Source organism: Spea bombifrons, chromosome 4, assembly GCF_027358695.1.
Source record: "Spea bombifrons isolate aSpeBom1 chromosome 4, aSpeBom1.2.pri, whole genome shotgun sequence".
Lineage (NCBI taxonomy): Eukaryota > Metazoa > Chordata > Amphibia > Anura > Pelobatidae > Spea > Spea bombifrons.
Window position 1 is genome coordinate 44,608,971 of NC_071090.1, and position 59,391 is coordinate 44,668,361.

The 59,391-nt window shown below is 38.5% G+C and overlaps 1 protein-coding gene across 1 annotated transcript; it reads left to right on the forward strand.

The window, feature by feature from the left end:
- The first annotated feature begins 17,028 nt into the window (after nucleotides 1-17,028).
- Nucleotides 17,029-58,594, forward strand: PLXNC1 (plexin C1). Its single transcript, XM_053462676.1, has 31 exons — nucleotides 17,029-18,000; nucleotides 18,962-19,093; nucleotides 21,454-21,588; nucleotides 22,715-22,815; nucleotides 23,785-23,896; nucleotides 24,730-24,889; nucleotides 25,293-25,377; nucleotides 26,606-26,699; nucleotides 26,791-26,832; nucleotides 28,506-28,636; nucleotides 29,853-30,029; nucleotides 31,350-31,437; nucleotides 31,906-32,106; nucleotides 32,569-32,736; nucleotides 33,673-33,772; nucleotides 41,942-42,043; nucleotides 43,547-43,653; nucleotides 48,032-48,073; nucleotides 48,815-48,948; nucleotides 49,751-49,949; nucleotides 50,194-50,340; nucleotides 50,900-51,080; nucleotides 51,982-52,085; nucleotides 53,162-53,216; nucleotides 53,577-53,608; nucleotides 54,410-54,517; nucleotides 55,140-55,303; nucleotides 57,338-57,485; nucleotides 57,583-57,723; nucleotides 57,803-57,877; nucleotides 58,296-58,594. The coding sequence occupies exons 1-31, from the start codon at nucleotides 17,053-17,055 to the stop codon at nucleotides 58,410-58,412; spliced, it is 4,530 nt and encodes a 1,509-aa protein (XP_053318651.1). The 5' UTR covers nucleotides 17,029-17,052; the 3' UTR covers nucleotides 58,413-58,594.
- Nucleotides 58,595-59,391: the final 797 nt, after the last annotated feature.

The following is a 59,391-nucleotide window of genomic DNA, read 5'->3' on the forward strand; positions in this document are numbered from 1 at the left end:
AGTTGTATGCTGTGAAGAGATTTAAATAATAAGGAAAGCTGAAGGGAAGTGCTCATCCATTGATGTTGGAACTGTCCCCTTCAAACATTGATGGAATAAACAGTTTGTGGGTGGTATGTGCTCCCTTGCATTCATATGTTTCCTGCAGTTTCCTTAAGTCCATTTCTGCTCAAAGAATGAGAAGTAAATGGCCATCAGAAATGATTTTTATGTACGTTTCCTGGAAAGAGAGTTACCTACGGTGAATTTTATTGCAAGATCACACATGCTTTGGATTACAGTAACATCTACTTGACATGAGCTGTGATGAAAATAGAATCAATTCTCAGAAAAACCAACAGGAAATGAAAAGCTACAGTTGTTGAAAAAATACAGAGAAATAAGAAAGTTAATCAATGTGAGCTTCAATCATCTTTGTACTGTGAAATGCATTCTCTCGAAGTTATTTAAGATTTTATAAACGTCACCATGGCATCTATTGAGTTGAGTAATATTCTGCCATGAACTGTAATAAATGTGGTGGTATTAATACAAGAACAGGAGGAAAACTTCTTAAGATTGGGGGAGGGGGAGCACCTTAACATTCCTTTGATATGGTTTTACTATGAAATAGTATCACACACGCCTGTACACTTATGGGTATTATGAGTCATGAGGTGCATTTAGGTGTAAGCCCTTCCAAACTTGTAGAACCGTTGCAGAGGCTAATCAAAGGGACAGATCGAAATTCTCACCATTAAGCAACGACTGAGGAAATAGACAGATGGTTGATTAGTATCTTGCATGAACCGAGGCTTACCTTTCCCATGTAAGAACATGACACATAAAACAACAATAGGAATTTAAATTTATTATTAAAGTAAATGTAAGTGGTGTAAAACAGAATGTTATACATTTCACATGACAGTCCCGATTTTCGGACACTGTTCCTCTGAGCTGCCCAACTGCCTCATTTGTAAAGGCAGTAGGGTATTTGCCCTGGTCAACCCACCCAAGGGAATAAATGATTGCTAGGTTAGTAGACCTAATGACAAGCAAATGTAGGCTATCTTAAGAAATAGGATGGTTGATTAAAGTAGATTAACGTTTGTACTGTCATTCTTGCTACTAGTACATTCCAGTACCAGTACATTCATTTAAATGTATGCACTCATCTCATTGAAACAACAGAGCCTAGTAATACCGTATGTGCTCGATTATAAGACGACCCCCAAAAATCAAAATATTTAGGAAAAAAACAAAAAGCCTGAATAAAAGACTACCCTATAGGAAAAAAGTTTTACTAGTAAATATTAATTCATGTAAACTAATTTTCATATTTAATAAAAGCTATGATTGAGAAAAATATATTTTTTATTTCCTTTTATTTGCCAACCTGCCCCCCCAGTTATGCACATCTGCCCCCAGGCTTGCCACTCTGCCCTCAGAAATGCCTTATACCCCCCTATTTGCCACTCTGCCCCATGATGTGCCTTTTAACCCTCTTAATGCCACTCTGCCTCCAGAAATGTCTTATACCCTCCTATATGCCACTGTGCCCCATGATATGCCTTTTAACCCCCTATATGCCCCTCTGCCCCATGATATGCCTTATACCCCTATATGCCACTCTGGCATATAGGGGGTTAAAAGGCATGTCATGGGGCTGAGTGGCATATAGGGGGTTAAAATGCATTTCTGGAGATATATATATATATATATATATATATATATATATATATATACTGCTAACAGCAATCACACTCCTATCAAGCCAAGATAGCCAGTACATGCTGGAACCTGGGGATGTTAGAAGTGTGATTACAGCCTCCCTATGCCATGCTACCACCCCCACCCCCCTTACACATCCATGCTATCACACACACTCATTCACAAACATTTAAATACTCATTCATTCCATTAATCACACCCTCCCCCACCCCCTTACCTGAACTGCAGATCTCCCACTCGCAGACTTCTGCAGGGGCCTGGCTGTGCGAGCAACTTCTCTGGCCCCGCCCCCAGAGGAAGGAGGGGGGAGGTAGATTATGTGAGGAGTTATGTGCTACCTTCCTGTTCTCCTGCCGCTAATAGCAGAGACGCTGCTCGCGATCAAAGCCCGGTAAGCAGCACGGCCCCAGCAGAATGAGGTCTGATTAGAAGACGACCTCGATTATAAGACGAGGGGTATTTTTCAGAGCATTTGCTCTGGAAAAAACCTTTCTTATAATCGAGCAAATACGGTACTTTAAAAGTGAGCTGATCTATACATATACAGTATAGGTTACATTTTTTGGCAGTGTAATTGCACGCCACTTTTAAAAAAATTCTGATTCTTCTGCACTTTTTTTATACCTCAAGGCTTTAGGACGTCTATGATTAAGTCTTGTTATAATGTTAATTATAAGTATGTTAAACCAAATGAACAAAAGTGCAGCACTCTAAGGCAGGATTTGTACTATGCTGAAGAGCTGTCAGATACAGTACATTTGAATGCTTTGTTCCAAAGGTTAATCTTTAGCAGTAGTTACCAAATTATTTATACAAAAACAGCCCCCTTATAATATATAATTATACATTTTACGTTTAACTGAACAATACTGTAATTATTTTATATTGCAATTGTAAAGATTTTAAAAAATATTTATTTTGACAAATGTGTCAAATTATATTCGTATATACACTATATGGTCACTTTGCAATTGAGTATATGTTTAGATTATATGTAACGGGCTATTTTGCCTAATAGTATTTGAGATCTGTGACAGAACCTAAATCATATTTAATTACGGTACTCCCTTGCAGATCTTTTCTCTTCCTCCCTCATCCATACAAAAGCCTGGACTAACCAGCTTCCACCAAAGAGGGATGATAAAAGGGAGAAACAACTTAAAGGGTTGACTTTCTAAGCACATGCTTAGTATGCTTAGTACAAAGTCTGGTGTTGAATGTCAACACATGGTTAAAAAGATAAAATGGTAGTTGAAAGCGATCTGAATATGTATAGCTCAGAGGAGCAAATGGAAGAGGGTTGTGATGGAAAAATAAGAGAAATGTTAGAACAAGGGGTCATAGACTAAAACTAAAGGGTCCGATGTAAATATGTTTTTTTTTACTGAGTGTGTTGGATAAGTGGAATAGCCTCCAGAAGAAGTGGTAGATGCTAATACAGCAGGGAATTTAAACATGCATGCGATGGGTATATGTGTAGTCTGAATCTAAGAGAGAACCAAGAATAATTAAGGTCTGAGTCCTTCCAGCAGGTAAAATAGGCAGCCAAGGTAAGCTGAATGGTTCTAATGTACTGTCATATTCTGTGTTTCTAAATAGTTTCAACCAAATGGCCAGTGGCTATTAACCTCCATATTCCAGTTAGTACAATTGTTTGGCTTAAATTTAGAGAATTGGATTGTGTTAAATATGGTAAAGTTTCTAGTATTATTCTAAGCTTTATGTTAGTAAGATAATGTTATTGTCTTGTGTTGTAATGTAGCACCCTCTTTTGGTAATTGAGTCAATTGTCTTTGAACCTTCATTCCTTGTCTCAAAGATTGGGTAAAAGCTCATCTCTGCCGTAATTTGTATAGCATGCACCACCTGCATAGAAACACTAAAGTGCCCAGGAAGATGTTTACATGAAGTCAATAAAATACCTTATAAGCACCGTAAGTAACTTGTAGGTAATTACATTTCCTGCTAATGTCCACAGAATTTGTAGCATTACTGAAATCATGGATCAATGTGCAGAAAAAAGTGCTTACTTCGTACTTGCTATAACCATTACTGACTCATATCTAAATCTATACACTTATATCTTAACTTAAATATTCTATGAAAACAAATTAAGAAGATAACACTGTAAATATATACATAATATACATCAAAGGCTTATTTTAAGAGCCAGCGACAGCGGCAGGTCATGACAAAAGTACATGTATGTGTTGGGCTATTTGTGTTACTGATTTCCCCATGTCAATTATATTAACACCAATATAGCAGTGACATGTGGAAATAGTTTTATGGAAAAGAGTGTAAAATGGAAATATGGCTGATTCTTAAAACAAACAAAAACCCAGGCACACTCATTCATTTGTCAAGCATGTGAAATGATGCCCATGAGGTCAGCATAGACCGAAGGGGGGCCTGACAGGGTTGCAGGGCAGGGCTAGGCCAGGGGGTCAGCTAATGTTTTTGTCCCACCCTCCTTTCTTTATTATTATGTTTCTTTGCTGCTATATTTATTGTATGTGATGTATATTTGGATTTACTTTTACTTTCAGTGTTTCTGTTCTTGGCACAGTTGGAGGGTGGTAGCTTGCCAAGCAGCCAAGAATGCTATCTGGTGGTAAAGTGTTGGTGGAAAGTTCCTGGCTGGGCCTGGTTGCTGGAACCTCGGGTGTGGGTGGGGCATCATAGTATGGCCTTCTATAAGTGGGGTTTATGGTTTGGCCCCTGTAGTGACAAGTGGCAAGCGTTGGGGTGTTACAGTTTATGGGGGGTTTAGGTATGTAAATGTTTAGTCATTGTTGTTTTAATGCACTTTTATGTTTACAGGTTGCGTGGCAATGGCTGGTAAATAACTAGCTGTGGCCTTTTCAACCCATATGGTGTTCTGTGTGTTCATTTGGGGAGTCGTTTGGTATGGCATCGCCCAGAAGTCAAAGCTACACCTGTCATGGCTTTAGCTTTGGTTTTTGCACATTTATCCCATGGAGAGCAATTGCAATCTCAGTATTTAGACAGTTAATGTAGACTAATGTATACCCATTCAGTAGCAGATTGAAGAGTGGTTAAGGTCAAGCTGGAACTGAGATCATGGCTTGAGGCGCAAGGAAACGTTGGGCTTCTCAAAATGGCAGGGAATGGAGCTTAAGCCTGTACCATCTTGCTCATGTAATGGACTTTTAGTGACTCGAGTGCTGTTCAAGGTCAGTATTTATGAATCTAAAGGTTACTGTAATGCACACTTTCAATCTCGAATTTAATTTCAATATGCTCAGTCTAACAGCAGCTACCCCAATTCAATCCCCAGCTATAAGTGTTGAGGCATTCCTGGAATTAGCACCAATCTCTTTGAGAATGCACATTAAGTAGGGTGACAGCTGCTGGAATTCTCTATACTAACAGCCATAGCTAGAGATCAATTGTTGGCATGAGAAGCCAGTTCACGTCGATAGGGCAAATAAGGACAAGGTATAATCACAAGGCAGAAGAAAATAGTGTACTTAAGGAAACAATACTGCTGTGTGTTTGCGCTGGCCAATGTATTTTATGTATTCAATGTTTTTTTGCGGGTGTTTTCACATTACTTGGGTTTCTTCTTTTTCTGCACATAATCATTGTTATGTACAACTGCAGGTGGATGACAAAGAAACTATATACAATATATATTAATACATCTAAAGTCATCTCTGAAATATCTATTTACTTTTCACAAGGAACCCTGATATAGCCCGCTAACTAATCCCCAAATAGCAGCCGTGACTACCACCACTAAAAAAATGCATTGAAGTCAATAGAAAATAACTACTCTTATGCCATTTGCATAGAGTATTAGCTCATTTTAAATGGATACATCTTCCATATACATTCCATACCATCAGAACCATTTGTGTAGACACATCTATAGAAATTCAATGTACCTGAGAAAGCGGAAATAAGCACCATGGACACAGAGCAAAAAAACACAGTATAACAGTGACGATGTAACTTGTATCTATCTCAAAACATATACTATACCATAAATAAGAAGCGACTGCTATACCTGCACTTCCTAAACCAATCATTATCCAACCTGATTTATACGCATACCTGAGAGCTCTCCGGGCTTTGTCCAGAGGCTCTGGGTGAAGTACTACCTTTCCAGTTCCTTGGGCCATGATGCTAAATCTTTGGGTCCCAGGAGCCGCGTTTAGGCACGCCCTCTCCCAACCTAACCTCTCCCACCACCAAACAAATTTAAGGTGTTTTGGGCTGGCTTTGCCCACATAACCTGGCTAACCTCGCCCACATACATCAATAGTCCCATTCTTGTAGCCACTCCCCTGAAAAGGAAGGAGTCTGGGTAGCCGGATCCTGAAAGTTCCCAGGAATGCTTATACGTCCCATGTCAGTGATTTGCACTATAGCCATCTAGTGCATCTGTGTCTTTTTGTATGCATATTTCCCCGCACATAACAATATGTTATTTTCTACGTCCAACAACATCATATTCATGCATGACTAATCCACTAATTTCCAGCAAAGCCCACTCACCATTTTAAGACATATGCTTAAGTTAGAAAGCATAATCAACATGTTTTCCCTGGAGCAGCACAATGGGCTTGTGGATCTCAACACTGCAGTTATGCTACACCACAAAATATTTTAACCCCTTTATGGATGAAAGCTTTTTTACATGAATAGAAAAGAATGTTTTCAGCCTTTTTCCCCAGAGGTATCCATGGGGCTCATTCCCCGAGTACCCACCTACCCAGTCTGCAGCTGGCACCTCCGTGGTTCCCTGGAACATTAGGCCCGAAAACAAACAGATTGGGATCATCACCCTTTTATAGGGTTTGCAGCAGAGTCATGTTAAGGCAAAGATGACATCACACAAGGGGGCAAATTAATAATCAAACACTGTATAAAAGGGACAAACAGGACTTTACTCAGTATGCCGTTATTTTGTGGAAATTGCAGCAGTCAGATGTTTTCCCGATAACGATCCCTACCCCATGCCCCCCAACTGTGCCGATTTAGGCGGGACAGTCCCGATTTTGGGTCTCTGTTCCACTGTCCCGCCTATCCCTTCCTCTGCCCCGCTTTGCAGGGGCAGAGGAAGGATGAGGCCAGGGCTGGACTGGCCCACCGGGATTGAAAACCGCCTCTTCCGGCTGCCGGCGCCCAATGAAATTAAAGGGGCTGGCGTGCACGCACTGTGCCGCGAAATGGCCGTGCCTCAGCTCTTCGTCCCACCCCTTTTAAGACGTGGGACGAAGAGCTGAGGCACGGCCATTGGTGCTGAGCATCATAGGAATTTTAATTCACAGCTAGCATCAGCAGCTTTACTGTTGCTGCACTTTCCATGATGCTCAGCCAGCATGATGGAAGTAGTATGTCTGGCTGAGCCTTATGGGAATTCAATTCAATGTGTTGCTTATTTTTAATATGCATGACTGTGCTGACAAAAACGAAGAATGTTTTAAGTGGCAATGCACGCGCAACATTTTAAAGTGCAATTGCTTGTATTGGTTCCGCAAGATTTATTTTTTAAAAAGTGTCCCTCTTTCACATTTTGAAATGTTGGGAGGTATGCTACCCTCCTTATCAAGACTATTTCAGTGGTGAGTAATAGTGGTCTTTAGACTTGCTCTTTAACCTCATCATTGCTGAAAGTATTTTTGATCTTTGCTTCTCCTCCTTATCCCCTGCATTACTGTCTACTTTCCTGAACTTTCAAAATCTCACTCATGTGAAAAAGCAATTACCCCCTAAACTTCATTAATTTTAAGCATAAACAGCCTTTTTAAGGTTGTGCTACAACATCTCAATCAGATATATGTCAGGACTTTGATAAGGCCACCTTCATTTTGGTTTTTTTGAGCCATTCAGAGAAGGATTTGCTTGTGTGCTTTGGATCATTGTCCTGCTGCATCCAAGTGTGCTTGAGCTTTAGGTCATAAACTGATGGCTGGAGATTCTCCTTCAGGATTTTCTGGAGGAGAGCAGAATTCATGGTTCCATCAATTATGGCAATTCACCCACATATACCACAGGCTGTAATTGCATACCTGAATTACAATATGTGTAAAAAAAACACACAAAAAACATTACCACAAACTTTGACAATGGTAAAAATCACTGCATGAAAAGAGTTAAAATACCAGCATCTGAAACTGGCCAAAATCCGTCCCACAGATGGCTTGGTCAGGGTAAATGTCTGTAGTGGTAGACCGGGAGGGGGGGGATATGACTTATACAACATATAGTACACCATAGGGGGACTGACTTATTCAACATAGTAGTGCACCATGGGGTGGGGGATCTGACATTAAACTAAAACAATGGCGGTCTGTCCTTAAGGGGTTAAACATAATTCAGAACATTGTAGCATATGAAAATATGCTACATATTTAAAATATGGGCTTGGTAATTATGTGTTTCTCTCATGCATGAGATTTTTGCCACAATCCTCTCCTTAATGCATTTTGTTTATTTGCTGTGGATCTGTGGAGAATGGATAAGTTTGGAAGTCATTTTATTGTTTAGCAAAATTAGCAAAATTCTTTTCACAATAAACTAATCAGAAAATATTGCTGTGATTAAACCCAAATTGTTCTTACAAAGTTCTTTTCATGAATTCTAAGAGAGGGGCTTTGAGGTCTGCATTAGTAAATAGTATCTTGGCATGAGCCAATGTAGCCTGCAGGCAGATTCCCATCAGTTAAGAAGCTTTGTCCTCACTTCACCTACCATGTGAGAAATTTAAATGAATCTGTGAAATGCTTAGGCTTGGCAATGTTTTCCATGATTTAGAAGCATCTCATTATAGATTTAACCCCATCAAGGTAACGTCACATCACATGTATACTTCACTGATGGATTTTCTTACCAAAAAGCTGGCAATACGACACTTTATTGTGTGGTTTTTTTTAAATGCTTCCAAATATGACAAGTAATTTCTTAAAGCTTGCTTTAGTTTTGTGTTTTCTAATAATTATTGCTTGTGAATGTTGGAAGTGATGAGATGTAGAAAAAAATATGCTGCCTGTTGTCTCATACGATGGACAATTACAAAGGAAACTCTTGTAGAGAGGAAATGTCATGAAACCGTCACACAGAGACAAGGTCATCTTTAAACCTAAAGAGGTGTAAGCTCCCCTCTATGCTTCTTCAGCCCAGCTTTGACTGGCACAGACTTCTCCACTAATGCTTTCTGTATGGCGTTACATGCTGCTGGGTGTGGGGTACAACACCATATCCTGATGCTTTCCAACAGGAGGGAGCACACAGGACAAGAGGGAGAATGTATAAGGAAAGATGCGTGTTTACTGGTGCACATATCTCCACTGGCATGAGCAGGCTGGCTGGAGAGGGGAGGAGGGGAGATGGAGTGAAGTAAGGCATGGAAAAGAGAGTAAGGCAGTGAGGGAGGGAGAGGGAGGGTAAGGGAGTGGGTATGTTTGTATGTTAGAGCGAGTGTGTATGTATGATTGTATGTTAGAGCATTATGTGTTAGTATGAGTGTGTATGTATGTGTGTGTGTGTTAGAGGGAGAATGTAGTAGCATGTGTATGTATAAATGCATGTGTAGATGTGTACGTAGTGTATGTGTTAGCATGAGTGTGTAAGTGTGTATGTTAGCATGAGTGTGTTAGTGTGTGTTAGTATAAGTATGTGTGTGCGCAGCAGATATGAAGGTTTGTGTTAGTGTGAGAGAGTGTGTGTAAATATGTCTCCCAGTGCAAATGTTAATTAGCCTGTGGCAGCCTACTAGGGTTGCTAGGGACGAATTTTAGGCCTGATTGGCCTAGGCCAAATTATGTCACTGTGTTATTCAGTTGATCAAAGGGGCGGGATGCAAGGGGTGGAGCAAAGGGCACGGCAAAATGAGGTTTTGCCTAAGGTGGCAAAAATCCTAGCATCAGCCCAGAAAGCGTCCTGCTGCCCCAAAGGAACGACCTGTGTTAGTGTGCCGGATGGCTGGTTTTTATGTATATACTGTAAGTCCTACAGGCTCCAGTTGCTCCTTTTTTTAATGGAGGAGAACTGGAGACTTAGGCACCGTCAATGCAGGGGGGCGGATCATGAGTATGATGGGCACCAGCCCTGGTACAGGTTTCCAACTCCACCCCCAGACTTCAAGAACAGGAGTAACATCAGAATCAGGTCTATGCATTATAGTATTTCTAGGATTACTAGAATTCTAGTGTTATTTGTGTAATTCAGTAGATTTCTAAGATTATTTCTAGGTTACATCTGTAGCACACATAAACATGTTTAATATTTCCACAATGGATATGCGTAATTAATTATCTAATTAAACATCTTATGATTCATTACAGTACTTTTCTCTTATTTATTTGTTAAACATTTAATATTATTACGGTATTTTCTACCTAGACTTATCATTCACAATAACAGCTTGGATATTTGGCTCACTCTGTGTGGTGTGCTTATGTGGTAGGTACAGCTCCACTACAACAGAAATTACCTATCCCTACTACAATCTAACAATAACTGCAACAGTTATCAAACAAGTTTATATTGTGTGTTTTGGATTGTGCAATATTTCTTTGTAATTGACAAATGCTCCTCCGTATGCGTAAAAAGACAATTGTGAGGTTTGCATGGATTGTTAGCATAAAGTGAAACAACTAAATGCATATGTGTTGTGTATCTTCGCCTAAGGACAAATTCTTTTTTAAAGAAGGTACTACATGTTTCTTGACAATGATGATATGTTCAGTAGAAATGTTATCCCTACTTAGTGACTTATGTAGTTAAGTTTGATTTTATACATGAATTTAAGCGGGAACATGGGTGTGAAAGGGTTAATGAGAAAAAAAAAACAGCCCACATGCTCACTCAACCCCAAAACTTTATTCACTGCCATCACCATATTAAATAGAAGGTTTTAGAAATACCTGAGGAGGGTTCTGTAACCAAATGAACCCAATTTGGTTAAAAAAAATCGCAGATTAGAAAAACAGTAACGTTATAACTCTGGCTATCCCCAAAAGTTATGAGTTCAACGTTAGAGCACAAAGACAGAACTGATTAATTTATATTTAATCTGATAACTCTGAACATTTAAATTGCCGAGTCCCCTGTGTGACCCCAGTGCTTGCTCCCCTGTAAGATTTTATGGCAACCAGGACAGGAGATCTGGCATCCTTTGAAGATGCCCTGCTTGGATGCTCTTAATGCTCCACTAACTTTATGGCAGGGCCTGGCCAGATTTCCATGGAGCATTTATGGCAGCATGTGGCCTAAGAAAAAATAATATTTTTCTTCTTCATGCAAGATGCCTTGTGAACCCTTAAACACTTTTTGCATGACAATATGTACATAGATTTTTGTATTGAGGGGACTTTCGCACATTAATGCAAATGTTATGTTTTTTTTTCCATTATGCTGAATACCTAGACATTTAAGGAATTCCCAGACACACAGACTAGATAAAGTATGAAATGTTTTCTACATTCTGGCATGTAAGATAATAGTAAGTAAAAGATCTGTGTCCCCCTCATAGCATGAAACAAAAAATCCTAAAAGTAATATAAAAACTAAATAAAGACGTTAAGAGTCCAACTATAAATGAGACTCTAATGAAGGTAAACAACATGCTATGAGAAGCTTACAAAAATACTATATCTATCACCAGCATTGGTTTCCTATTAAAATATTGTGAAGTTTGTAAAGATTTGGTAGTTTGTATTTTATAATTCTGGACCATTTGTCTTTATGTGTAATCACGTCTGTAGCTGAAAGCCAAAAGAGAAACGGTACTATTGCGAGAGAGGAAATGAGAGTCAAAGTATGTGAGACTAGGCCTCCAGCCAATCTATTAGAGATAACATTTCTTTTTTTAGTATAATGTTACAAATTTTCAGTGCTACACCTGAGGGTCTGGAATGCTGATAAAGCCAGTGAGTGGTATGCTGTTGGGAAGAACTAGATCTGTTCAGTTCCATCAGTCAATGCACTTTTCCAGAAGGTGACCTATTGAACATTTCCAGGAATATTCTTGCCAAGTCCTTCAAATGCTTTCTTGGAAATAGTCTCAGGACAATGGCTGTATTCCAGCAGGGATATGCTGAAAGCCTGGTCTGGATTGGAAGCTATATTTAGAAATTAAAAATATTCTTCTGTGTTTAGCTTTGAATACACAGCACAGGAATGTGTTGGAAGGAATCAACACACATATTTGTAAGACTGTAAAAGAACAGAGTACAGTAAAAAAAAAAATAGTACAGGTTAAAATTTGCCCTTGACCAAATATTTTGATATTATAAATGTCGTCTCGTAGCAGGCATAGTTCGTACGCGCACAAAACAGTCACTGCTTGACAGGTATTTAAATCTTACTAGCCTGCTTATTGTGTTTACATTGCTTCTGCAAATTAAAAATGGCCTAATACTTAGTGGCTTGTACAATTTTGCTCTGTGTAGTCTACGGTGACATAAAAACCATTTGCTATTTTCATGGTTACAAGGCTCACAAGGAAGGCAACATAAACCACCAACTATGAGTACAACTGCTCTACAGCAGTGCCCAAGAAATTACCGTATTTGCTTGATTATAGGCCTCACCCTTAAAGTTTGGTGCTATTTTAAAGAAAATGATTTTTCATGAAAAAATACACATTAGTGGAATGGTAAAACAGTATTTTACCTAATAAACAGGAATACATGTATTTTAACATTTTTGGTATCTATTATGCAGTTAGTCAGAATATGTTACATACAAACAGAAATTTGGAAAACCAATAGCTAGTTTAAGGTCCCCCTTAATTCATAATGCACCTTATAGATATTCCCCTCTGCCCCCCAGATATTCTTTATGCCCCCTAGAAATGCCACTCTGCCCCCCTGATATGCCACTCTGCCCCCTAATATGCCACTCTGACCCCTAGAAATGCTACTTTGCCCCCCAGATATGCTTTATGCCCCTTGAAATGCTTTATGCCCCCCTAGAAATGCTACTCTGTCCCCTAGAAATGTCACTCTGCCCCCCAGATATGCTTTATTCCCCCTAGAAAAGCTTTATGCCCCTAGATATGCCACTCCCCCCCCCAATGCACCCCAGACTCCCTGGTGTCTAGCGTGGCCAGCCAGTGAATGTCTGCACGATGAGCATAGCCAACCTCCGCTGCCAGTGGGCAACTGCGCATCCCTGCGCTAAACCCCGATTATAGGCCACACAGTCTTTAAAGAGGGGGGGTGCTGCCTATATTCGGGAAAATACGGTATTTATGTACAGGCACAGGCTTTATGCATGTGGCTGCACCTGCCCTTGGGCATTTGTCGTTTTTGCCAGTCGTGGCCTGCTTATCATTTACCACTGTGTGTTCTTTCTGTTTAAAGTAATTATTTTGGTGTCTCATGTATAATACATTTTTCACAATATTTACACATTTACAATAATGTTTGGCTTTAAAGGGCAACAACAATAATGCCACATGTATTAAATAAATGAAATCCCTTTGAATGTACATTAGCATCAAAAATATCTAATTTTATCTACTACTCTCCCACATCAGTGAATGGGCTGGCCCTGTTTGTAGAATTTGGATTGCACTCGGGTCATTCCCACTAATGAGGAGTACAGAGGAGAGTCTGTGCTTAAAGTCAACCTAGGGAGCGGGAGGTCTGTTAATGCAGACCTCCGATCCTGCTTCTTTGCAATGAATGTTTGTGAATGAGTGTGTGATAGCATGGATGTGGAAGTGTGTGGGGGTGTAGCATGGCATACGGATGCTGTAATCTCACTCCTATCATGCCCAGGTTCTAGCATGTATTGGTTGCCTGGGCATGATAGGAGTGTGATTGTTGTTAGCAATTTTATATATATATATAACATATTGTTGTTGATTTTTTTTGTCTCATTTTGGTGTGTTAACCACACTTTTATTAAAAGTAACACACCAAAATTTCATAGAAAAATTAAATAACAATATTAATGTATATATATGATTGCTAACAGCAATCACACTCCTATCATGTGCAGGCAACCAGTACATGCTAGAACATTGGCATGATAAATCACACTCCTATCATGCTAAGTCAGCCAGTACATGCTGGAATCTGGATATGCCTGGGCATAATAGGATTGTGATTGGTGTTAACAATCATTTATGTATATTAATATTGTTATTGAATATTTTTTGTCCAATTTTGGTGTGTTACTTACTTTCAATAAAAAGTGTGTGGGGGGATTGTTTTGTTTTTTTGGAGGTTGGGGGTAATTTTCCGTTTCGGCCAAGTGAATGCTGAATTTTCCGTTTCGGTCCAGAATTTTCATTTCGGTGCATCCCTACTATATACTAAGCCAGACACTGAAGTGGTAGGCCTACATCAATGTTTGGCTTAGTATATAGAGATAGGGGTTATGCTGCATTATTGTCAATGTCTGGCTCTATGTATAGTGATAGGAATTTCGCTGCACCACTGGCAATGTCTGCCTCAGTATATAATGATAACAGTTATGCTGTACCACCGTCAATGTCTGCTTCAGTATATGGTGATAGGTGGTTTGCTGTTCCACCGTCAGTGCGTGCCTCAATATATAATGATAGCAGTTATCCTGTACCACCGACAATGTCTGTCTCAGTATATAATGATAACAGTTATGCAGTACCACCGTCAATGTATGCCTCAGTATATAATGATAACAGTTATGCTGTACCCTGTCAATGTTTGCCTAACAATAGAAGCTATGCAGTTTTAAAGTGTAGGGGGGAAGGTTCCACATACAGGATCCACCCCAGGTGCCAAATACTCTAGGTAAGCCTCTGCTCACTTGTCTAGAATCAATGACAGTACAAATCCTTTAAGCAGTCTAAATGATAGAACTATGATAAATTCAGTCATTGAAACATCATCAAGGATCTGAGTACTAGTAGGCATCATCATTTTTATTTACTAACCTTTCTCTTTTCCTTCTCGATCTCTTTCCTTAACTGAAATGTTATTGTCAATTACTTTATCTGCACCAGATAACACATATAACAAAACACAGAAAATTAAAACTTTGTGAGGCTCTAAAACATTCTTTTGTCCTGGGTCTGTTTATAACTGCACAGTTACACTAAGGGAGAAGACTTTCCACATTATCCAGTTTGCAAATTAATTATGTTGACTTATGTATGTTTATTGCACCGTGCAGTAATAGGACATAAAAAATTAAAACAAAACCCTTGTTCTGTGCGTATAAACCAAGCACACTGCTGTCTGCAACGTTTACTCAAGCAGCAAAGACCTTGTAGTGCTGTAACAAGGGATTTAGTATCTGTAAAGTAATAGAGATTTGCATAGCAGACATATATGAAAGTTAGTTGTAGATAAATAGCTAATATCGGCAGGAATTTGAACTAAAAATGCATATTGTGTGTCTTTCCACTAGGTGGCGACGTTACCATATCTTATGGTAGACTGGATGGGCCTACTGGTTCTTATCTGCCGTCACTTTCTATGTTTCTATGTTTCTATGTTTAATACTCAAAACAACTTTCGTTCAAGTCTTAAAACCCTTTTGTGGGTAGCCTTGGTAAATCATCTCCACCCCTTGCTCAACGGAGTGAGGAGTGTTAAAAAGTAATAAAAGCCTTTTTGAGTGGCATGGACTTATACTTCTCTCATGCCTCTATCCCTCCACTTTTAAACTAAAGCTCTACCTACCCCAGGTAGAGTGGATGAAGTCCATTCAAGTAGATAATGATTTAGCTACCCACCATCCATTTTCACTATGGAGGCAGGTAGGGATTTTTTTTTTCTAAATTGTCCACTGGCCATGGATGGTGGAAGAGGGAGAGGTACTGGATTGGGTCAATTTAGTGTTGTTTTTATTACTTTTTAACAGCACTAACTTCAGTGGGCAAGGGCCGAGGGGGGAATGGCTTAGAGCAGGGGTGTCCAACATGCGTGAGATCTGCAGCCAGGGCAACCGGGATTCTGCTTAAGTGTGGGTTGCTCACACACACTGTGTGATCAGTGTCTTTTGTACCGCACAGGAGAAGCGATACACAGCAGAGTCACGTGAATTTACATCACATCACATGACTGTGCTCCATTCTTGCTTCCCCTGTGCGGTGCAAGAATGCAAACACTGCAGAGGGAAGCAGTGGCCCCTTTGGAAGTCTGCGAGCGGCACCGAGAGAGCTGCACTGCAGGTAAGGGGGTGGGTGTATGGATGGGGGAGTATATGAATGTGTGTGTGATAGCATAGATGTGTAAGCGGGGGGAGGCTGTAAGGGATGTGCAGACCCCATACTTCTGGCAGCATCAATAAACTAGCCAGTTTTCAGCATGTACTGGCTGACTTGGCATGAAAGGAGTGTGATTGCTGTTAGCTATCATACACAAGTAGCCGATGCATGCACATAACCTACAGCTTGTGCATGATAGGAGTATTATTGCTATATTAAATATATATGATTACTAACAGCAATAACACTCCTATCATGCCCAGGCATACCCAAATTCAAGCATGTACTGGCTGACTTGGCATGATAGGAGTGTGATTGCTAACAGCAATCACACTTCTATGATGCCCAGGATCCAGCCTGTACTGGCTGCCTGGGCTTGATAGGAGTGTGATTGCTGTTAGTAATCATATGTATTTAATATAGCAATGACACTCCTATCATGCACAAGCAGCCTTTCTCTATCCTCCTCATTACCTTTTCCCTATATTTTCTTTATATTTCTATTTTCCTACTGTTTGTCCTATACTATCTGATCTTTTGATCTCCCTGTCCAGGGCCTCTGGGAGAGCCACAAAGAAGACACCAGGTGAATTTTGGCAACTTCTGGCCCAACATATACACTGGCACACTCACACAGTTACACACTCATGCTAACACACACTCCCTCTCACATCAATTACACATACACATTCATGCTCACACATTTAGACATTTAAACATGGTAACACACAAATGCTTAGACATACAAATCCATGCTAACACACAAGCATCTTCACATACACATATATGATAATACAAACATGTTTATACATAGACATCAATACCAGAGCATAAACACTTACATCCATTATAACACACCCTTACCCTCTCATTCACTCACCCCCCCAGGCCAGGCCACCCCAACTATTTTAGCTTATTTTTCACTGTATTTTCCTATTGTACTGTTGTGTGCTTGTGGTTTTATCATGACTGCATTAGTGTACGATAGAGAAAAAATGGTGTCATTAAAAATACTAACCACTAAGGAAATGCCAGCATCTTGGTTGTAAAAAGGGAACTCCAGATGCTGTAGAAAGAGAAGTATTTTAGTTTCCTGTTTCATGCGATAACTGAACCCTACACTAGAAGAAATCGACCATTTCACTTGGAGAAATTATTGATACATGATGTCTCGTACCCTCACCGTAATTTCTCTCATAACCGTCTGGCATTTGTCCACAGACCCTGCTTGTAGCGAACAATCCTACACATTCAGGAACATTCTTAACAATATTGCTGTTGCAGAACAATATGTTTTGGTTGCCACCGAGAACTGCTTGTACAAGTTTGACCACATGTTGCATCTGCTGTCAGAAACAAGCGCAGTGAATGCTACTGAATGCAGAAAAAGCACTAAAGGGACATCTATGAATACGACTTCTGTCTACTATAACATTCTTTTGCTCATCTATAATGGAACTGTACTGAGTTGTTGGAATCAAGACGGGATTTGTATTGAAAGAGAACTTAATAACTTAAAAAACATAACTACATCTACAGCCAAGGTTGTGCACTGCGACCCCAAACACCCAGGGGTTGGATTTCTATTGGCTACAAAGAAGTTCTACCTAGCTGTTGCTTTATATACAGGCCAGGCAGAGAATTGTTGGCCATCAGCAAAAAATGATATTCGTCCAATATCGCTGAAGTCAAAGTCACAAAATGGAAATCTTATAACAGACAAACCTGGTGCTTCAGTATTGTTAAAAGAAAATGCAAAGGATCTTAATTTTGTAGATGGATTTTTATTACAAGATTATTTGGTTTTCATATATTATCCCTCTCATCCGGTGGATGCAAGAATGGTAATTATTCCTGAAGACGAAGAGTTGAGTTTCCACAGTAAATACAGTCTTATGTGTGGAAGCAAATCCCAAAACAGGGCAGTGATTTTGTCTGCAATCAAGTTTTCTGCTTTAGGGAATGATTTTTGGGCTGGAATATTCACATCTCCCTCCATATCATTAACCACGGAAAAAACTGCACTTTGTATCTACAGTTTAAATAATATTACACAATTCTCCAACAAGTGTTTCCTTGAAGACTTTAATCACGGTGACCCTGAATCATGTGTGAGTACAATACTTGTAATACATCACTCTCATCATGAAATGGATATATGATCTGCTTTTTTGAATTGATTTAAGGAAAATGTATAATTAGTCAGAACTGTGCAATAGAATTAAGTACAATAGCATGCTTTCTGGTGCCCAGAGTATTATTATTGCAAAGTTGGAAGAAGAAAAAAAGTTGACAAAGGTAACACATTTCACAGAAAGCATCTGTCCAAAAATAAAGGATGAATGTATGTTAGTTGGGCTGCATCTGTGTTTTAACATCCTATCAAAGACATTTATCTTCTAAGTTGCTCTAAGCATGTCCCAGGGCTGTACCTCCAGCTGTCCCATCCATTTCCACCTTCCATACCACCAACCTCTGGGACATAAAGGACAGGCTGCACTTGGGTACAGAATGAGAATTATGAGAATGATCTTGATGGGGTACTCATTGTCCCCCTGCAGCTGATCATACTATGTATGATCAGGAAAGGAGGGCTATATGATCAGGAAGCTGGAAGATCAGGCTGAGGAGGAGATAATAATAATAAACATTAAAAATAAATTAAATAAATAAATATTAAAGGGAGCCGCCATGTCACCATGACATCACCTGGGGTGTCCTCTAACTACGCAAAAAGTTCTCTGTGCTGTACAAAAATGCAGTTTTAGATTTTGCCTAAATCAATATAGGCAGAATTAACCTTGTGAAATGTCCTAGGTGTGTGTCTTTCAGAAGCATGTACACACAGGGAATTTCTCTAGTTTTAAAGGGTCCCCAAAAGGTCCAACACAGGCTTATGGTAATTAATAAATATGCAAACTAAGACACACAATGTATTTGTAGTGTTCTTTGCTTAAGGTAATTGTAATGTGAACTGATTAATTTAATATGTTTATTAAATAATATTTGGCAATGAGGCACTTGCTGGCTCTGAGAATACCAAGGTACCTAATGTTGTGTTTTTTTACCCAGGATACAAATATACTTCTCCCGATCAACCAGACAGCCACACTTAGTCATGGAAACTTATCTGCTGTATATGCAGTGGAAGTAAACAAAAGAATGGTTTTCTTTCTCGGAACTGAAAGTGGGCAGCTGCTTAAGGTACTATAATACAGAGTGCTTCATTTCTTTTTATACTCTGTAGTTACTATTGTACAAAACTAACTTAAGAATGATGCATTACACATAAATGCATTTAAATACACAAATTAAACAGTATAGAAGGGAAGTTAATTTAAAATGAGGGGAAAAAAATGTCAAACTAGAGGGTCAGAGGCTTAATTGTTATGTAAGGAGGTTTTACTTTACTGAATGGGTGGAAGATAAGTGTCAGCAGAAGTGGTAGAGGCTAGTAGAGCGAGTGAATTTATACATGCATGGGCAAGGCATATAGCTAAATCCAAGACAAGATCAGACAGATCAAGGTTTCAGTCTTTACGTTTCTAAAAACAGGCAGTCTCGATGGGCCAAATGGTTCTTATCTCTCTGTCCCTGGGTTTGCATGTATCTGTATTGCAGGACCATGGATTTGCAGTGGATGTCTGGCACCCTCACAGAGCCAACATAAGTGGTTGACAAACAGTGGCCCCTGGCTACCAATGGAAACATTGTAACCAGATGGTCGTGTTTCTAACAAAATATAACTTTTCACAAGACAGAAAAAGGCAGCACAGGAAACCAGCTTATTAATTGTTTATGTAGGTAGTGCAACACCTGTCTAGACTAGTCGGACAGAAGGATAATAGTTGCAATCACTGATGCTATTTTTCTATATACAATATACAAGCCTGTACAAGGCCACCAAATCAGGAATAAATATTGTAGAATGACTAAATAACTGATATTATACATCATTTATTCCTTCAAAATGGTCTTTGGTCTTTATTGGGGCAATGCTAAAAACAGATATCCAAAATAAAAATAGTTAGGTTACTGCAGAGGCGGGCTGGGCCGGGGGGCAGGGGGGCAATTGCCCCCCAGGCCACCCTGAATCCGGGCCGGCAGGCTGGCCGGGCGGCCGGCAGACGACCATTCATGGCAGCCGCAAAGTTAAAAACTAAGCGGCTGCCACCGGGACTGGCCGCCGTGCCGATAGCGTACCTGGCGGGGGCGTTCCGCCTGGACTGCCGCTCACTGAGGGGTGTCGGCACGCCTCCGAAAACGATGCGCGCGGCAACTGTGGCTGTACGTCGGGACTTGATGTCAAATCCCGGCGCACAACACTGAAGCCACGCCCACCGTCTTCCGCACACCGGAAAGACAGGACACAGAAGAGGAAGAATGAAGAGGAGGAGGAAAAGTGACAGTGCCAGAGGAAAGGTAGGAACATATTAGTAAGTGTGTGAGAGTGATGGGTGTTATGCTGTAGTTTATGATGAATGTTTGTGAATGAGGGTTTCAGATTGCATGGAAGTGTGGGGGGATAGCATGGCATAGGGAGGCTGTCTAGGCATGAAAGGAGTGTGATTGCTGTTATCAATTTTTTATTTTTTTCCGTCCAATAATTCAATAACAGTATTAATAGATATATATGGTTGCAAACAGCAATCACACGCCTATCATGCTAAGTCAGCCAGTACATGCTAGAACCTGGGCATGATAAGATTGTGATTGCTGTTAATTATATGTATGTATATATATATATATATATACATATATTAATATTGTTATTGATTTTTTTTGTCTAATTTTGGTGTGTTACTTTTAATAAAGTATTTTAAATGTTTTTTTTTCGGTTTTGGCCAAATGAATGCTGAATTTTCAGTTTATGTCCAGAATTTTAATTTCGGTGCATCCCTACTATATCCTAAGCCAGTCACTGAAGTGGTAGGCCTACACCACATCAATGTTTGGCTTAGTATATAGTGATAGGGGTTGTACTGCAGTATTGTCAGTGTCTGGCCCAATGTATAGGCACACATTAACAGTGGTACAGCGTAATCCCTAAGTATACAATGATAACAGTTATGCTGTACCACCGTCAATGTGTGCCTCAGTATATAATGATAACAATTTTACTGTACCCCTGTCAATGTTTGCCTAACCATAGAAACTATGCAGTTTTAAAGTGTGTGTGTGGGGGATGCCACATACAGGATCTGCCACAGGTGCCAAATACTCTAGGTACACCCTTGCATCATGCAGCAGTCAGACCCAATGGCCATTCCTCAGCTCTTCGTCCCACGTCTGAGGCACGGCTATTGGGCGGCGCGGTGCGTGCACACCGGCCGCTTTAATTTCAACAGGCGCTGGTGGAGTGATTGCTATCAATCGCAGCCGCTTTGGTGGCGCAATGGGCCACTTGACTAGACTTGCCCCCCAGGCCTTAGGCTGCCAGCCCTCCCCTGGGTTACTGAAAACTAGCACATGAAATGTCACATCTCAAGGACCAAGGTTGCACAGTTACATTATGATTTTCTAGTTGTTGGACCACAACCTCATTTTAATTTATGTATCTTCAGGTTACCTTGGATTCAAATTGGAAGGCGAGCTGCCCAGAAGTCATATATGAATTCAGTAACGAAAACCCAGTGTTTCGTACAATTAGAGAAGATCCTGTAAATAATTCCTATGTATATGTTGCCACCGTAAATGAGGTTAGTGATTTGCACGTGCAATGACTGTTTCAAATAACCACCATATCCTCAGTAGCAGTGTCACACCTGTATATACAAAATATCATAGTTCCACTTCTACTTACTGTTATGTTACAAGCTTGTGACCCCTCTGCTCATAACCTTAACCATAACAAAAGCAAATGGTCTGAAATGCAAACCCATGCAGATTACTTGGGTAAAGTATTAGTTTCTACTGGAGACTGTCCTGTAATCGAAGTCTCTGATATTGTGTATATAGAATAGACTGCAAGCTCATCAAGGCCAAAATCTACGCTTTGTTTTTCTTGTCTAGCATTACTATGCCCCTACATACAGCACACTGCTTTACACCAATGCTTGGCATTGTACATAGTGATCTATAGTGATCAAGTTGTGTGAAAATGCTTGTCCATGGAAACCCATTTCATGAAGCTCCTGGCGTAGAGTGCTTGTGTTCTTCTTACGCTCTATGCTCTTTAACACTTAAGAGCACTGCTTTGTGAGTGTATGTGGTTTATCACTTTATGGCTGAGCAGTTGTGACTCCTAGATGCTTCCACTTCACAATAATAGCAATTACAGTAGGCCGAGGATATCTAGCAGGGCAGACATTTCACAAACTGACGTGTGACAAAGGTGGAATCCTATGATGTTTAAATTCACGGAGCACTTACCTATGACTTATTCTACTGCCAATGATTGACTGTGGAGAAGGCATGAAACAACTAAACAATATAGTGGTCATATAGTGTATTAGAATAAAAAAGCAACTTTCTATATGCCAATGAGAACAGCCATCTTAACACTCTTTGTCATAAGCTGAACAGAGAGGCAAAATGGCTCTGATCTTATCTTCTGTACCTGTCTAATTTCTAATTTTTTAATACTATATGTCTATGATTATTGTATATTTTTATTATTTAAAGTGTTTGTACTTCACATCTAGGATGTTCCTTAAATTTCTTCTTCAACATCTCATTAAACGTTAATACATTAATACAGTTTTTGGATACAGTAAGGTACATCCTGAATACTGAAGAGATCAATATTGAAATTAAATAAATGTTATGGCTAAAAGTGTATGGACAATTTATAAATATGACATTTCATCAAGATTTCTTGTCTAGATTAAACGCGTAAAGGTTGCAAATTGTGAGAGGTTTGAATCCTGCAAAGAGTGTTTGTCAGCTCTGGATCCGTACTGTGGGTGGTGCCATTCACAAAAAAGGTTGGTTATGTTTTTGTTCATTCCACTCTTTTCTGTGCAGGGATGAATACAAAGTCAAAAATAATCACTGATCACCTAAGATAACCAAAAAAAGGATTGCTGACAATACAAGAGAAATTAAAAAAATACAGCACCTTAGTCAAATACCACATATTTTCCAGTCAAGACATATAAGCACCTCTGCCCTCGAAATTTGGCCTACAGCACCAATGACTCTATATGATTATTTGAAGGGGTTAACAGTGGAATTTTAAACTGTGGAAAAAGTATAGGTCATGCCCCCAAATGCACACTCTGTGCCCGCTGCCATCATATCTCGGCACACTGTCCTTTAAAGGCATGCAGGCCCTTTTACTGCATGCGCTGGAGGCTCTGTTCTTCATAGCACACCCCTCCATTGTGTAAACAGGCCGGTTGCGCAGATCAGAGATCTCCCTTGTAACTAGCCCATTGAGCAGAGGCACAACATGTGGGGAGTGGATTGTCCAATGGGATGATCTGCCCCCCCGATTATACAGCAGAGGGCTCTCCCCCCCCTGGAACTGCCAAGGCAGCCTGGTCACCAATCATAAACACATACAAGCAGCCACACAAAAACATTACGCTTATTCAATTGAATTATTCATGACAATGAACTGAGAAATATATATTGAGGCTAGCTACCAAGTGTTCCAACTACTACTTTGGGGGAAAAAAATATGATACTGGTTTGTAGACCAGTGTGCGTTATGTCTGACCCCAGGTTCAGCCTAGGTAGCCAAACACAGCCTGAGCCTGACTTGCCCTCAATAGACGGTAATAATACTGATGAGAAGCAGAGTCTGAGCTGGGTCATACCCTAACTCCCTTTGTGTACAAATGACATAGGGTGCCATGTCTGCACTATATCCTCAAATGTGAAAGATACCTTTGTAAACCAATAAAATAATGTAAGTAAATTAACTGCATGTCGTTTCATACATTTATCAGGTGCACATTAAATACAGAATGTGATTCATCAGTGGCACAAGATAATTGGGCTGGCATTGCAGAAGACGGAAATTGTATGGAGGTTAATGCTGTTCCTATTAGTAATACACAGGTATACAATTTGAATGTATTAGAATTCCAATAATTTATGTACTGTTGTCAGGAATATTACACGTCGTAATGTTACATACTGAGAGGAGCGACCTCATCATATTTTTCCACTCCCAAATTGCTTGCACGTCCTGTATTGGAGAGACATTGAACTGCATTGTTTTCCTTGGCGTCTTGTATAGGAATGAGTAGATGTATGGTGTGTGTTACAGAGAAGGAAACACAGGAGGAACTGATCCCTCTGCTAGAAAGGTGTTGACCTGGGTTAAAAGTGGTTGTGACCCTATGGTGTGCGATCATAATGTTACCAGATGTATTTCATGGCACAAGGGCTTAATCTGTGTTATGGAACAGCAAAGTTTGCTTTTATAAAATAATACTCACAGCCTGTATTGGTGCATTTTTGTGTCTTGTTTATTTTGGTATATATATATATATATATATATATATATATATACCGTATATATAGATATATATATATATATAAACATTTTTAATTTCTTGTTATACACAGTAAATATTATTCACACACTTTTTTCTTTAATGTGCATGTTTATAATTTATATACTTTTGGCATTGTTTAGTGATTGGAAGGCACTTTATTTAGCATAGCACCTTTTCTGCTTGTTTTTTTCATTTTGTGTGCAGTTCAAATTTTTACATTTCTATACATTTAAATATGAAATCTGGTGGCCACTTATATTTAAACACCACGTTGTGTGCAATGTTTTACTTACACAATCCTCACAGTCTGACCACATCTCTGTGCACATTTCTTTTAGCGTAACGAAACCTCAATGCAGACCATCCTTCCTGCTTATCTTCCTTTTGCAGGTCAAAATAACAGCCACAGGAAGCACGGGATTAAACCAAGTCAACTGGCGATGTGTTTTTCAAAATATGAACACAGGAGCCGTGCTTTGTAACAAAACATTGAGAGAAAACCCCATTAATTGCTCCTGTGTGATTTCTACAAACATGTTATTTGACAAAGGTAAGGCTGCTGTTAGACCTGTAAATTACATAAAATACTTTTGAACACATTTGGACCTCATAGGCAGGGGTGAGCCTAGGGTAAGCCGCATTTGGGTGCTGTCCTTTGCCGAAGGTGCTTCAGTTACCTGCGCCTGCCTTAGTGTGCTCTTCTTCCAATAAAACCCAAATGTGGAAATATTACCTATATGTATATATTTGGCAACTGCCCAGAACTTTTTACGTGTTGTATAAATAAATATGTTTCCCTAATTTAAAAATAATGCTAATTGGGTGTATCAATGATGTGTAAGTGAACTCTAATGCAGCGGTCACCAAAAATGAAAGTTTCCACTAAAGTTTAGTGTATAGGGGTTGCACTCTGTTGATCCTATTCCAAGATGTCTACTATGTATATCTTTCAGACCATTTCTCTGTTATTCTGGAAGGCAACAACAAATCTCTTTCCGAGAATTTCCAGTTTGAAAAATGCTCCACTTTACAAAATGGGTAAATATATATTTTATTAAAGGTTACATTAGCTGTCATACTTTTCTTTACAGCAACTTGAATCATGCACAAGCCTTAATATCTGTCCTTTTCCATATGCTACAATTACATTGACGTTACCTATAACTTCTTTCACATCTTTAATTTTCTGTATTTTAAGGATGATTAAGCGGAATTGAGAGAATAAAACATGCAGAAATCAACTGTATCAATAAATTGTTAATTGTAACTGTAATTGTAACTTGGTAATTGAAAATTGTATATGTTAGGAGCATGGTATGGCTTATAAAAAAATAAAAATAAAGTGTAGGTAAAGTCTGAGCGGGTACTGACAGCTTGGTAAGAGGAAACCACTCGGCGCCTCTTTCTCTCTCTTTCGCTTTAAAAAAAAAAAAGGGCTTGGGGCGGCCGCCCCTTCAAAAGTGCCGCCTGGAGCGGTTGCCCCACTCTGCTCCATTGTCCTGTATATAACTAATCAGCATATTTCAGGAAGCTGGAGGGGGAAGTCTGAATAAGAAAGTAATGCACAGAGCTGCATATTTCTGTACAAATGTTGTAATAGATGTCTTCTAGCATACTTATTGTCCTCTTGATGGTGAGATGACCTGGTTGAAAGAAGGGTGTAAGGGCAGCCTAGAAATCTTCAACCTGGGGCAGCTCCTCTAAATGGTCCAGTAATATAGAGGTATAGCCAGTCTTGTACAAACAATTAGTACTCAATAAACAGGATTTTAAGCTAGTAGAGTGAGAAAGCAAAGGAGCTGATGAAGATGGAATTGCTATCTAGAAAATTATCCCTATTATTCCATTGGTGTGAAATTGCTTGTTCAAGGGGGAAACCTTCTGACCCCATATTCTCCCTTGCCAGCCCATCCCTAGAGGCTTCATAGCTGCATTAAGCATCTACTATCTCTGTGTTTATGTGCTGCATACATGGTTAAAAGGAACACTCCAGCCATCAAGTACACTTTAATGCGTATGATAGCTGCAAGATACCTTTAAATTTATATGATCTCCCTTTTGCAAATGCATTCTTTAGAATCCCCCATATACCTTTGTCAGTCATTGTCAAGGATAGTCAAATCACTTGAAAGGAGGACCGCTGCAGCTTCTATATAAGACTTTTTCATTTTTAAAATACTTTAAAAATTCTTTCTTAGTGGGACTGTTACAGACATTAACCTTTCCCTTTAATGTACAGTAATCTACACAACTTCATTCCTCCTAGATGCTTGGAATGTGTAAAAAGCGGATGTCTGTGGTGCACCAAAGATTCTGAATGTAGGTCTCCATTGAATCCATGCAAAGATTATGACAGCACGGTAAGATTTCTAAAAGCATTGTTTTTCAATTAGATTGTTCACGTATTTTAAGTAAGCGTAAGTTAAAGTGCTTCTTTTTTTCTCTTCCTAGACCACTTGCAAGAAACTAGGTGAAAAAATACCAGCGTATAAGGTCAGTTAATGCAAAGGTTTATGTAGTACTGTAGTTAATCTAAAAAATATCTAAATGTTTGTTATATTAACAAACTTACTACTGCAAGTCTACGGTCAGCTGTATGTTAACAGTTGTTTTTAAATTAACAATGTTGCTCAGAGATAGCATTCATCTCTGTTTTCGCATTAAATGCATATCGAAGTACATTGTGTATGGCGTACAATGCGTTTTACTGTATATATATTGTTGCAGGCAATTTTTTTGACTCATATACAGGCTGTTGGAGAAATTGCTAGTACACTTTTTGCACATGCTCAGTAGCACTCCCATTCTAGTTAAATGTGGCTGATATTCCATTGCACTCAATGGGAGTAGCAGTAGCCAATCTCATGTACACCTTCCAAAGGTCATGTTTTTTTTGTGGGACAGTCATGATTTTCAGGCACTGTCCATGTGCCTCATCTAGCTGTCACACTGTCCTGAGTTTGTGGGTAGCGGAGATCATGGGCCAGTTTTGAAGATCCTCTGATACCTCCTGACCAGGGAGATGTCAGCCTGGGGCAAATCTCCTAAAGGTCAAGACAGGACACAGATAATCCGATAATTTACAAGCATAGAAACACAAAATGTTATGGCAAATAAGAATTAGTTGGCCCATCTCGTCTGCACATATTATTTGTAGAGGCAACCACACTGTATGCCTTTATAATAACAGCTTTTCTACCTGTTAGTTAGTGAAGTTAGTTTTCTACCTTGCTAGTGAAGATGCCGGAGACATACCAAAGAGATTTGTTTTTAAATGTGGGAATTACAAAATAAAATAACCTTAAAAAAATATGAATAGTTAGTATTTTTAAATGCCATGCAAAAAAGCACATTTTGTGAAGTAATAACAGGAAGTGGGTAAATGCATATCTCACATCCCTAGGTCAAACACCGGTCAAACACCGTGAAAGGAAGCTCAGACCATGTATGCAACACATTTCTTTATCTTCCCCTGCTTCCTGTGATTAATTGTCATTAGCAGAAATACAATGTGTGACATGTAACATTTGTTTAAACAAAATTTAGATCTTTTTGGAATTTAGCAATCCTGGTTTATGGTACATAAACCCCAAAGCTGTCCATAAATAACATATATTATAAAGAAGAATGGTGAAGCCTGCCAAGTATTGTTTTAATTATTATTAGGGATTATTAGTAACAAATTGTTGGATTTAGTTATAATATATTTTGAACCTCTTATGTTTTTTGAAGAAACAAGGGAGGAGGACCCTGGATGCCTTTCTGTTTCTTTCTGTCTCTCTCTCTCTCTCCCCATGCCCATTACCCACGTTACTCAGCCCCCAAATTCACATGCTCCTGGAAACAGGGTGAAATGAGCCTGTTGCCTGTGACCACTTATCTTGAGTCTGCCTTGCTGCATCCTTTATGCACAGGCATCTTTATACCACCAAGCTTTCCAATTAACCCTTTCATTCCGCTTCTGAAAGAACATTGTGCTTGCTGTGTGGAGCTGTCCATTACTCAGGGGTCTACCGAGGCCACTGTTTTATATGTGTCAAAGCACTGTGTGTTAAGAATATTAGTGTAAAGCCTTTGATATTATATTTACTGTAATGCAGTGCTTAAGTAAGATAGAAACCAATCTGAGCAGCATAATTCTGAAATAATTATTATTTTGTCCACAGATTGATGTAAATTTGGTACAACCTGAACGGATCTCATATTTAGGAAAAGAAAGAGTAACTATTATGGGTCAAAATTTTAAGAATATTTCCAGTCTGGTATTAATTGGTACCAGCAGCTGCAAGACAGAAAAGTAAGCAAGCTTGTTGACATGAGATGTACTAATCCTTATTAGCCACACACTGTCAGTTTTTTAACAATGAAACAATGTACACAGGGGTATCAATAATCCACTATACCAAAACAATTTTATTTAGAATATTTATCTAGCTTACTACAAATATTTCTTGGAAAAACCCTGGTTGCTTTCATAATGATTCACATGTTTTGCCTAAAAATAGCCTTTAAGTATATCAATCACGCATGTATGTATATTTCTAAGTGCTAATAGGTGTACTTATACGTCTACAGTAGAATTAGTTTATTTAGATTTTATTTATTGAAGCTTAACTTTGCAGGAGAGTTGAATGTTTCAACTTTCTGCTTTGAGTATGTTCTGTGGAGGCCAACCCCAATGGGTTTCTTCTGAAAGTAGTGCTAATCTGGTTGATAAAAACAAACCAGGAATAATGGGGCGCATACACATAAGGGAAGAAAACAAAAACAAATACAATAGTGTAATATTGTCAAAAAAGTGTGTATTATTGGATATGTAAGTTCCACTCACAAAAGGACTGGACTAAGCAGGCTCATCAAATATCAGGCTTCTAAAACTGTATGTAGTCTTAATTGAGATGTAGCACAACTCAATGAGTATTGTGCAAAAGCAAGTAGAAAATCAAGCATCCGGTGTATGGTAAAATCTTTCCAATTTATTCTCTCAACGCGTTTCGCCGATGGGTCATCGGCTTCATCAGGAGAAAAATAAATAGAACTGCAGTGTAAATCTAACAGCAGCATAAAACATGTAATTTATTCTAATCTGGTTGATGCCAGAGGAGGCCCCTGTAGGCGACCCATAGAGTCGCTTGCAAGGCCTTTTAACTCTTGACATTGAACCTACTGGTTTCCGCTCCCGTAAAACCCTGCGTTGCTGCGTAGATAAGGTAGGCTAGATGGGAGAGGGACCAGGGAGATTAGTAAACGAAGACGGACCCGAAGATTCTTTGAGTTGTGTGTCTTCATCTTCGTACACGTTTTGCCTCCGCTATGTTCGTTATTCAGGCACCCTTTGTGTTAGTTTTCATGTTCCCCCAAATACAAATGCACAAGTCTAGTTATTAACACAAACACAATGTTAACAGAGTGTATCTATGTTATAGCACTGAGTTAATTATTTTCATATAGTGTGCTTGTCTATATACAAATGCTGTTGACATGATAAAATGATGCTAACCATTTTCCTACAGGGTCAAGGTTTTATCCAACAGTAACACACAGGCCATCATCTCACTGCCAAAAAGTCACAAGGAAACCAAAGGGTTGTGTCTAGACTTCGATGGAACTAATTGCCACCAGGCAAAGAATATTTATTATTTATCTCTGCCATCATGCGCTCAGATATCTCCAAACATATCTTGGTCTAGGTAAAACCATTTTATACACATTTTATTCAGTGTCCTTACTATATTTTCATATTACTATTCATATGTTAAGTTGGTAGCTGAGAAATTAGAGCTAGAACTGCATTATCAATGTTTCATAATATATACTACATTCCACTGGAAAACATAGGCTGTACAGAACAATGAACAGTGAATTACTGACAATTTATTATATGGCTAAGGATAATACAAAAACAGTGGAAGGTAGCATCTTGCGTACAGGCCATCAGTCCAATAACAGAGCCTTAGAACAAAGAAGTTTTATGCTCTCTATGAGTAAGGTGGGAGAGTTGCAGTTATTTTTTTTTACAGAAAAACAAATACAGTGACTGCAGTATGCAGTGTGGTGATATAATATCATAAAATGATTAAATATTGTTCGGGATAAGCATTCTGACATCTCAAGCATGAATTTGGTGATATTGGTGAAGTAGTTTCGGCAGTTGCTGATCATGTGACATTAAATCGGGGTTTACTGTTTCTCAGTGTCTTTACGTTATGTGACATAATTTTATATTTTTCTATAAAATATATACTCCTGACAATGAACATAACAAGTCGCAAGGCAGCCATGTGACCCAAGTATTTTGGGGTCATTAACACTTCAAAGGGATACATCCCTTTTCTCTTGATCCCTATTAGAAGAGCAACGTTGTAGTGATCATAACACAGTAGGCAGAAGATCAAAAAGCTGCACAAAAAATACATACCAAGTTACTGATCTATCGGCTCTCTTGCTAAACCACCAGGTTAAGTGAGTACAGAGCAACAGAGCTAATGTGGGCTCAATGCTTGGTTTGATCCATCTAATTAAGAGGAGGTATATGAGCTGCGCACTTCTCCACTTATATCATTGGGTATTTGCCGACACGAACTTACTTGAGAACCTTTGTGTGTTCAGAGGATGTGTTCAGTTTGTTCCACCACTCTGTCCACTACTGCTATGGTCAACTTGGATATATGACCTGGTATCAGATGCCACCTACAGCATTTCTGTAGCTCATTGTCACTCATTGTCCAATACTTTTTGCGCCTTCTTCAAGTTATGGAGGGAAGAACTAAGATAAGAGTTTGGGGTATTTTAAGGTTAACACATACTGTATTATGAACTGCCTATCTTAAACATTAACAGATGTAAATAGTAAAGTTAGAAGCCTTGATGATTACTTTTAAGAGATTAGCCCTTTGCTAGATATGACAGTTTATTTTGTACTTTGTTGTTCATCTAATAACTCATAATGATATTATTTTGTTCTGTTTAATAACATTTTAATAATAATAATATTTGTTATCAACATTTAGGGGTGGTCGTAATATATCCATATATGGTAATAACATTGATCTTTTGGACAAACTGATGCTCTTGCACAAAAATATTCAACAAAATTATGTAAGTATTTCCATCATGAACAAATAACATTTTGGGAGAGAAAGAAATTATGTGCTGGATTTAATGAGCCCACTAAAATCTATACCTTTAAAAAGACAAAGGTTGCATGCTACATTATTTTTATTTAGTAAGCAATTTAATCCCCAGGGCACATAGTTAAGTAACTAGGGCTAACTGCTCAACCACATGTACATGTTTAGCACATGTAACTCAATTTAAGAACACTGTCTAAGCAGATTAAAGCAAATCTCCAGATAACTAACTGAGATCCAAGTATCTAAACAGTTGGCTTAAAAAAAACTAGCCATAAAAATGTGTCCAGGTCCTCCTTATACAGGGCATTCACTATTACTGCATCTGGTTAATGGGGTCACATGGTAACTTTAACACTGGACTGACTTTAGGGAACAAACAATCTAGGGTGCAGGAAAGTAATGTATATGTGGCATTTCTTTTTTTCCGTTTCAGACTTTTGAATGCTCTGAAAGCTTGTCACGATGTTCATTTCCAGCACCAACGCTCATGAAAATAAACCAGACCATTGATATGTACATGGAAGTACAAAAACAACTTATATGGTGTGGGAGACTACAGTATGATAATGACCCCACATTCCTACATTTCTCTGTCCTGAGTGACATGGATGAAGAATTAGACTTAAGAATAAGGGTAACATTTCCATATTTCATAAGTAATGCATGATTGCAGCCTCTAGAGCTAAAATGAAGTTGTAGTCTTTTTTTTTCCTCTCTATTCTCTTTCTTTACTATTCCCTTCTCTCTTTCTTTGTCCATTTTTTTCTGTTTCCTTCTCTTTCTTCTCTACACTTTCTTTTCACTTAGGTTCTTCCTTTCTTCTACCTTTTTCTTTGTTCTCTCTCTGCCTTTGCTTGCTTTCTTTCTTTCTTTCTCTATGTTTTGCAGGAAGGAATGCTCTGGTTGTGTCAATGCAATGGATCTATGATAGTGTAAATATATATACTGTATATTTGCTGTAAAGAGAGGCTATATTGTACTGTATATTAACATTTGTTATTCACTGTAAAGAGAGGCTATATTGTACTGTATATTAACATTTGTTATTCACTGTAAAGAGAGGCTATCTTTTAAGTTAACATTTCTCTGTTTACAGAAAACTCGAGATTCACTAAATATTCAGGAAAATGAACTCCAAGTTATAGTACATTATAAGAACAATACTGATCAATGCAAAGTGCAAAATATTACACACACCACTGTGTTTTGCAAAGTGAGAAAAACATCCAAAGAGAAAATTAACGAAGCAAAAATGAAAGTAACGGTGAGTTTTGATTTAGGACCAGGACAACTAGGATTGAATATTTTTTTTTTAAATAAAGTTATTTTTTTTTACTTCCCTCCCGTCCTGTAAGAGAAAAGCAGAAAAAAAAAACGTTAGTCATTTAAAAAATAATATTAAAAAAATCATTAAAATATTAATATAAATAATACAAAAAAAATTATAATGTGGGCTGTGATGTCATTGTGACATCACTGGCATGTTCAGGAGGTCCCTAGGAGGACCTCTAACCATTACTGTGTAAAAATAATATATAAAAAATAAAAAAAATGTATAAAAATTAAAATAAAAAAAAAAATTAAAAAAAAATATATAAAAAAAGATAATAAAAAAAATTATTAAAAAACCTTACTTCCCATTGCCCTAGCATAACATCTAGCCAGTATAACCCTCCTGCCCCCGTTCACAACCCCCAAACCCGTTAAGCCATAGGCATAAAAATTATACAAAATTGTACACCTAATAGAACGCTCCCTGGTGCTGGGAAAGTCTGGAAAATCTATATAAATTAGGTATTTCTGAAATCAGGACACCTGAATTAATAAACTTGGAGGGGATTTTCCATCACTTTACCTAATTTTGTGAGGATTCAGAGGGAAAATGTAAAAAAAAATTAGTTTAATTTTCTAATCTTCGCTAGTTTTTACTAAATTTCTCATTCTAAATTTCCAGCTAATCATCCAACTATGGTATCAAAAGAAAGCTCTATCTCTCCTTGAAAAAACGATATATAGTTTATATGGGTACACTATTCACAGGAAAAGAGAATCATCGCTAAACCGACATACCCCAAAAATGGCAAAATTGCTCTGGGCTTTGAGGTACCAAAAACCCCTGGGATTGAAGGGGTTAACATTTTTTTTCAGTTGCTAGTTAAATGATGTTGTGGATAATGTGGTTTCTTGTTTGTTGTTTAAGGTGATTTTGGGAAACTTTACACAGGAACTGGAGATAACAAAAGAATGGACACAATTTTTATACATTCTGGTTGTTCCTCTTCTGATTATTGTTATTATTGGTGAGTGGAAATTCAAAATCATCATATATAAGGTGGCTAACCTTACATGTTTTCTTTTTTAATCATGGATGTCCATGTGTCACAATTATACATGATTCCAATTATTGCCTCTCTGATGAACTGAAGAAGTATGTTTAGATAGACAACACAGGGCCAGTGAACCTTTTTCTATAAAATACAATTTCTGTATGTAGGTACAGATTGTGGGTTGTATATAATGAGCAGTTTGGTGTCAGACATAAAGAGGAAAATTCTGTTGGTTGCTGTTACACTGGACCCCGGTTGCTCCTTGGACATAAACTCTTTGTTGCCATATTTCTGCTAGATATTCTTAACTTAGTAAATTCCATTTGGTCAACATATATATATTTCCAACTGCAGGTGTGAATACAGCTGATCTTCAGCTAGGCTTACTACCAAAAATAGAAACATAGTATTTAACCCCTTAAGGACAATAGGGGTTATTACTCGTAGTATATTGTGGGACAATGGCTATTTTAACATTTTTCGGTGTTCCTGTTTAGCTGTGATTTTCTTCTTTCTCATTTCGTGCTCCCACACATATTATATATTGTTTTTTTCAGGACAAACAGGGCTTTCTTTAGATACCATTAATTTTATCATATCATCTAATTTACTATAAAAAAATGATAAAATATGGGGATTTTTTGTTAAAAAATTACTTTTTCTCACTTTTTAAACAAAAAACTTTTACTCATCTGCAAAAACGAATGAAAAAACCTGCTAAATAGATTCTACTATTTGTCCTGAGTTTAGAAATACCCAATGTTTTTATGTTTTTTTGCTTTTTTCTGCACGTTATGGGGCAATAAGTACAGGTAGCGTTTTGCTATTTCAAAACCTTTTTTTCCAAATCTGGTAATTCTTCCCCCCATGTGCCATTTCGGGTATCTTTGAAGCCGGCCAATGCAATTTACCCCATCAAGTCATATATTTTTAAAAACTAGACACCCCAAGGTATTTCACATGCTGGTAATTTAACCCTTTCCATGCACTAATTTTACCACCAGCCTTTGTGAAACTTTATGGTAGTACATTTTGTTGTACTTCAGGTATAAATTTATCGCTCCTGGTATATGTCCCTGTCACACAACACCCCAATATGTGTTCAGTAACATCTCCTGAGCGCAGTGATACCCCACATGCATGGGTTTGTTGGGTTATTTGGGAGGTAAAAGGCCGCCTTTGTGAGGTGTGTATTTTTTGGCCATTTAGACATCTGATCCTACTGCCCCCATGTCCCATATTTGGGACACCTTTGAACCCGGCCAATTCAATTTATCCCATCCACTCATGCATTTTTTAATACGAGACACCCTATGGGCATTTGTAATGCCAATATTTTAACTCTTTCCATGCTGGAATTTTTGTAAAGAAGAATTTTAGGACTTGCTTATTAATTTTTTTATTAATTTTTTTTTTTTTTTTTTTGGTGACAGTGGGGATTTTTATATGTTACCATATTATTTTTATTTTTTTTAAACATTTTTTTAAATTTTTTTTTTTAATTTTTTTTTTACTAATCACTCATTAGTGAGCTGGGCTCCATTGACCTTGCATGGCTGGATGCAGTACCTGCATTCAACCTGCAGGAGGAGCTCGAGAGTTCACAAGAGGGTCTGGATAGACCTTCTATGAACTCATTTCTATTGTTGATGCCATCCTGTGAATGACGGCAACGTCATTTACAGGATGGCACTTGTGGTTGCTCTTCGGAGCAATCACAAGGTGATCGGGGTAGGGGGGTAGTGTTACTGACATGCCTCGATATCGAGGCATGTCAGTAACACCATTTATGCTTAGGAAGCGATTCAGATCGCTTCCTAAGCTGTTTTAGCCGGGCGCCGCCGCGATCTTTCATGATCGGTGCGGCGGCGGCCATTTTTCTTCCGGGGAGGGCTGCCCTCCCCGGATCCACGGTCAGCCTCATTTGGGAGGCTTCCGTGGATGCTGCAAAGCCGCTGATCGCGGCGAAAACGATGCCGTACATGTACGGGCATTGTCGTTAACCCGTTGCACGGCAACCCCGTACATGTACGTGGATTGTCGTTAAGGGGTTAATGGCAGATAAAAAGTGATTATGAAGCCATGAAAACGAGGCCTGACCCCCCATGAAGCGGATGAAAACCAAGCAAAAAGATTTGTATTTTCATCCAAAATTAAGTCACACTCTCTCTCACTTACTCTCTTACACACTTTAAATGTTTCCCTACCTACTTCTGCTTCTCCAGACCACTTCCGCATCTTCTTGTTCTTCATCTTCTCTCTTTTATCTTCCATCTTCCGCAATCTTCACGGACATAACCTGGTGCAAAAATGGTGGCTCTTCAGGTGATGTTCTGTCCCCCGGTTCTCTAATTGGGAGAGAGAACATCACCGAAAGTGAAAGATTTTTCCCTAAGGTGAACTTCCGCCAGAATGGCTTTCGCTGGCGTCCTCTCACTCAGCCCTCCAATTTGGGGAAGGGACTTCTCCGAAATTGCCACAATTTGGCAGTTCACCTTAGGGAAAAATCGCTTCCGGTGATGTTCTCTCCCTCAATTGCAGAATCGAGGGACAGGACACCACTGGAAGTGCTGCCATTTTGGTGGAAGTTTGCCCCAGGGTATATCCACAGAGAGAACAAAGGTAAAAGAGAGAAGATAAGTGAGAAAGGAGGGAAGATGAAAGACAGAAGGAAGAAGAGAGAAGATGAAGAACAAGATGCGGAAGAGGAAGTGATCGGTGGAAGTGGTCTGCAGAAATGGTTGGGAAACATTTATAGAGCGTGAGAGAGAGTGAATGAGAGCATTAGGCAATGAATATCGTTCCCGAATTAAAAATCCCCCCCCCCAAAAAAAAACTAATGGGCTAAAAATTTGTCAGAATCGTTTTTGGCCTGTTTGTACATGTGTGTGTATATATATATATATATATATATATATATATATATCAGTTGTGTGAAAAAGAAAGTACACCTTTCATAGTTCCTGCAACAGCATTTAAATCGGGTTGAGCTTTTGACTTTGACTGGGCCATTGCAACACCTTGATTCTTTTCTATTTCAGCCATTCTGTTGTAGATTTGCTGGTGTGCTTGGGATCATTATCCTGTTGCGTGACCCAATTCCGGCCAAGCTTTAGCTGTCGGGCAGATTGCCTCACAGTTGCTATGGACGTCTGTTGCCCTACCACGTCGCTCTTTTGGGGTTATACTGGGCTTGTGGTGGGTCACAATCGGAGGTAGTTACAGAGAGGGAGCTCATTTGGGAAATCTGGTTTTATTACCCATCCTTAGAACCAGGCCCGGACTGGGACAAAAAATAGGCCCGGGCATTTAAGCCTGAGCAGCCCATATTTATTTATTTATTTATTGTTAAAGCCCACCCTTCATGTACCATCTTTGCATTTAATCATTCACACAAATCATTAACACATTCATTAATGCAGTCTCACAAATCATTCAAGCAATTCATCCACACATGAATTCATTAATTGTCATACGCATTCACACAATTCATCCACACATTTATTCATTCATTCTCATACGCATTCACACTACCCCCTCTCATCATCTTATCTGCCCCTTCTCACTATGTTCCCCCTTTTCACTATGTAACCCCCTTCCCCACTTATCAATATGTACCGCCTCTATCTATCCCCTCTCCCCCTTTCTCACTACCTAACCCCCCTCTGCCCCTTCTCACTGCAGCCCCCTCCCTCACCCTACTTACCTTGTTGCCAGAGCAAGCAGCAACTGCGACCGCGCCTGTGGCAGGGCAGGATTGACTTAGGGGCTGATGGAGCTGCAGCTCCAGGCTAGTACCTTAAAATATGGCCGCATTAAGGCAGAGCCCCTTAAGCCCGCCGCAACTGCAACCGGGTCCGCCACTCTAAGGCAGAGCCAGCCTTAGGTGTTCTGGCGCCCTGTGCGGACTACTCCTCTGGTGCCCCCCCATCCCAAAAAAAGAAAGGAATAAAAACTTGTAACAAAACTCCCCTTTCTCACTATCTATCCCCCTGTATCACTATCTACCACCTCTGCCTCTTCTCACTGTTATCATTATATACTGAGGCAGACATTGACGGTGGTACAGCATAATACTTATCACTATATACTGAGGCAAAAATTGACGGTGGTACAGCATAACACCTACCACTATATACTGAGGCAGACAATGACGGTGGTACAGCATAACACCTATCACTATATACTGAGGCACACATTGACAGTGGTACAGCGTAATCCCTATCACTATACATTGAGCCAGACATTGACAATAGTGCAGCATAACACCAATCACTATATACTACGCCAAACATTGATGTGGTGTAGGCCTACCACTTCATTGTCTGGCTTAGTAGTAGGGATGCACCGAAACGAATTCTGGACTGAAACCGAAAATGCAGCATTTACCTGTCCGAAACCGAATATGACCTCCCCACACCATAAAAAAATCTAACACTTTTATTTAAAGTAAGTAACACATCAAAATAGGACAAAACAATTAAAAAACAATATTATATGTATATATATATGATTGTTAACAGCAATCACATTCCTATCATGCCCAGGCATACCCAGATTCCAGGATGTACTCGCAGACTTGGCATGATAGGAGTATGATTGCCCTATCTACCCCTTCTCACTCCCTTCTGCCCCATCTACCCCTTCTCACTCCCTTCTCCCCTATCTACCCCTTCTCACTCCCTTCTCCCTATCTACCCTCTTTCCCCCGTCTCACGCCCTTTTCCCTATCTACTCCCTCCTAACTATCTACCCTCTCCCTCTTTGAAGTTCACTTACCTTTCAGGAGTCCTGCGGTGGGGGTGCAAGGCCTCTGCCTCCCAGCTCTGCCACTGTATGGAACAGTATAGAGTGATGGGAGTTATGATGTACTTTTAGAGCATAATTAGATCATGAAAAATACATTGGAAATGGTACGGCATAACACCCATCACTCTCACACACTTACCAATCCACACATATATACCAATCCACACATATATACCAATCCACACGTATACCAATCCACACGTATACCAATCCACACCTATACCAATCCACACATATATACCAATCCACACGTATACCAATCCACACACATATACCAATCCACACGTATGCCAATTCACACGTATGCCAATCCACACGTATGCCAATCCACACGTATGCCAATCCACACGTATGCCAATCCACACATATACCAATCCACACGTATGCCAATCCACACGTATACCAATTCACACATATATACCAATCCACACATATATACCAATCCCCACATATATACCAATCCACACATACACCAATCCACACATATACCAATCCACACATATATACCAATCCACACATATATACCAATCCACACATATATACCAATCCACACATACACCAATCCACACATATACCAATCCACACATATATACCAATCCACACATATATACCAATCCACACATACACCAATCCACACATATATACTAATCCACTCTCACTGAATATTTTCCTACCTTTCCTCTTTTCTCCTTTCAGCTCCTTTTCCTCCTCTTCTTCAGTTCTTCTGTCTTCTCTGTCTTCTTCCGGTTCAGAGGGCAACAGCTGCTGTGCGCCGGGGTTTGTTGTCAGATCCCGGCGCACAGCAGCTGTTGCCGTGCAGATCACAAGGGAGCGGTATCGGAGGTCTTTAACAGACCTCCGGCTCCCTTGAGTGATTTTAAACCGGGTTGAACCCGGCTTAAAATCACTCAAGGGAACCGGAGGTCTGTTAAAGACCTCCGATACCGCTCCCTTGCGAACCTGCTCCTCCAGCGGCGGACATTACTGTCCGTCTCTGGAGGGGTGCCGGGTGCCGCAAGTTGGCACCCCCTGATGAGCGGCACCCGGTGCGGACCGCCCCCCGCCCCCTAGAGTGTGACGCCCTGTGCGGTCGCACACCCCAAAGGCCGGTCCTGCTCTAAGGGGCCGGGAAGCCCCCACCATGGCCGGCCTTAGGGGTCTGCGGCCGCACAGGGTTTAAATTAAAACATCGGGGTTTTTTTTCAACTTTATTTAACATCTTCCATGTTAAATAAAGTTAAAAAAAAACTTTATTTAACATGGAGGATGTTAAATAAAGTAAAAAAACCCCCGATGTTTTAATTTATACCCTGTGCGGCCGCAGACCCGTAAGGCCGGCCTTGGTGGGGACTTCCCGGCCCCTTAGAGTGGCGGACCCGGTAGGTAGGGTAGGGGCCTGGAGCTGCAGCTCCATCAGCCCCTAAGTGAATGCGGCCCTGCCGTGGCCCGGCCCACCGGGCAAATGCCCGGTGTGCCCGATGGCCAGTCCGGGCCTGCTTAGAACCGGGGTTTACCCAGCCGTGGGTCTGGCATGGCTACTGTGTGGACTAATCCAGGGGACGTTCCTGATGCTGTCGCTCAGGGTCTCGACGATGGATTAGGTGTTTTTTGGAACATAATATCTTTGGATCCTGAGCTGTCCATTGGTACCCCAGGATTGATGCCGCTCCAATTGGATCACCCTAAAACAGTGACTCGAGTGGGCATTGCTGGCCATAGAACTGTATGGAGGTGCTGGGCTGTCTGGTAGTGATGGGATTATACTCTTGATCTAATTATGTTTGTGTTTATAAATAGCTGTGCTGTTCCAAATTCAGTTTGTTAAATTACAACTATGTCTATGAGCTTTACGTTTTTAAATATTATTTCTTACGCTCTATCTTTTCTCTATTCCAAGCTATACATAAGGAAATCCTTTAGTCTTTTCTGACTCTTCTCTTCAAACACCTGATCATCATTCTATTCCTGAACCCTACTATATGACCACATAAACTGAGTATTATCATTAGTTAAGTATGATGCCGGGGATTAAAGGTGTACAAATGTGTTCCCAGAAACATTGGGAATTCATTAATCCTTTAAATGTTTTACTACATAAAACTGTTGATGAATTTATGAAGAATTCTAAAATTATATGACTCATTTGTTTTTACTGACTATTGTGGTTACATTACTGTTATAGCTGTTAAAAACTCTCTCTTCCTCATTTTGCTTTCCTGTTTCCCCTGATAAAGAACTTGTGGATAATGTTTTAAATACTTAGAGCGTAAGCACAGAGAGACATGATAATCTTCTTCTCTGCATATTTTCATGCCTTATGTATATCAGATTTTATTAATTAAGTAAAATATCATATGCTTATTCTTGCTGTTGGAAACATAAGAAGTGCCTTCCCTTTAATCATTTTTACTGCAATATAAGGTTTCAAAGTGAATGGGCCAATCGTGAAAGAAACACTCTGTTTGAACAGGTGGATTAATTTAGTATATTATTATTTATTGTTTTATATAGTAGTCATCAGAGATAGGATTGCATCGGCCGTGTATGAAGTTGCATAATAATATCATATCCCCTCCAAGATTCCATTTTTTCTAGAATAAAATGATGCAGATTTTTTAGCTTTTTTTCTTTCTCTGTCCTTTTCTGCTAATCTCTGTGATGTATCTCACAACAATTCACAATACAAAACAAAAAAATTCTTGTGCAATACACAAAATATACACCCTGTTTCTATGTATATCCTGATGTAGGTTGTTTTAATGCAATCGATACATGATTGTATGCCTCTTATTTTCAGTATGAATCTGATCAGCATATATTATGTCAGCACCTAGTTTTCATTAACAGCTGAATTAATAAGCAGATGCATGTGATGTGGCATTAGGTCATCATCAGATTTTTTAAATGTTTTCTTGCATGAGATAGAACCTGCATTTCATGGATGCTTACATTTGGGAACAGTTCAAAATATCCACATGAAGTCGTTAAAAAACATGACTTGCATGTACTGTATCATAAGTAAGCATCTGTGTTGTAGTTTGAATGGGAAGAATCAGAACAATCAATTCTAAAACGGAACCTAATTGGGTGTAGATGAAGTAAGAACAAATACTAGCAGCTGACAATACCAATACAATACCTCATTCATCATTCCTTATGCCTTTCCTAGAGGGTTCCTGGGAAAATGCTATAGGCCAGGCCAGGCCAGGCCAGAGGTAGCAACTTTCATAAATACATCACTATGTAGACTTCACAACTGCTGCCAATTTGACAGCAGATAGATCACGCATCCTGGCCTTTGATTTATTTTAACCTTTTTTCTTTTAAATTTAGCTGCCTATTTTGTTACGAGATATAAAGCCAAACAGCTGAGCAACAGACTGAGTCAACAAGTTGAAATGCTGGAATGCCAAATAAGACAAGAAATTCGTGATGGTAATTTTGACTTTTAAAGTAACAACTTTTATTCTAAAGATTAAATGATTTCACAAATGAGGCATATAAATGTTATTTCACTATTCTTTAAACTGAAGTCATTCAATTTTGGGATGTCTACTATGTCGTAGTTATTGAGAGACTTTGATTTAAACCACTTTCTTGACCAGGGCCTGTGTTAGATCCATCTATTATAACTTGAAAGGTGCCTGGTACCCCTAATACATTAGGTGAGCAATCCAGTGCTGGCCCAGCTATATATCACCGCGTTGGGCAAATTTAGGTCGCCCAATTTTATGTCCATCCTGGCTGATTTTGTCTTGTGTGTTTTATAGTTGGTAGGAATTAGATGATTCTGAATATACGTTTGCATATGACCTACCTCATATTTGAGGACAATTAAGTACTCCATCAGTAATCGACCAGCTAACAAGGGAGCAGTTAAGTTCTGGGTTTCTTAACCTGTGGAGTATGCCTCCCGCAGGGGGAGGACTGACTCCAGGGTAGGTGAGAGTAGCCTCTCAGCTATAAATTGTTTTATGCAAACTCATCCTGCCTAAGCCTAAATTTTGGGCCGTTAAAACGTGGGAGGTGTGGATCATAAGGTTTTTCACAAGGTTGGTGTGACACCAAAAAGCTTAAGAACCACTGAGCTAAGTCATCCTTATAATAGCCACGTACCATACAGCTGGTTCATGTGACACTGGTGCTACGATGAGTCGCAATCATTGGGAACGTTATATAATAATATAATTGTATATGGTATACTGGTTCCCACCTACTGCAAGAAAGAGAAACAAATATGCTGATTCCTGAATATTAATATAGGCGTCTGACTTACAAAATCGTTAGGCGTTCAATTGCACAGGGATTGCAGCTTTACTGTTGTGTAATGAATAGCTCGCCCAGTTTTTTCTACTGTACTTCTGCTATTGCTTCAGTATTTTATTTTCTTTCAACATCCACTTTTTTGTTGTAGTCATTTCTTTTAAATTATACTATATTGTCAACATGGGTTAAAATTATCTTGATGGTTGAATTTTAAAAAAAAAACAGTTATCAGTTCTTTTATCGCAAATAAAGCTATTCTGGGAATTTAATGTACTTTCATCAGCTAGCGTTCTTGTATGTTTTGTCCAGTCAGTTGTTAAAGATATCACACAATGAATTAAATAACTAGACACATCATTTGAAATCGCCAAACAGGAACATAACATATGAAACTACATCAAAGAGTTTCAATTGAAATGTATCAATTTAAAGTGTGGTATTAGCAGTCCATGTTCTTTCTCTCTGTTACCCCCAGATTAATGAAACCACATACATGAGAAAAAAAATGTGACTTAAATACATTAAATTAATTTTAGCTTAAATCTATTACAAAAAGGAGTCCTTCTTGATACTGTGAGAGGCTTAGACTTTCTCTTGATAACGTATAATATCTGATAATATCTTGATAATGTACTGAGGAACTGGTTGCGTTTATGTCTGGTTTCTGTACAGGCTTTGCTGAATTACAGATGGACGAAATGGATGTGGCTGTACAAACACCAGCAATCATCTTCTTCTTTGACTACAAGCATTTTGCATTAAAAACCCTATTTCCAGAGGTAAAACTTCCAAGCTAATCTTTATTAAATGCGAATCCTATCATGTGGACTTGTATGCTTTGCAATTTATTAGACAGGGTTTTCAGCTCATCAAAGCAATGGCAGAAGGAAGCAAAAATAATTGGCCATAACGTGTTACTTGAAGTGATAATTTAAAATCACTGTTTACTCTCCCTGACAGTCCCACTAAGAAGAATGCATATTAAAGTAAATATGCGTTCTACTATATTATACTTTCTATTCATGTATACAGGGGGTCATATTAGCCGTCCCCCACATGACCTGCCTCGTGATAACTAACAGAGCCGGCCTTAGGTGTTCTGGCGCCCTGTGCGGACTACTCCTCTGGTGCCCCCCCATCCCAAAAAAAGAAAGGAATAAAAACTTGTAACAAAACCCCAATCACTATATACTACGCCAAACATTGATGTGGTGTAGGCCTACCACTTCATTGTCTGGCTTAGTAGTAGGGATGCACCAAAACAAATTCTGGACTGAAACCGAAACGAATTCTGGACTGAAACCGAAAGTGCAGCATTTACCTGGCCAAAACCGAATATGACCCCCCCACACCATAAAGAAATCTAACACTTTTATTTAAAGTAAGTAACACACCAAAATAGGACAAAACAATTAAATAACAATATTACATATATATATATATATATGATTAACAGCAATCACATTCCTATCATGCCCAGGCATACCCAGATTCCAGGATGTACTCGCAGACTTGGCATGATAGGAGTATGATTGCCCTATCTACCCCTTCTCACTCCCTTCTGCCCTATCTACCAGGTCCAGATGGCATTCACCCCCGCGTTCTAAGGGAGTTAAGTAATGTAATAGACAGACCTCTATTTCTAATATTCAAGGACTCTATAGTGACCGGGTCTGTTCCCCAGGACTGGCGCATAGCAAATGTTGTGCCAATATTCAAAAAGGGGACAAAAAGTGACCCGGGGAATTATAGGCCTGTTAGTTTAACTTCTGTTGTATGTAAACTGTTCGAGGGTTTCCTAAGAGATGCTATTTTGGAGAATCTCAATGAAAATAAATGTATGACTCCATATCAGCATGGGTTTACAAGGGATCGGTCCTGTCAAACTAACCTGATCAGCTTTTATGAGGAGGTGAGCTCAAGACTGGATCGGGGTGAATCGCTGGATGTCGTATATCTTGATTTTTCCAAAGCATTTGATACGGTGCCACATAAAAGGCTGGTACATAAAATGAGAATGCTTGGGCTGGGGGAGAATGTGTGTATGTGGGTAAGTAACTGGCTCAGTGATAGGAAACAGAGGGTGGTTATTAATGGTACATACTCTGAGTGGGTGACTGTTACTAGTGGGGTACCACAGGGGTCAGTTTTGGGTCCTATTCTTTTTAATATATTTATTAATGACCTTGTAGAGGGATTGTATAGTAAAGTATCAATCTTTGCAGACGATACTAAGCTCTGTAACGTGGTTAACACAATAGAGGACAGTGCACCATTACAAATGGATCTGCATAGGTTGGAGGCTTGGGCTGGGATGTGGCAGATGAGGTTCAACACAGATAAATGTAAGGTTATGCACATGGGGAAGAAAAATCCAGGCTGGGAATATGTATTAAATGGGAAAACACTGGGGACGACTGACATGGAAAAGGACTTAGGAGTCTTGGTTAACAGTAAATTTACCTGTAGCGACCAGTGTCGGGCAGCTGCTGCTAAGGCAAATAAAATCATGGGGTGCATAAAAAGGGGCATGGATGCCCATGACAAGGAAATAATTCTACCATTGTACAAGTCACTAGTCAGACCGCACATGGAATACTGTGTACAGTACTGGGCACCAGTGTACAAGAAAGATATAGTGGAGCTGGAGAGGGTTCAAAGACGGGCAACCAGAGTAATAAAGGGAATGGAAGGACTACAGTACCCAGAAAGATTATCAGAATTAGGGTTATTTAGTTTGGAAAAAAGACGGCTTAGGGGGGACTTAATAACTATGTATAAATATATAAGGGGGCAGTACAGAGATCACTCCCAGGACCTATTTATACCCAGGACTGTATCTATAACAAGGGGACATCCTCTACGGCTGGAGGAAAGAAGGTTTCTACACCAGCACAGACGGGGGTTCTTTACAGTAAGAGCGGTGAGACTATGGAACTCTCTGCCAGAGGAAGTGGTAACGGTAAACTCAATAAAAGAGTTTAAAAGGAGCCTGGACGTGTTTCTTGAAAGCAATAATATTACAAGTTATGGATAGTAGATTAATAGGGACAGAACGTTGATCCAGGGATTTATTCTGATTGCCATATTTGTAGTCGGGAAGGAATTTTCCCCCTGGTATGGGGCAATTGGCATCTGCTTCATAAGGGTTTTTTGCCTTCCTCTGGATCAACACGGTAGGGACACAATATGTATATAGGTTGAACTTGATGGACTTTGGTCTTTTTTCAACCTTATGAACTATGTTACTATGTTACTATGTTACCCCTTCTCACTCCCTTCTCCCTATCTACCCCCTTTCCCCTGTCTCACTCCCTTCTCCCTATCTACCCCCTCCTAACTATCTACCCTTTCCCTCTTTGAAGTTCACTTACCTTTCAGGAGTCCTGTGGTGGGGGTGCAAGGCCTCTGCCTCCCAGCTCTGCCACTGTATGGAACAGTATAGAGTGATGGGAGTTATGATGTACTTTTAGAGCATAATTAGATCATGAAAAAGACATTGGAAATGGTACAGCATAACACCCATCACTCTCACACATTTACCAATCCACACATATACTAATCCACACATATACCAATCCACACATATACCAATCCACACACATACCAATCCACACGTATACCAATCCACACGTATACCAATCCACACGTATACCAATCCACACACATACCAATCCACACATATATACCAATCCACACACATACCAATCCACACATACTAATCCACACGTATACCAATCCACACGTATACCAATCCACACATATACCAATCCACACATATACCAATCCACACATATATACCAATCCACACACATACCAATCCACACATACTAATCCACACGTATACAAATCCACACGTACACTAATCCACACATATACAAATCCACACATATACCAATCCACACATATATACCAAACCACACATATATACCAATCCACACATATATACCAATCCACACATATATACCAATCCACACACATATATACCAATCCACACATATATACCAGTCCACACATATATACCAATCCACACACATATATACCAATCCACACATATATACCAATCCACACACATATATACCAATCCACACATATATACCAATCCACACATATACACCAATCCACACATATACACCAATCCACACACATATATACCAATCCACACACATATATACCAATCCACACACATATATACCAATCCACACACATATATACCAATCCACACACATATATACCAATCCACACACATATATACCAATCCACACACATATATACCAATCCACACATATATACCAATCCACACACATATATACCAATCCACACACATATATACCAATCCACACACATATATACCAATCCACACACATATATACCAATCCACACACATATATACCAATCCACACATACACCAATCCACACATACACCAATCCACACATGTACTCATGCACACATATACTCATGCACACATATACCCCCTGATGAGCGGCACCCGGTGCGGACCGCCCCCCCCCCCCCCCGCTAGGTACGCTACTGGCGGCAGCGGACCCCGCGGCGGCGCCCCCTGGAGTGTGGCGCCCTGTGCGGTCGCACAGGTCGCACACCCCAAAGGCCGGCCCTGATAACTAAGTATATCACATATATCATATCGGCCATACACATCTCCTGCACAGAAAATAGCTGGAAGGCATAATCCCCCCCAGGTATTTGCAAGCAGTACAAAATGGAAATTTAAAGGGACCCCTCAGATGTCATACACATTAAAGCGCATCTGATGGCCGGACTGTCCCTTTCATTGCTGTGCATCAAATTAATAATTAAAGGTATAACAAGCACAAAACAGCACCAGCCACTCTGTGCCATAATTATTAATGTAGGGTAGAGCATAATGCTACGTTTCTAAGAATGAATTCTTAGACTACAACAAATCAATTTGCCAATTGTTACTGTAAAATTATTTATTGGACAATTTACCATGGACTTAGCCTACTTTAGCGCAAACGTCGCTGGAAATATGTTTTAGTTTCAGTTTGGATCAAATTATTTTAGAGTTCTTCATTAAGTTAAATGTTTCAGCAGAATTAATGGTGTCTAGAACAGTACCATGTACATTTCTGTGTCATTTTATTATTTTCATTAATCATTTTGCTATCTTCTAGTCACAACAAGGAAAAACGGACCTGTGCGAAACTATCCCATCTGTAAGTATATGTATGGATTGTTTATGCACACAATCCTTTTTACTGGGCATTGCAGAACTGATGGCATTCCATTAACCAGAAGGCCTTGCCATGTTGTTGCAATTAATAATCTAAGAAGTGTTAATGGTTTATGTGGCATGCCTCTGTCACAACAGGCGAAAATAAAAAAGATGCTATAGATATGGAATTTGCTGAAGCTACAAATAATTTGTTAATAAAACATGTATTTGTCATAAAGTAAATAAACAACATTCAATCACCATATTTCATGGGAAAAAATATGAGGAAACATAATTGCAAAGGGGTTTTCTAATCATCAATTAGCTTTTTAAACTTCAATTTGTATTAGAGAACACAACGCGCCATTGGAACCCAGGAGTGATGGTTGATGATAAAGGGCCTCTGTACACCTATGAAGATATTCCATTAAAAATCAGCCTTTCCAGCTACAATAGATATTTACAGAATTAACAATTCTTTCAATACATTCTATTTTTGTTCCATTTCATGTTATTTTAATGGACACAATTAGTTTTTGTTTCAGAAAAGGATATATATATATATATATATATATCAGGAAACCTTGTTTTTCAAGTGTATGTATGAAATGTGAAAATGTAACTTTTTACTTCCATGTGATATGGCACAGAAGTAAATGAGCACATTAGAATGTGTGTGCTCACCTAAAATGCATTGTTTTTGGATCCTCTTATCTGCTGCTGTTTCTTGTCTTTTTTGTAGCCTTTCCAGACTAGAAGATCCAGTAAAGATGAAAACATTTTATCCATTTTGAAAAAAATATTTGAGAACAAAAGATTTTTGGTCAATCTGATTCACACTCTTGAAAACCAAAGTAATTTTTCAGTCAAAGACAGGTGATCAAACATTTACTAATACGCTGATTAAAGCATCAGTAGTATGGGAAGTTAATTAATTTCTTAGATGAAATTGACAAATCTAAAGTCATGTCTAGATTTTAAGAAGCATTTACACTAGCTTATACTTGGCATTGTGCTGTTCAATTTGCCAATTTGACGAAACAAAAGTAAAAAGCAATGTTTTTAAAATTATAACTTTTTCTAGTATCATATGCCTAGCTGAAAATCTATTCATCAACAAATAGGATATATGTTGCTGGTAATTACCATGATTCTAATAGCATTGCAATTTATCCAGATGCATGCTTCAATATATATTTTATAACATGACAAAATGAGAATAGCAAAGAGAGCAAATACATAGCATGGCACCCTGCAAAAACTAAGCATTACAGACACGGCTGTGTTACACAATAAGTGTTCTGGCTGCAACATGCTGAAAGGAAACCAGAACATGCTGGTAAGATTAGATTTGTAAGATAAAATGTCTTGTCCTGATAATAGATCACAGCCTAAGTGGTTAATTTCTGCAAAATTCAGGACAATTGGGGAGCAGATGAGAGCGCTTGCTTCCTTATAGAAGGAAAAGCTGGGTGGAGTGCATGTCCAAACACATGTCTGTTTTCTGTTCTATCAAGGAAATGGTTTCTACAGTTAAAAAAGAAAGGTATCATCAAAGGTATAAAAGAATCGAACTTGTAACCATTTTAGTAACTACTGGTAGATAGACAGGCAGTTAATTAGAGTATTATTATTTCATATTTCATAATACATGGATCTTTTTGTCCTATTGTCCTAGGTGTATGTTTGCATCCTTCCTGGCTATTTGCTTTCAGAATAATCTGGTCTATCTCACTGAGTTGATGGAGGATCTGATCAGAGACCTCATGGATCAATCAAGCAACAAACACCCAAAACTCATGCTCAGAAGGACAGAATCTGTTGTTGAAAAACTACTGACAAACTGGATGTCAACGTGCCTGTATGGGTACCTAAGGGTAAAAATCATCATATTGTTTGGGAGGTCATCCCTTTGCCTTAAATTATAATCTACATTATTTTATTCTTTAAAAATGTACCTAGTCTTTTTGTCCTCACATGTCCTTTACAGTGCAAAGTTTCTGTTTTGCACAAAGTCAGGAATAGATCTGACACGTTAAAATATTGGTTCTTTAGACATATATGTTATAGATGTATGTAAGTTAATAAATGTACTTGTATCGTTATTTTGTTAATGTCTAGGAATCTGTTGGTGAACACTTGTTCCAGCTTGTGAACACAATAAACCAGAGGATACACAAAGGCCCAATAGATGCTGTAACCTGCAAAGCACTCTATACTCTGAATGAAGACTGGCTACTTTGGCAAATGACGGAATTCAAAAGTTTAGTGGGTATTTTTTTTTACCCCTAATTTTTAATATAAAATACACTGTTGGTTGATGAAATCAGGGACAGATTGAGGCTGTATATGCACAGCCATTCATTTTTTTATACTCAAGTGTGGCCAATCACTACATCTTCTGGTAGATTGGCAGTACACGTATGTGTGGCCCTACTAGCCATTGGCATGCTGGTCATCTGCGGATCATCTGCCTGGTGTGCCAGATGGCCAGCACAAGCCTGAAAGAAACTTTTTTTTTTCTTGGTGGACTATTTTTATTAGTTGCTATACTATTGAGATCATACATAAAGCCCATGAATCTCTGGATAGTGCAATGTATATGTCAAATTGAGATTAAGAAAGTTAAGAAAAAAATATTACGCTAAGAAGCCCTAATTGCATGTTTCTCTATCAATGATACAATTATTTTAAAAAAAAATCTGTTAGCTTGCTTAGTTGCTTTCTGTAGTGAATATATTTGTTCTCAATTATAGATATCTACAGTTAGTATTTGCAGTTAGTTCGACGGTGTTATGCATTTTCACTCCACTTGTTCTGATTTTAGGAACTCAATGTGTGTTTCAAAATGGTCTTGGGAAATGAAGAGGAAGAAGATGCCAGCAAAAATATCAAAGCAACTGTTTTGGATTGTGATACAATTGGCCAAGCCAAAGAGAAAATTCTTCAAACGTTTTTCAACATAAAGGGATATGTTTTCGGACTTTCACTTTCCGATATTGGTTTAGGTAAGGTAGCATTAACTCAAGAGCATACAGAAGAGTACTCAAGCATACGGTCACTAATCTGCTTCTGTTTAATTTTGTAATTATGTATTACCAGACAAGTGTAAGGTGTAGCTTATCAAATTACTTGCTTGTTTATGTAGAACAATCGGATTTGTTTGTGTTTTAAATTGGGTATCTTTGAATTCTGTAATCCTTACTATTTCTATCTCAACTGAGTCTATAGGCTGTTTTCAGACACACAGAAGATCAATAAAAAGGCAGTCTCAGTAACTACTGAAGAAATTGTTGTACTCTCCATAAAGGATGGCATGTTAATGTACATATACCTGTTATCGTTACTGGGAGCCAGCTACATAGCCACACTAGAGTATCAAATGAACCAGAGAGTAAATGTAATCTAACATTTGTGGTATGATTCCAGGTTCTTGGATGTTCCTCAAGGGAACTAATTAAGCTCTACCGGTTCTGTAAAGAGTGGTGGAATATTGTCAACTCCTGATATGCACAGTTGGTAGAAACATATTCCACCATTACGATTATTGGATGGCTTTTTTATCCAGGCACACATTTAAAAATCTACCATTAATAGTACCAATGGTTTTAATTCAAGCGTTCAACATACCTTTTCTGTAAAATTCCCAGTTGGAATATGTAGTTATAATAAAACATGTGGGTCCTCTGGCTCTTCTGTTAAGAAGATGTATCCTAGCATGCTGATGACTTTTACATTCGGATTTTTTTTAATCATGTACCAAATTAGCTGAGGAATGCAGATGATTACAAAACAGACTTTTTTTTAACATGCGTGGTGGAATGAATACTACAGTTTCCATTAGAAGTTGTGATTCCCATTACAATGTGGTAATTGATTGATTTCCATGATTGTGTGTTTTATTAACAGAACTGCATCATGGTCAGGCATATCAGGCGCTATCAGACATTGATTCTTCTTCAGTTGTTCTGGAAAATGGAATAAAAATGCTAAACACAATAAAACACTACAAGGTGAGCAATTTAGAAAATTCAGTTTGTAGTAAGTTTCAAAGTTTTAGGTTAAAATGTAGATGAATGCCAACAAAAGAGGAAAGAAAAAATGGATGGTGTCCTTATGTAAATACTAATGAAATTCAATAGCTTCTTGATATTCTTAACTCACTGTTTATAATGCAGACACGCTTTTAGTTTTGAAGAAGCATTGGGGCTCTAAATATGGAGAACTAACAGTACAAGAGCAGAAGTAGAAATGCTAAGATTGTTTTTTTTCGTCCTAATACTGCATTCACTTTAGGAAAAGTAGCTGACATTATTTGGCAGATGCATTTGCAGAACTGTCTGATTTCGTTATGAGTAGGAGAAAGCCTCTTCCTTTTTCCCTAGTTTGATAAAATAGCCGTCTTTTGCTAGCGTTACACAAGCATGTATTTTTTTTTAAGATGAACGTATTGATCTCTCAGCCATCGAGTTTACTGTATGTCAGAAAAAATAAATTAAGCAGCTATGAAATAAGCACCACAGTATATAAATTTAATTCATAAGCTGCTACAGGTGAAGAAATATTGTTTCTTGGTTTATGCCTAGCAGAGGAGAGTAAGATATTTTTTCCTAATCCATGGATTAATAAAATGTATTTTTTTTGAGACTGGATATCAAGTGCTGTTTACTACAAACTGCTATGCACAAGGTGTGATATGGCCATTTAAAAAGGTGAACAAAAATTAATTTTTATATATAATCCATAAAGATTTCCCAGTGAGCCCTGTACCGCATACGCAGCGCACCTCAAAGACAACACTAGTCTTAGGCATTCTTGAAGAATCAGACGATAAGTGATTCATTGTCCAAGGAAAAGTGATGGACTCTGGTATTGTCAATTTATTTATCCAGTAGAAGCAGGAGTTCTTGCAACTGTGTCTGTATCAAATCCTCAAATTCCATACAGATTACTGGAACTTCAAGTACTCGTAGCCAGCACACTCTAGTTTTATCGCTTACTTTCTTTCACTGATTTCATTTATTCTGTTGAACTGGAAGAATGTTACATTATTGTTATTCAACTGTTAACTAAAACATTTTATTCCAAGATTGAGAATGGAGCAACTATCAATGTAATTCAAAAGAAAAATTGTGATATACCAGGTAAGAGGGGCTTTAAGTTTTTGGTCTACTGCAACAGACCTTGTTGTGCAAAGGGGTCTCCAAGACTTTTTGGCGCATAATTGAAACATTTTAAGGCTAATGGGATCTACTGCTATTGGTTTCAGTAATTATTCATATACAAACATGTACAGAGTGTTCCTTGTGTTTGCTTTGGTTTTACACCAATTCCCAGCCATGCCTTTATTATGCCTTAATACAACTGCCCTCAACACATCACACAGGGGTCCTAGCATCTCATGTTACCCTACTGTCTCCTCTCTGCCATCATTTGAGTTCCTACGCCTCTAGTGGTATAATAAAAGTAACATAAAGTCTTCATAGCATCTGCTTACTTTCCAGATATTGACAATCCAGACCTGTACTGCCATCTGGTAAGTAAATGTGAAATTTCAAGATTTTAATTTTAAAAACCTTTTAAATTAATCTACAACTCTTACATTCTACAGACTGGCAAACAAATGCAGATTTTTTCACATACAAATAAAGATGTCATTAATACATCAAGATTGTGTAATAATACACAAGATAGCTGAGCCATTGTCTGCTAGAAGCTGCTGCTTTTCCAAAAGGTTGTGGCACTAGATTACTGCAGGAAGCAGATCACGGCTTTTGTAAAATGCTATGTGTTTCTATTAATCACAAATGCACACTTAGAGAGACAAGAGGCAAAACTCATGTGACATTACTATTATGAGACACGTCATTAAAAACAAATAACACCGAAGGTAAAGAAATATTGCCCAGGTTCGTTCAGCTATACTTAAACATAGGAAAAGAAGCTTGCACAGGTCCCAAATCCCCCAAAAAGGTTAATGATATAAATCAATATTTCAGTCCAGCCCGAGGACTTTTAGCAATATCTTCACAAAACTACTCATGTTGGACTAAAATGTCATAAAAGTTTGTTATAATAATTATTTGTATTACATTCATAATGTACATCATTCCTAATGCTACTTTGGATAACCCATGTTTTATAGCAAATGTCATATCAGATATCAAATATATATATATATATATCAAATATTCTTCTAGAGCAGGTGTGGCATTGTGTATTGCTGATCACGATCTTGAATTTTATAATCTATGCCTCTTGAGAATTATAAATCAAATGCTGAATTATAAATGCTGCTGAATTCATACTTGGGTTAATTGGTCATGCTTTCTTTCAGGTTTTACCAGAAGATGAACAATGTAACGATTCCCAAAATATAGAAACTAAAGGCAAACAGCACCTTAAAGTGAAAGAGCTGTACCTGACAAAGCTGCTTTCCACCAAGGTATAAATATATGTGTGATTTATATTCGATATGGATAGCTCGGAGGAGAGAAATGTATTTAAGTACATAAAGGGATTTAACAAAGTGTAGGAGGGATGTTTATCTCAAAGACTTTGCTTAACGTAAAAGACAGTACCAGCCCATGTCAAACCATGAACCTACTCTTTCATCATTTCATTTTTCACTTCTAACACTCCACTACGAGTTACTGTCGTTTCTTTCATTTTCTTATTTAGATCTTGAAAACCACTCTTTCATTCTTACCCTTTGCATGCATTGCTTTTAAAAAAATCTGTTTACATATATGTATTGTGATTGTAATGTAATTGCATGCTCAATGTTCAGTCACTACTAGAATACCTGTTCTCCGAAACATACAGTATGTTTGAATTTAGCCACAATGAGAACAAATGCACCCTGAATATTTCAGTATTCACCGGGATTACTCTATTTACAATCCGGCTTCTAAATGTGCTTTGGTGACAACAGGACGCTGCAAACAGAATATTGAGAGAGAGAGAATATATATATGTTTTAATTAAATGTGGACTTTGTGAGAATTCTCACTTGATGAATCATCTGTATTACAGTTTAAAATAACAGAATAATCTGTTTCTTCCAGGTCGCAATACACACCGCTGTAGAAAAACTGTTTAGAAGCATTTGGACAATTCCACACCACAAACCCCCTATACCCATAAAATACTTTTTTGATTTCTTGGATTCTCAGGCTGAAAATAAGAAAATTACAGACCCAGAAGTATTGCACATCTGGAAAACTAATAGGTATGTTATGAAATGGCTGTAGGAACATTTATATCAAATATTCATGAATTAAAAGGCACAATTTATTGTCTTGCCACCCTTTTGCTGTGAAGGAAGAGCATGTTATCGCCTATATCACCTTTTAGTGTTTAGTGTCACGTTTTTACTTTTTAGAAATGGCTGATCTTTGCACCATCACAGGTAAGCTGTCAGGGACCCATTCTCTTCCCGTGTCAGTTTCATCCTGTTACATAGGAAGGTAAGATCACGTAGCACCCCATTTTGGCCAGCTAAAGGGTTGGCATTTTACCTATTCCCTTTTTTCATTTTTATTTTGCTTTCAATTATGCATTTTTCCTTCAATCTACTGTATTCTCCTCAGTTTAATTTTGCATTGAGACTTTGGCGCTATCTACAGGTTTATTTCCTTATTGCAACTTTTATTTAGGTAGTGTAGGGAGCTTGGGAACATTGGACACACTCTCCTACCAAATAGCTGCACCAATAACATTTTTGAAACATTTCCTGGTCTATGTGTTTTCGGGACTCCTATGATTCTCCAGAAAGCTCTCTCTGAAGTGGTTCAGTTCATGGTCATTGCTGCACATCGGCCTCCTTGCAGCTATTCCTTGCGAGCCATGCTCCAGATGGGCCTCTTCAGTTTAAACCTCTAGACTCTTGCTTTGATGTCTGGACTTTTGAGGCCCTGCTCTCAAGAGATCACTGGTTTTCAGGATTCCCTTATTTCTACCATTTCTTAGAGCTTGGAAGTCGGTGTCCATCAGACCCTACTACAGGTTGTGAGGGAACTACCTTCCAAGGTGTAATAAGTCATAAGTCTACTGAAGACAGCCCTTTGAGAACATTTTTTTCAATCATCTTTAGGTGGTGTTCATCCTTCCTTTTCCAACTCCCCCGACTGACAGGAAGCGCTATTGGACATGGCTAGTTCTCTCACATTGTATATGGATAATTCTGCCCACAATTCCTGGTTTTGTATGGTCATCCACAGTAGTCTCAAGTAGAACTATTGCCAACTTGATCATCTCTGCAATCATAATGTATGGTTTCTGGGGTTGCAGCCCCCTTTTATTGTCAGAGATGTTTCTAAATGAATTGTTAGAGGGATCAATGCAACTGCTACCTGTTTCCCTGGAGCCACCTGGTCTTTCTATTTTTGTGCACTTTTATCACAGTGCCTACAATATTTCTGGTCATTTTATGATCAGAAAATCAGCTGAGTTAACTACATTTTGTTACGTCTGGGTTTCCCTTGAGTGTACTACTTTTCACTTATTTTGGAGATGGGCATTTTTGCCACTAGACCCGTCATTAATTGTGACCCTTGAGTAATAGAGCTACGAGTAAGTGAAATCACCCCCCGTTTACATCCCTGCACTTTGAGAAACACACAACCATGTTTAAAATGGGGAAGAAAAAAAACAAATTTTAACAGAAATACTGTGAACAAGAAGCCTTTTCATTAAGAGGGCATGGGTTCCCTAAGGTAATGAGGCCAACATTTTTAACAGAATCATTGTTTTGTAGAATGTCTAGGATGTAAAACAATTATCCAAAGCAGAAAATTAAAAAAAGAAAAGCTACAGACATTCTGTATGGAATGGAACATAATACAAAATTTTAATTTGGTTACCTGGCATCTAGGTACAGCATACATCCTAGGTCCTTGAACATTATACCACATGAATGATAAAAAGGAGGTCTTGAATGTTCATAGTATGGGGCTAAAAATGAGACATGGGGGCTTAAAAGGTAAGCAGAAGTAAACTGGGGTCAAAAAAAAAGCTCGTCAAGAAAAGTCAACTACAAAACTGACCACAAAAATGGCTAACAGTAAAGAGCTTTAAAGAATTATCACAGAAAGGAGAACTAAAGAGAGAGAGAGTGTGTTTGTGAAGTTGATGAAGATACAACGTTTCCCCAGAATTTCTGATGATGTTACTGAAGAATTGCCTTAAGTGATGCTATATGAACCCATATCTGATTAACTGGCAAAATATTTTGTATTATGTTTGTCTCTCCTTATATTCTTAGTCTGCCTCTACGCTTCTGGATTAATATCCTGAAGAATCCACAGTTCGTTTTTGACATTAAAAAGACTCCTCTCCTGGACAGCTGCCTATCAGTGATTGCACAAGCATTCATGGATGGATTTTCTCTAGTTGAACAACATTTAGGGAAGGTAACGAACAATAATTTCAACACGTAGATTGGCTTATTAATAAATAAAGTTCATTAAACAACGTTTCTGCCCATAACAATTTTTTTTCAATGCCCAGTCAGCACCAACCAACAAGCTGCTTTATGCTAAGGATATTCCGATGTTTAGAGAAGAGGTTAAAGCTTATTATAAAGATATCAGAGATGCACCTCCTGTGTCACATGCAGAATTAAAGGAGTTCTTGACCCAGGAATCAAAGGTACATTTATAATAGCAAACTTAAAGTTATTAAATCCAATACAAACATATTATTAATTTTATCCTTGTATCATTTTTAGAAACATGAGCATGAATTCAAAGAAGATGTGCCTTTGCTGGAGCTTTACAAATATATTGAAAAGTATTTTGAAGAGGTATGTACAAAGCACAGTCAATGCTTCATGTCAATGAAGTTATGTGTTTATTCAAATTTTAATTAAATCCAAGATCCAAAGGTCTATAAAGATCTTTGTAGTATGTTTTTAATGCATCCTCAGGCATTTAATGTAATATTCAGTCACTCCTTGCAAGCCTAGAAGCCAAGAGGATGGGGAAGAGAATGGTTTGACTGGAAGCACCGACTTGGGTCAGCCTAAGGGTAGCAACCTCAATAAGTACATAGCTGCATAAGACTACATCAGATTATTCTAGTGTTCATCACTTATATACTATAATATATATTTTGCCTATTTGTATTTTGACATTTCATTCCTGATAATAAAAAATTATTGCATTTTTCAGTGATAGAAGACAAGCTGCCGTTCTCTTACTATTTTATAATTGTCATTGTAGGTCATGAGTACACTAAAAAGAGATGCTGGATTTGAAGTAGAAAGAGAGCAATTGTTATTGCTAAAATCACTATTCAAAGAGAAAAAGAGTTGCAGTTGGGAAGAGGTGCAAGAATAGCCCTGAGTGCGAAATGGATTTATAGTCAGCGTATCAAAAACTGCATGGATGTTTTTATTAGTTGAGAAACTAATAATTTAGAAAAATTGATCTGTAGATAAAGGCGATTTGATGTTGAATGTACATCAGACAACAATTCATTACTGTATGTATTAAATTATATCTACTTTAGCCTAAAAAAATTGCAAGATATTTACCAAAATATTTCTGGGAAGTAAATTTTGTGTTCTATGTTTCCATAAACCTGCTTTATAAATGGCCAATATAAGCATTATTGTATAGCCTGTAAAAGAAAAAAAGAAAAAGGTTGGACATCTGGATCATTTTAAATTTTAAAACATTTTGGAGCAATCATTGCACAGGTACAATTTGTGGTCTTCACTCAGCTAGGACCATAAGGTCTAGGGTACAAAGTAGCATATTCTATTGGGACTGCATTGTGCATGAACACCACTAACTTAGGCCACCAAGTTTAGGCAAGCAGTGTGTTGACCTAGATGGTTTTTCAATCTCTGGAGGTACTTCTCCCCTATGCTCATATGAAACATATCTTGCAGCAGAGATGGATGATTACCCCTTTGAAAGTTGGGTGCTTACATGTATAAAAAAAAATATATTTTTTTTGCATGTTTGCTCCTTCAGTATTTTTGTAAAATAAACTAGATTAGTTAACATAGCTGCCTTCATTGTTATGATAATTATTTATAGTTTTTTAATCATCCCTAGCTGATTAATAAAGTCTGAAAGCTGAAAGCACCGCTAGCTAACTCACAAATCATTTGTTAAAATAGAAAATGTATGGTGAAAGCACAGAGGAGAACCAAGAACTGCCATTAGCCATTTTTATATACATTATTTTACAATTTTTTTTTTAACATATTAAACTCAGAATCTGAATTGAACTAACTACATGAAATCTATTGAAGTGAACACCTTGCTAGGAACGTAACAATACTCAGGGCCGCCTTTAATATTTATT

Excerpts from the sequence above, each read along its gene's own strand:
- PLXNC1 (XM_053462676.1), top strand. The coding sequence starts at position 17,053 with ATGATGTCTCGTACCCTCACCGTAATTTCTCTCATAACCGTCTGGCAT. Across the intron at positions 49,950-50,193 it reads GCCTGTATGGGTACCTAAGG|GAATCTGTTGGTGAACACTT; the intron begins GTAAAAATCATC and ends GTTAATGTCTAG. Across the intron at positions 57,724-57,802 it reads TCTTGACCCAGGAATCAAAG|AAACATGAGCATGAATTCAA; the intron begins GTACATTTATAA and ends TATCATTTTTAG.